Source organism: Podarcis muralis, chromosome 7 (genome assembly GCF_964188315.1).
Source record: "Podarcis muralis chromosome 7, rPodMur119.hap1.1, whole genome shotgun sequence".
NCBI lineage: Eukaryota > Metazoa > Chordata > Lepidosauria > Squamata > Lacertidae > Podarcis > Podarcis muralis.
In genome coordinates this window covers 25,270,324-25,331,271 of record NC_135661.1, presented here as the reverse complement: position 1 = coordinate 25,331,271, position 60,948 = coordinate 25,270,324, and the positions used below count along the sequence as shown (strand labels likewise).

General features: G+C 46.9%; 2 protein-coding genes across 4 annotated transcripts; both read left to right on the top strand.

Annotated features, from left to right (window-relative positions):
• The first annotated feature begins 4,021 nt into the window (after nucleotides 1-4,021).
• Nucleotides 4,022-11,296, top strand: LOC114602434 (F-box only protein 44-like). The gene is made up of 5 exons (XM_077931405.1): nucleotides 4,022-4,297; nucleotides 6,278-6,395; nucleotides 7,712-7,807; nucleotides 9,453-9,591; nucleotides 10,961-11,296. The coding sequence occupies exons 1-5, from the start codon at nucleotides 4,036-4,038 to the stop codon at nucleotides 11,075-11,077; spliced, it is 732 nt and encodes a 243-aa protein (XP_077787531.1). The 5' UTR covers nucleotides 4,022-4,035; the 3' UTR covers nucleotides 11,078-11,296.
• Nucleotides 11,297-16,919: 5,623 nt separating this feature from the next.
• Nucleotides 16,920-29,395, top strand: FBXO2 (F-box protein 2). Of its 3 annotated transcripts, none has more exons than XM_028740639.2 (6): nucleotides 16,920-17,161; nucleotides 18,939-19,209; nucleotides 21,559-21,685; nucleotides 24,093-24,188; nucleotides 25,107-25,242; nucleotides 27,392-29,395. In XM_028740639.2, exons 2-6 carry the CDS (start codon nucleotides 18,957-18,959, stop codon nucleotides 27,524-27,526), a joined length of 747 nt encoding a protein of 248 aa, XP_028596472.2. In that variant the 5' UTR covers nucleotides 16,920-17,161; nucleotides 18,939-18,956; the 3' UTR covers nucleotides 27,527-29,395. The 3 variants fall into 3 exon arrangements, with proteins under 3 accessions (XP_028596472.2, XP_028596470.2, XP_077787529.1); XM_028740637.2 differs by having other exon boundaries at nucleotides 16,925-17,161; nucleotides 18,956-19,209; XM_077931403.1 differs by lacking the exon at nucleotides 16,920-17,161 and adding an exon at nucleotides 17,190-17,423 and having other exon boundaries at nucleotides 18,956-19,209.
• The last annotated feature ends 31,553 nt before the right edge of the window (nucleotides 29,396-60,948 follow it).

Genomic DNA, 60,948 nt, shown 5'->3' with positions numbered 1-60,948 from the left:
AATCGTAAACAGATAAGATCATTGGCATGATTATAGTAATAAAGTGCAGTTTTATAAGAGTATATATTTGAAGTAGCTGAATAAATGAGCAAATTAAGTTAATTTGGATATGCAGGGGATATTCAAAATAATTTTAACGAACCGCAGAAAAAGGCGGAAGGAAGTCAAGTTCTGAAATGTTAATTTTTTTTTGTAAAATTAGTGAAATGTATAAACTTGAAAAGTAGACATAAAATTTTAAAAAAAGAAAAAGGAAATCCAATATATGGAAAATGCCTCTCCCGCCACCTTGGTGGGAGACATTGACCTCTCTATCATTGATTTGCCACTGGCATGGGAAAGATTCTTTTGGAAGGGGCGTGACGTTGCAGACGCGTCACTGAATGCAAATGAACTGGGGTTCCTCTTCTCCGCCCCGCCTAGGAAGGAGGCAGCGCCTGGCCGCTAACGCCTCCCTGGGTTATCCTGCCCGCCTTCTGCTGCTGCATCCTGAGCGGGGCGGAGACGGAAACTTCCTTCGTTTTGTCTTTCCAGAGAGCTTGGGACGCTGTCATTGCTTTTTTTAACCGAGGTAAGGCTGGGAGGTGTCCTCGAGGCTTACAGTAGCTGCGAGGTTGAACCTCAAGGTAGCAACACTTTGGTGATAGGGTCTCTGAGCATGTAAAGAGTGACTCTTCACTCCCTCCTTCGCTTGAATTCATCTCTGGGCTAGGCAAAAAGGCTGGTGGCATTTAGGGGAACCTCTTGCAGCCTAGGCTTCTGTATTTTGAATTTGCCATCAGCATGGATGAATTTTTAGGGCTTATTTTATTTACCGCATCGATATCCCACCTTTTCCGCCACATGCTGGGTTGCATGTTCGTTAACTTCATTAGTTCCACTCTGAGTAGGACTAATATTGGATGCAAGGCATTGTTAGCAAAGGACTTTTGCATTAAAACTTTTGTTCCCTCTAGCAATAAAATGAAGGTTGAGTGTGAAAAACAGGTTGGGGAGTCTAAGCTGTAGTGGAATATATTTAAAGGGGCATGTGTTTTTAGTTCCTATTTCCCTCCAGAGACCAAATGAGTAAACTCCAAACTTTAAAACAGCTGCAATAGTCCCTGCATGAACGGTCATTAATTTGTTCCCATGCAGAGAAGCTTGTTTTCATACCGTTAATATTCCCTTTGTGTGTGTTTGTTTATCTGAACCATTTTTACCCTGCTCACCAGAAAAAAGAAAAAAAAAAGGGAGGGGGGCTTGCGAATGTAGCTCACAAATGTGAAGGCACTGTCCTCATGCTTAACAAGACTAAAAAATAAAACTACACACAGCACAAAAGGAAACAAGGTTGGGAGGGAGGAGGAAGAAAGCAAACTTGGGCCCTTACCAGGATCCTTGTTATGACCAGCTGGAGTGGAAAGATTTCAATTAGAGGAGGAGTCAAAGTTGGTGCTTTTTTGACAAAGATCTGAAAAAGAGGTTATGCTGGCTTCCTGTCCTGTAGCCGTATTAATTATAATGTTAGACCAGCTCTGATAATACCAATCTGAGCCTGAAACCAAGCAGCAGCTTGAGGGCTGTTTTTGTTAGCACCAAAGCTGGAGAAGGAAGGGTTAAAACTCAGCTCCACCTTGTTGGGATCCTAATTAATCAGGTGATCCCCAGCTGGGGCTCCTGCTTTGCCCAAGTGAGTTTAGAAAGTGAGCCTAGGCTCTTGCACCCTAATTCATTCATTTATTTGAGATGCTGATTTAAGAGGCCAGGTAACATTATTGTTTTATGGGATTTCCCCGCCCTGACTAGCTCAGTGATAGAATCTTCTATTTATTAGATTCCAAGCTTCACTGGGCACAAGATTCCAAGAACTGGAAGGGACTCAAATGGATTGATCTTTTGTTCTTGTATATATTTCAACAATCCCAAAGGTTTGAGAGTCAGTAGCCCAGAGGTTGTGACAGTGTCACAGTAAGTTGTGACATTGCAAGGGAGCTCTAGGATGAAACTGTATGTGAATATGTTGCTAGAAAAACCAGAAAAGAGAATATTTTGTAAAATGTGCTTCGTGTAACAGGAGATAATCCAGTACAGCAATTTTAATCAACACTTGAGATATGGTAGTTGTTATTATTATTTTTTAATGTGGTGATTTGTTGTGGAAGAGCCGCACTGAAGAAGATTAACAGTAGTTACCCAGACTCATGACAGTGAAAGCTTCCAGGACCGCAAAATGTAGTCCGCCACTGATCCAGACTGACCCCTGAAACCCACAACAGTGTTGTAATTTTCCTACCATCGCTGCAAATCTCCTACACAACACACACACACACACACACACACACACACACACACACACACACAGTGCTTTTTTGGGGGGGAGGGGTTACGCAGGAGTACACATACTCCTAAACATGTAAATCTAAGTTTGGCCTCATTGAAGAGCAGTATTTCAATATGGGATGTGGGTGCCACTGTGGTCTAAACCACTGAGCCTAGGACTTGCCGATCAGGAGGTCGGCGGTTCGAATCCCCGTGACGGGGTGAGCTCCCGTCGCTCGGTCCCAGCACCTGCCCACCTAGCAGTTCGAAAGCACGTCAAAGTGCAAGTAGATAAATGGGTATCACTCTGGTGGGAAGGTAAATGGCATTTCCGTGCACTGCTCTGGTTTTGCCAGAAGCAGCTTAGTCATGCTGGCCACATGACCTGGAAAAACTGTCTGCAGACAAACGTCGGCTCCAGACAAGAGTCGTTCGCAACTGGACTACACTCTCAGGGGTCCTTTACCTTTATTTCAATATGAGTAGGAAAATGATCATAGCCCTAAACATTTTTTTAAGGAAAAAAGCACTCATGTATGTGTGTGTGTCTAATTTTTTTATTAAATATTCTGTTTTGCAATTTAGAATATTCATTTAAACAACTTTAAAATATCCATGACTTCCCTTCTTCTCTCTCCATGGTTCATTTTGCATAGCATAAATCCCTCATATTTTATATAAACTAAACCATTCAGTATTCCATTATTGCATCCATCAAAACTTATTCACACTGTTGAATTTATCTTAATGCTGCCCACGTTTTCAAGTATACACAATTTCCCCCCATATATTCAATAAACATTTTCCAATCTTCTCTAAACAAATGTTCTTCTTGTTCTCTTATTCTATAAATTAGATCCGTAAGCTGTGCATATTCCATCAGTTTAGGTTGCCATTCGCTTGTTTTCCATTTTGGGGCTAACGAAACACGGGCCGCTGTAGTGGCGTACATAAATAACCTTTTTTGACACCTGGGTATTTCCATCTGAATCATCCCCTACAAAAAGGGTGTTTTTTTTTTGAAAGGTGCTTTTAAACATTTTTTTTTAAAAAAAATTCATTATGGATTGTTTCCCAATACCCTTTTACCCTTTTCCAAGTCCATCACATGTGAAAGAAAGTACCCTTGACCTCATTGCATCTCCAGCACTGATCTGATTCAGTCTTACACATCTTAGCCAGTCTAAAGGTAAAGGGACCCCTGGCCTTTAGGTCCAGTCGTGACTGACTCTGGGGTTGCGGCGCTGATCTCGCTTTATTGGCTGAGGGAGCCGGCGTACAGCTTCCGGGTCATGTGGCCAGCATGACTAAGCCGCTTTTGGCGAACCAGAGCAGCGCATGGAAACGCCGTTTACCTTCCCGCCAGAGTGGTACCTATTTGTCTACTTGCACTTTGACGTGCTTTCAAACTGCTAGGTTGGCAGGAGCAGGGACCGAGCAACGGGAGCTCACCCCGTCGCGGGGATTCGAACCGCCGACCTTCTGATCGGCAAGTCCTGGGCTCTGTGGTTTAACCCACAGCACCACCCACGTCTACTTGGAGTTAAATACCATCTATAAATCATATTCAAGTAGTTCTCCTTCAGGGAATAACATGCTGTAAACTTCAGATCTCTCTGAAGGAGTGAGCCCTATTGATTCCTAGGGAGAGTGGGTCTGAGTAGCCCGGGACTCCTGTCTTTGCATTTATTTTGCATCTCTAAAACCTCTCAGCCAAGACTTCTCTTACAGTAGATGGTGTCCATCAACGACCTGCCTCTGGAGATCCTGCTGGATGTGTTTGACTTCTTCCCCTCGTGGCACCTGCTCCGCTGCTTCCGTTGGGTGTGCTGCTGGTGGAGAGACCTGGTGGACTCCTTGAATGCTCAGTGGAAAGACAAGTGTAGGCGGGCCGGCTACCCCATTGAGATGCTGACCAGTCCTTTCCCAGACTGGAAGGTCTTCTACCTTCTCTGCAAGCTGCAGAAGAACATTGTCCGGAATCCTTTCGGCAAAGGTGGGTCTCTGTTCGGTGGCAGAGGGCTACCCCTGGCAGCTAGCCTGTGGTTATCAGATTTTTTCCAATGAATCCAATGAATTTTTTTAATTTTTTTTTGAGGCTGAGTAGCAACAGGGAGTCAGTAGTGAGGATGGTGAGGCAAAAGACCCTGGGCCCAAGCACACTTCATATTGTATAAAGGTGCAAAGCCATAGCTGTCAGCTTACAGATTTGAAAATAAGGGACCAGCAGCCTTGAAAATAAGGGATCAGCAGCCAAAATAAGGGATTTTCCAAGCACAGGTATGTTCAGCTTCTGAGCCCCTCCAAGCCAAAGGCAGAAAGTCCAGCCAGCAGCCAAACGAAGCCTCAAGCAGTGGTTCCCACAGCGCAGCAACCCGGCAAAGGGGATGCAGCATGGAAAACCACCGTCACTTCTCCGCTGGGAAGCGCTGAGCAAAGGCGAGTCCCCAGGCAATGCGGCCAATTTGATCGGCACAAGGCATGCAAGCTCCACCCCCCAGTCGTTCTTAGACTCCTTATTGGGTGAGCAATGCAGCCAAGCAACACAGTTGGAGCTTCCCTCCTCCCTGGCCAGCAGAGAGGAAGGGAGAGGAGCTGCTTCTTTAGAAACCCGGGAAATTTAAGGGACATCATCAATAAGGGACAGCAACGGGACACAGCGCTGTGATAAGGGACTTTCCCGCCAAATAAGGGACGGTTGACAGCTATGTGCAAAGCTCTTATTTCGCACCCTGTGAAACATAAATGTGCAGAGTTTTTTTTAAAAAACTGGGCAACTCCCACCCACCCGAGCCTCCCCTGATCTGTCAAAACAAAGGAGGAAGGCGGGTTCTACAATGGGAAGCTGCCTGCATGGTTTTCTTTGATGGGTGGTGGGGTGGTGGAGGGGGAATTTCAATGGGAGGGAATGACCAAAAAAAAAAAGGTCCGCCCCAGGTACCACCTGACCATTCTGCACCACTATACCCACCCACCCTGTTTTCATGCTTTGCTCTGATGTGACCTTGCTATGGCAACTTTTGGTTGCCATGTTGTTGGGGCCGGGTCGGAATTTTTTCCACTTGGCAAATTGGTACCGGCCATTTGGTTTCAGCCTGTCTCGTAGCAATCGTTGCAACTATTGTGAGGTTAGGCATCGGGTAAGCCTCCTTTTGGTTATTGCCTTTGCCTGCCCCTCCTCAGTAAGGGTACCCTGTTAAAGGGATTTGGGGCATGAGTACTGTCCGAAGCCTGGGCGTGGGCTAGGGTCATATCACAGCCCCTACGGGGACCCCTCAGAGTGGTGCCACTCTCTGACGTAAGTTATAAAGGTAACGGGACCCCTGACCATTAGGTCCAGTCATGAACGACTCTGGGGTTGCGGCACTCATCTCGCTTTACTGGCCGAGGGAGCCGGCATACAGCTTCCGGGTCATGTGGCCAGCATGACTAAGCCGCTTCTGGTGAACCAGAGCAGTGCATGGAAACGTCGTTTACCTTCCCTCCAGAGTGGTACTTATTTATCTACTTGCACTTTGTGCTTTCAAACTGCTAGGTTGGCAGGAGCAGGGACCGAGCAACGGGAGCTCACCCTGCCGTGGGGATTCGAACCGCCGACCTTCTGATCGGCAAGTCCTAGGCTCTGTGGTTTATCCCACAGCGCCACCCGCATCCCCGCCAACGTAAGTTATAGGGCACCCCATATTGGTGGTTTACCCTTCTGTGGACTCACTCAGATGGGCAGGAGTCAAGATATAGCCTGGCTTCACCCCAGTGCCTAAGCCAGACAGCTCACGTTGGTAACCAATAAAGTTGTGGCCTATTTTGAACCCATAAACCAAAATACTCTGCGTCAGTGTGTTTTATTGTTCTCTTGGGAACTTTGTGGCTCAGGTGCCTTGGCACGCAACAGGATTCTGGACTTGATGGGCCATTGTCCTGGTCTAGCAAGGCTCTCTTAAAGTTCTTACGCCCTCCTTTCTTCCTTCTCCCACAGAGGAATTTCTCTACTGGGAAATCGACAAGCATCAGGAGCACTGCTGGGGTGTGGAGGAGCTGTTAGCAGACGAATACCCCCATGACAACATCACGACATGTTTCTTTGCCTTCAATGGGTGAGGACCATGTTAGAGGTTCAGTAAATCCTCAAATGTGGCTATGGATTTAGAAGATCGATCACATGGTAGTGGAGGACCTGCATTGAATGCAGAAGGTCCAACCTATATCCCTGGCATCTCTAGGTAGGGCAGCGAAAAGACTCTTCTAGGAATCCCTTGAGAGCTGCAGCCAGAGCCAGAGAGTGGACAATATAAAACTAGATGGACCAATAGTCGGACTCAGCAGGCAGCCCTTCCTTCATGAGGACTGGAACCTTAGAGAAAAGAACTCAGGTTAGATGGAGAACACCTGATTTGCATGCAGAAAGTCCTGAATTTGATTCCCAGCATCTCCAGGTAGCTCTAGAGACTTTTCTTGTGATAGGATCGATAGATGCTGCCAGTCAGTGGTCTGACTCACTGTAAGGCAGGAAGATCCAGTTTCCTTTTCTCCCCTCAAGGGCTATTTCAGTAGAAGCAGAGAGTAAAATTAAAGATGTCCATAGGTGACAGAAGAAGGATCACAGGAAGGCTTAAGGTATCTGGTTTTCTCGCTGCCCTCCTCTCCTGCAGTGCAGGCTGCCTTCTGAGGACTGGATTGGACTCATTTGCTGCAAGTTGCCAGTCTCCAAGGGCACAAAAGGTTAATAAGCTGGGCTGGTGATGGTGGTACCTTGGTTCTCAAACTTAATCTGTTCCATAAGTCCCTTCCAAAACCAAAGCATTCCAAAACCAAGGCACGCTTTCCCATAGAAAGTAATGCAAAATGGGCTTTTAAAAACAACCCCTAAAACAGCAATTTAACATGAATTTTACTATGTAACAAGACCATTGATCCATAAAATGAAAGCAATAATCGATGTACTGTTCCATAAAATAAAGAAAACAGTATTGTAGATGATACAAATTAAAATTAATTTTTTTCTTACCTGCACTGATGATAGTCATTGTTTGGTTGGGGGGATTTTATCCATTTCCGCAGTCACACAATCAATCAATCAATCAATCAATCAATAGCTGAACTGGGTTCCACACAGACACAAAAACAAATTAACCAAAAAGGCCTCAAAAACAAAACCACAAAATAAATAGCAAAAACAAAAGCACCAAACTTAATTCATTCTGGAAGTCCGTTTGACTTCCGAAATGTTCGAAACCAAGGCGCAGCTTCTGATTGGTGCAGGTGCCCTGGAAACAATAGCTGACAGCGCATTGGATGTTTGGCTTCCGAAAAACGTTCGAAAACCAGAACACTTACTTCCGGTTTTCCGAAAGTTGAGAACCAAGGTACCACTGTATTTGAAATGGCTTTGATTTCCTTCCTCACATCTCAGGCCCGACACAAAAATTCAGCGCATCACCTTGAAGGACCATGGCTACACAGACGAATTGATGGACTACGTGACACCCCATATCGTGGTGCAGGATTGGTGAGTGCTGGAATTGGCCTCAGAAGAGCTTGCAGGATCAAAGCCCCATTTAGTCCTGTGGTCACAGTTCTCAACCAGATGGGTGGATTTGGTAGGTCTTGAGTAGCAGAAAAAAAAACCCCTACCAGGGCTGTTTAGGCGTGTTCGAGGATTTATCCTGAACTTCTGAGCGTAATTTAGCAAAATTTACAGCCTGCTTAAAGGTAAAGGTACCCCTGACGGTTAGCTCATCAGGAAACCCCTATGGGTTCATTCACGCTTTTGCAATTTAATCATTTTGCGGACTTCAGTGTTTCTCAAAACTTGGGTCTCCAGCTGTTTGGGGACTACAGTTCCCATCTTCCCTGACCACTGATCCTGCTAGCTAGGGATGAAGGGAGCTGTAGTCCCAAAACAGCTGGAGACCCAAGTTTGGAAAACACTGGCATACAGGTTAATTTCCCCCCAGGTCTGAGAGCTTTCCCCATTGTTCCTTGCGGAAAACTGTATCTTACTCTCTTATCAGGTGCGTGGAAAATCCAGAGAGAGATTTTTGCTTTGCTTATCTTGCTTAGTTCTGTTCCGTGGGTAAAGTTGGATTTTTGGCAAGGCTGGAAAAGCGAGAAAAGCTCTCTGGGGTGGGTCGGAATTAACCGATACACAAAACGTTCAAAATATGGGCTGGGAGAAAGTGTGGGTGGTTTGCAAAAGAACAATCTAACATAATCATTAGCAAATACCTATTCAAACCAAACATCAGAAACAAATTGATGTGGTTTTTAAAATCAAGATATAAATCCAAGTGTTTTTAAATGGCTGCTTTTACGTGGCCAGAAAGAAAACAACAGCTCCTTCTGAAGCAGGCCTGAAATATCATAGAACTATAGATTTGGGACCCCAAGGGTCATCCAGTCTAACCCCCCCCCCCCCGCAGTGCAATGTGTGATGAGCTGCCTGCTTTGGAGATGCCCCACTTTTGTTTTGAAGGTGCCGCGAGTGCCTCCAAAGCAGCTGGTTTTGCTTCAGCCTTTGGGCTTCATCTGCACACTTGTTGTTGTTTAGTCATGTCCAACTCTTCATGACCCCATGGACCAGAGCACGCCAGGCACTCCTGTCTTCCACTGCCTCCACAGTTTGGTTAAACTCATGCTGATAGCTTTGAGAACACTGTCCAACCATCTCGTCCTCTGTCGTCCCCTTCTCCTTGTGCCCTCCATCTTTCCCAACACCAGGGTCTTTTCCAGGGAGTCTTCTCTTCTCATGAGGTGGCCAAAGTATTAGAGCCTCAGCTTCAGGATCTGTCCTTCCAGTGAACACTCAGGGCTGATTTCCTTCAGAATGGATAGGCTTGATTTTCTTGCAGTCCATGGGACTCTCAAGAGTCTCCTCCAGCACCATAATTCAAAAGCATCAATTCTTCGGCGATCAGCCTTCTTTATGGTCCAGCTCTCACTTCCATACATCACTACTGGGAAAACCATAGCTTTAACAATATGGACCTTTGTTGGCAAGGTGATGTCTCTGCTTTTTAAGATGCTGTCTAGCTTTCTCATCTGCACACTATAAAGCAGCAATTACGATATTGTCTTTACTCTGCCAATGATTGGGCAACCGTGATACTTTTTATACATGGCTTGATTTTGCCTTGTGCCCTTCTTCCCTACAGGTCCGATGTCCTCTACCCGAATCCTCGTTACAACTACAGACTGACCGTGAAGCTGCTGGCTGCAGATTTTAAAGCCCTCTATACCTGCTATATCTCGAATGGGGAGGTAATCAAGGACGGCACAAGGAACTGGAAAAAGGTAAATCCAGGATTTAAGGCAGGGGAAGTACTCAGCCAGGGCAGGATTTGGGTTTGATGACGCCCTAAGCTACTGAATGTAATGGGGCCCTTTATATGTCCAGCTTTCCTTTGTCAACAACAAATTGTCCCTCTTTTTTGTGTTGAATATTTGCTACAATACTAGATAACAGGTACAACAGCTTGACCCACATTCAAGTGTGCCGCACTGCAGTCTGCAGCTGCATCCTGCATGTTGCCATGCAACCAGTCCATGAAGAGTGTAGGCACCCTGTACAGTCATGCCTCAGGTTACAGCCGCTTCAGGTTGCATTTTTTTCGGGTTACAGACCATCGAAACCCAGAAGTACCAGAATGGGTTACTTCCGGGTTTTGGCAGTCACGCATGCATAGAAGCACTAACTCGCACTTTGCATGTGCACAGAAGCGCCGAATCGCAACCCGCCCGTGCGCAGATGCAGGTTGCAAATGCTGCGGGTTATAAACATGCATCCCGCATGAATCACGTTCGCAACCCAAGCGTCCATTGTACAGTGGTACCTCAGGTTAAGAACTTAATTTGTTCTGGAGCTTCCGGGTTAGCGCCATCGTCTAATGGCGGATTCCCTCCGAGCTCCGGAGGGAATCGGCTCAGTAGGAGACGGGTCCTGCCATGGCGACGACGCGGGGACCCTCAGAAACCACAAGCGTTGAAGCCTGTGGACCTGGTGACTCGGAGGGCACCATTTGCGCCCCCCCCAACCCAAGAAGGAGCCTTTTTAAAGGCTTCGGAACGGGGGACGGGGAGCGGCGTGGTGCTGAGAGTCGACTGCTTCTCCTACGGAGTGAAGCTGCATGCCATGGTCGGAGAGCGCTGACTTCTTAACCTGAAGCACTATTTCTGGGTTAGAGGAGTGTGTAACCTGAAGCGTATGTAACCTGAAGCGTATGTAACCCGAGGTACCACTGCATATAGAAATGAGTAAACCAGTGATATTTTAGGGAGCAGGCTAGTAGGCGGGGCCTATTACTTACATCAAAGGAGCCAACACAACACAAAACACTGTTGCTGTATGTAGGTTTTATTTATTTTTTATCATATATTTTGGAAATGTACATTCAGTTGTTGTTTTTCCTTTATTTTTTGGGGGGGGCCCCCAAGAGAGTGGAGCCCTAAGCTATATCTTGTTTAGCTTATATGTAAATCCGGCACTCTGTGCTCAGCAGTGGCCTAGCTTGAGGGTGGTGTGGGGGCAATAGGGTAATTGTCACGGGTGCAAAGTTGTGAAGGAGGCGCAAAATTCTGACACCTGTTGCTACTTCAGTACAGCTGCACCCACCTGTTCCTGGGCTCTGGTGAAAACTCCTTCTCCCTCTCCTCAAATTTCCAGACTGTGTACATCTTCCGCAACTACCCCAGCGGAGTCCGCCACATCCATTTTGAGCACGGCGTGGACTATGGAAAGCTTGCCAACAGCAGCATCATCGTGGGCCCGAACTTCCCATAGAAGAAGAAGAAAACACCCTGAAGAGAAAGAAAGGGTTGTTCAGCTGCTTGAACCCACCTCACCTGGGGTTCTCTCAGTGTCCCTACGGATCTTGGATGCTGGTTGTGGTCCCTGCTTAAGAAGCCTATCCTCTCAAGCTGTATGTCTGCATTTTAAAAGTTATCATTGGATTTTTATTTTTTAAGGGGAAGTTTTAAAGAATATCAATAAAGTACTCGACTCGCATGTATGTCCTGGGTGTGAAACAGGATGGGAGAGCTGTGGCTCAGTGGTAAATGGCTGCCTCATATGCAGAAAGGTCGTGGGTTTGATCCTCAGCATCTTCAGGTGGGAGAGCTGCTGCTGGTCAGTGTAAACCATGGGTAGGCAAACTAAGGCCCGGGGGCCGGATCCGGCCCAATCGCCTTCTAAATCCCAGCCCATGGATGGTCCAGAAAGTAGCGTGTTTTTACATGAGTAGAATGTGTGCTTTTATTTAAAATGCATCTCTGGGTTATTTGTGGGGCATAGGAATCCATTCATTCCCCCCCAAAAAATATAGTCCACCCCCCCCCCAAGGTCTGAGGGACAATGGACCGGCCCCCTGTTGAAAAAGTTTTCTGACCCCTAGCACTGTAAACCATGGGTAGGCAAACTAAGGCCCGGGGGCCGGATCCGGCCCAATCGCCTTCTAAATCTGGCCCATGGACGGTCCAGGAATCGGCGTGTTTTCACATGATTAGAATGTGTCCTTTTATTTAAAATGCATCCCTGGGTTATTTGTGGGGCATAGGAATTCATTCTCCGCCCCAAAATATAGTCCACCCCCCCCCAGAAGGTCTGAGGGACAGTGGACCGGCCCCCTGCTGGAAAAGTTTGCTGACCCTTGTAAACAATGCTGAGCTCTGCTTTCTTTTGGACCACATCAGAGAGGCTGGGGGGGGAGGGGTCTTGTCAACTGGGCAGCCCAGGACCTCCAGACACGCTGCCCAGGCTTGCAGCCCAGGGAGATCACTCCAATGCTGTTAATACAGCAGTGGGCTTGATCGTCCTTGGTTGACCATCGAGCCAGTCACTGTCTCTCTGCCCAACACACCTCGCAGGGTCGTTGTGAGGATAAAGAGCACACAGCGTGGGGAGACTCATATATGCCCACCTTGGAGGAAAGAGGGGATACAAATACAGTATAACAATAAATAAAACAGAAATGAAATGCATTACAAGGGCTAGAACGGGAATAATCCAACAGCTGCTAGAGGGCACTGCCTGTTGGCTACCAGACCATTGGCCATGTTAGCTGTTTTTTAGAGTCAGAAGGGAACCCCGGGGGTCATCTAGTCCAACCCCCTGCAACGCAGGAATCACAGCTAAAGAATCCCTGTTAGGTGGACATCCAACCTCTGCTTAGAAACCTCCAAGGAAGGAGAGGCCACTGTTATAAGAAACACTGCTCCCTTTCTCTTATGGGGTATTCCTGAGTCCGTACAGAGTCCTTAAGTGGGTTCCCTGTAGGTAGGAGAAAATGACAGAGGCCAACCAGAGTATATTGAGAAGCAAAGCAGCTAGTAAGCCTGATCTTTATTAAACTGTTGCAGCAGGGTCCTCACTCACCACACGCAGGAGGGAGGAGAGAATACTGAACAATGGTGTGTAAGCCCTTATATAAACTTTTGAAATTGCCCACCCTGTAGGCCAAGGCCACCCCCCAAAACATCATACATGGAGGCGGTCTCCAGCAGAAATCCTGACTCCCAGGATACGTGATAATGGTCACTGATTTCATTACCAGGGCAGCCTGGCTATTCTTTTGTGATGGTTAATACCGTATTTTTCGCCCCATGGGGCGCACCGGCCCATAGGACGCACCTAGTTTTTTTGGGGGGGAAATAAAGAAAAAAACGCCCTCCCATCAGATATCAAAGAGATAAACAACTACCTGACATTCAGAAGACATCTGAAGGCAGCCCAGTTCAGGGAAGTTTTTAATGTGTGACATTTTAGTGTATTTTTTGTCTTTGTTGGAAGCCAGATGGGCCAGGTACAAATAAATAATAATAATAATAATAATAATAATAATAATAATAATAATAATTAATTATTATCATCATTTTCTGTGGACTTCTCTCTAGAACATAGCATACTGGTCCTGTTATGTACTTTCCTTAGTGTTTCCTGCTCTGAGCTTGAGTCCGCATCACACGGCAGGCCAAGAATCTCAAACCTGCATTGTGATTCACTGCCTGGCGCAAAGCAGCTAGTCATGCCTTAGGTGGGTGTCACCAGGGGCTGGCTAAAGAGTTTAGAAATCAGACCCTTTCCCCCTTTCTGTTCCCAGGGCCGCAATAAAACCTTTAAGCTGAATCACTGCCTTGGGTCTTGCTAGAACCTGCATATACATGTTTACAAAGCTATTGTACTACCAACCTTACTGTATGCTTGTGAAACATGGACCACTTACAAATGCCATCTCCAACTTCTTGAAAGATTCCATCAACAGTGTCTCCGAAAAATCTTACACATCACTTGGGAAGACAGGCAAACTAATATCAGTGCACTGGATGAAACAAAGATCACCAGTGTTGAAGCAATGATTCTTCAACATCAACTTCGTTGGACTAGTCATGTTGTGCGGATGCCTGATTATCGTCTTCCAAAGCAACTGCTGTATTCCAAACTTAAAAATGGAAAGCGTAATGCTGGTGGTCAACAAAAGAGGTTTAAAGACCCTCTCAAGGCAAATCTTAAAAATGTAGTATAAACACCAACAATTGGGAAACACTGGCCTGCGAGCGCTCCAGTTGGGGAACAGACTTTGCCAAAAGTGTCATGGACTTTGAAGATGCTCGAACTCAGAACGCAAGGGAGAAACATGCTAAGAGGATCAACTCCCATCCGGGAACCAATGTCCCCACTGTGGAAGGTCATGTAGGTCCAGAATTGGCCTCCACAGTCACTTACGGACTCATTGTTAAAACCGTGTTTATGGAAGACAATCTTACTCGGCTATTTGTGATCGCCAAAGACGAAGAAGAATACTTCAGGTACCACCAGGTTTGGCAAAGAGCTATCAAAGGTCAAAGAAAGTGTTGACCTTTGGGCAAGTTTTGAGAAGAGAAGAATGAATGCCGTTTCCATTTAATGTGAACCTACGTTATCTGCATTTCCCAGATCAACACTGAAATATACTCGGAGTCGAGAGTGGATTTCATGCTCTTTATTCAGCTCATAGTGGGAGGAGGAATGAAAGTTCCCCCACAGTACAGTATCTGCTTTATATACATTATTTACACAATGGGCTGCACGTGATTGGCTAATTCCGGAATTCTCCTGTAGGCCAATCAGGTTGTGGATTCACTTCCATTTGGAGCTGGATTGGGTGGCTCCTGCAGACCAGTCATACTGCTGCATTCTGAATCCTATTGTTCTAGGACCAATCAGACTGCTGCATTTTGGATCCTATTCAACTCAGTACATAACAAACACACGAACAGAAATTTGCTTTTAGGTGTTTCCTTGTCCCCGTTTTGCAAAAAGGTTCTCCATCCCACGCCCTTCCCAGTGTAAATATTAGCATCTTTAGAAATCTGCTTTAAAAAATGTGACATCCCTGCCTGGGGGCCTGATCCATTCCTCACATTCTGACATTCCTGTTTCTTTTCTCTCTATTCTCATGGATGGAGAATTGATTTAAACGAACACAAAATCTCAGGAATCAGCCTGGAAGAAGGGGAGGATCTTCCTCCAAGGTAATGCTGTGCTAACCCCCCCCCCCCCAATTATCAATCACTTTCAGAAACCCACTGGTCCATTTCTGTGGTGCTGCTTGGGTTCTTTGAAGGACGGGAGGCAATGGAAGCTGCTTGGGACTTCCAGAGAATTGAGGAACCACAACTGGGGGTTTGAGAAGGCAGCCATTTCCTTTCTGACACAAGCAGCCCTGTTTCAGTTCTATTCAATGGGCCATGAACGCTGTAAATAACAGTTCGAAAGCATGTCAAAGTGCAAGTAGATAAATAGGTACCACTCTGGTGGGAAGGTAAACAGCATTTCCGTGCGCTGCTCTGGTTCGCCAGAAGTGGCTTAGTCATGCTGGGCACATGACCCAGAAGCTGTACGCCGGCTCCCTTGGCCAATAAAGCAAGATGAGCGCCCTAGCCCCAGAGTCTAATGGTCAGGGGTCCCTTTACCTTTACCTATTAACATGCCGGTAAGTGTACTGTACTTTTTATATTTCCTTCCACTCTCCCTAGTAAAATAACATGTCTTTGGGGAAGCCTGAAAGTGAATGCTGATTCCTGTCCTGCCCCCCCCCCCGCACTTACTGGCAAATAAAGTGCACCCCTAGTGGGTGGGGGTACACACTCGTAGGTACTATGTTGGGGACCCCAGGACTAGGTCAGACAAAATGTGCTTGGGTGGAGTCGCAAGGTTGGAAGGAGCAGGGACCGAGCAACAGGAGCTCACCCCATTGTGGGGATTCGAACCACCGACCTTCTGATTGGCAAGTCCTAGGCTACAGCCTCAAATATTTCCCTGCAAGGAGGAAGGAAATGCAGGGGCGGGGGGGGGGATCCAGTTGGTCTTTGGATTGTAGGGGCTTACACCTCCCTTTTCAAATACAGTCTGGCAAGTTATCTGTTAAGCTGAGCACACTATCAATATGCTTCAGGATTGCTCTCCTGTACTATTTCAGACATGTGGCTTGTATACTTATGTATGTGTTTGCCTAAACGGCCTCTGCCCAGTATACCTGAAGGAGTGCCTCCACTCCCATCATCCAGCCCGGACACTGAGGTCCAGCTCCGAGGGCCTTTTGGTGTTTCCCTCCCTGCGAGAAGTGAGGCTACAGGGAACCAGGCAGAGGGCCTTCTTGGTAGTGGCGCCTGCCCTGTGGAATGCCCTCCCATCAGATGTCAAGGAAATAAACAACTACCTGACTTTTAGAAGACACCTGAAGGCAACCCTGTATTGGGACGTTTTTAATATTTGATGTTTTATCGTGTTTTTAATATTCTTTTGGGAGCCGCCCAGAGTGGCTGGGGAAACCCAGTCAGATGGGCAGGGTATAAACAATAAATATGTTGTTGATGATGAACATTTAATTTATACTTGAGACGATGAACATTTAATTTATACTTGAGACCTTAGAATTCTTTTAACACCACCCTCTTCTGAGGGAGTCGGTTCAGCTTCAGATAGTTCTCCCTAAGGTTGAGTCAGAATCTCCTTTTTTGTACAATGGTACCTCGGGTTAAGAACTTAATTCATTCTGGAGGTCCATTCTTAACCTGAAACTGTTCTTAACCTGAAGCACCGCTTTAGCTAATGGGGCCTCCTGCTGCCACTGTGCCGCTGCCGCGTGATTTCTGTTCTCATCCTGAAGCAAAGTTCTTAACCCGAGGTACTATTTTTGAGTTAGCGGAGTCTGTAACCTGAAGCGTCTGTAACTTGAAGCGTCTGTAACCTGAAGCGTCTGTAACCCGAGGTACCACTGTAGTTTGAATCCGTTGGTTTTGGCCCCACCCAAACGAGCTTGCTCCATCTTCCTTGGGACTGCCTTTGGAAGTGTCAATGCAAAGATTTTCCTCGCAGGGCACGTTTTCCTGGTTTGGAAGTGTAAACTGCAAACATTCTCCTAGAGAAGGCGAACTTCGGTCTTGCAGGGCACGTTTTCCTGGTTTGATGCTTGCGTTGGTTCGTCTGCATGCGCGCTCTCTCTCTCTCTCTCTCTCTCTCTCTCTCTCTCTCTCTCTCTCTCTCTCTCTCTCTCTCTCTCTCTCTCTCTCTCTCTCTGCCACAGGGAACAAGAGCCAAGATCTGAAGTTACTTGCCTGCGACAGACAAGATCAGACCAGTCCCGCTCCAGAGGCGGAGTCTGACGCCCCAGAAAAAAATCTCTCCTCCTCTTCTCTAACCTTGCTGACGAGGCTGGGACATCAGAGACTTGCTGTGTCACGGAAAGGAAAGGGACCACTGCGATGCTGCGCTAGCAGACAGAAAGCACCAGCTCCTCTCTCATTCCCACCCCCCTCCTGCAAAATCCACCTTTTCGCCCGCCTGCAGACTCCTTACCTCTCCAGCCTTGAAAATCCGGACGTCTTGAAGGTACGTGAGCTCTTGCAAAAATGCCCTTCCTCTCCCAACTTTACCCCATTAAAAAATTAGAATAGGCAAGTTCGTTTCTAGAAACATAAATAAATCATTGATAGACGAGTCGACGGAGCCCGGATCAAATGATACTGGTTTATGGATGACTGTATTGAGTTGACGTTGCTTTTGATGGCTCATTTATTTGGGATTATCTACTCCAAAAAGGCAGACGTTTCCCAAGGTTTGGGGGGCAGAGATCTTTCATCTTTTCATCAAGGTAATAATAATAATAATAATAATAATAATAATAATAATAATACTCCACCTTTTCGCCTAATGGCACTCAAGGCAGCTTACAGATAGAAACAAGAATGGCTAAACACATAGAAAAAACAACTAACATTAACAGCATGGGTAGGCAAACTAAGGTCCGGGGGCTGGATCTGGCCCAATCGGCTTCTAAATTTGGCCCACGGACAGTCCTGGAATCAGCATGTTTTTACATGAGTCAAATGTGTCCTTTTATTTAAAATGCATCTCTGGGTTATTTGTGGAGCCTGCCTGGTGTTTTTACATGAGTAGAATGTGTCATTTTATTTAAAATGCATCTCTGGGTTATTTGTGGGGCATAGGAATTCGTTCATCCCCCCCCCAAAAAAAATATATAGTCCGGGCCCCCACGAGGTCTGTTTTCAAGTGTACACAATTCCCTCCCCCCATATATTCAATAAACCTTTTCCAATCTTCTTTAAACGTATGTTCTTCTTGTTCTCTTATTCTATATGTTAGGTCCTCAAGCTGCGCATATTCCCCTATATGTGTGTGTGTGTGTGTACTTTTAAGTACCGGTACTTTAGAATATTTTTTTAAAGTTAGGCATGTTCATTAACATAATAGCTCTATTCCAAGTAAGACTAACATTGGAAAACAGCCTATTGAAATGAATGGGTCTAAGTCAGGCATGCCTTGAAAGGACCTACTCTGAGTAGGGCGACAACCCTAGTACATTTTAGCATAAGGTTACCAGATTTTTTTCAATGAATCCAGGGACACTTTAAATAAATAAATAAATAAATAAATACTACACCTTCGGGATGTTGATGCTACAGCGATGGCAGTGCCAGAGGGGCGGCCACCGTCTTGACCTCAACCACCATGTTTCCTCTTCCTCCAAGGCTTCTATCTCCTTTCTCCATGAGCCTGGGCCGCTCCTGAGTTGTTGGTTCTTCGGTGGGGAAGCGGTGTGTGGTGGGTCAGGCATGGAAGGTGGAGAAGGAGGGCCCAGAGCAGCAGCGACGGCGAGGTGGGGATCCCTCAGCTGGGAAGTGAGGCTTCACACTGCCTTTTGGAGCGGAGCAGCCCCATCCCAACTCCTACTTGCGTGCAAGCAGGAGGGGGCAGGGATCCCTCAGCTGGGAAGGGAGGCTTCCCCTTTCCTAACTGAGAGATCCCCACCCCCTCCTGCTTGCACACAAGTAGGAGTTGGGAGGCTGCTCCAATAGGCAGTGTGAAGCCTCCCTTCACAGCTTAGTTGCTGGGGTCAGCGAAGGTGGAGGCAGCCCAGAAGCTGCATCTTAGAGCCCCTGCACCACCATCATATGGGGACTTCTGAGCAGCTCCTGAAGCCAGCCAGAGCCAACTGCTCCGGGCTGCTGAGTCTGCCGCTGTTGCGTTTCCCGGGTACATTAGATGAAATCCGGGGACATTCCGGGGATGGAATTTGTCCGGGGACTTATTTGCAAATCCGGGGACTGTCCCAGAGAAATGGGGACGTCTGGTAACCTTATTTTAGCAAGCTCTCTCCTCCAGGATGGAGACCCTCCCAGAGCCTCTTCTGGTCCAGATCTTCGCATCCCTCCCTGCGGTGGAACTGGTCTTAGTGTGTCGCCTCGTCTGCTCCCAGTGGAAAAACCTGATTGACGGAGCTGCCCTCTGGTTGTTGAAATGCCAGCAGGAGGGTTTCGCCGGGGAAGATGCAGAAGAGGAAAGCGCCGACAGCTGGCAGACGCTCTATTTCCTGAATAAGAGGAAGCGGAATTTAATCAAGAACCCGGACGGCGAAGGCAAGTGGCTAGAAAACATTCCGGAAAAAATAATAGGAGTTGGCAGTAGGGTGGCCATCTCCCGCCCCCACCGTGTGTGGCTTTTGGCACCCTCACACCAGGGTGCTTACGATCTGGCAGGTGAAACTTGTTGCCCATCGCTGTGCTTTTAGGCTGGAAAAGCCTGCACCTGTTGAATTTCTGTCTGACCCGTTCAAGGCATGCCGGAGCTGGTAAATCTAGAGGATGAGAATAAAAATAATACATTGTGAGCGTGTGTGGCTAATTTGTGGCCCTCCGGATAATACTGTATTTTTCGCTCTAAACTCACCTGACCATAGTTTTTAGAGGAGGAAAACAAGAAAAGCCAGCAAGAGCAACAGACACGCTCGCTCGGCATGGCTCTTTAAAGATAGAGTGGCTCTTGCTGGCTTTTCCGGGAGGTGGGAGAAGGGACTGATGGGCTGTCCTCTGTCCCTTCTCCCACCTCCCTGAAAAGCCAGAGCAAGCCCTTACAGAGCCCCTTCCATCTCTCATCCTGCTTCGCTGGGAAGCCAGCGACCCAGAAACGCTGTGCAGCTCTCCCTCTTGCTGTGCTGGCTTCAGTGATCATTGCGCAGCCTGCATTCACTACATAAGGCACACACACACATTTCCCCTTATTTTTTAGGAGATAAAAAGTGCGTCTTATGGAGCGAAAAATACGGTACTTTATTTGATTTTACAAATATAAATTTATAACAATCCAAATGCTTATCCATATACAGTGGTACCTCTGTTTAAGAAGAGCCCTGTTTACGAACTATTTGGTATACGAGCTCCACAAAACCAGAAGTAGTGTTCCGGTTAGTGAACTTTACCTTGGTCTACGAACGGAATCTGAACGGTGGAAGGGTACCGGCAGCGGGAGGCCTCATTAAGGAAAACGCAACTTAGTTTAGGAACGGTTTTGGTTTAAGAATGGGCTTCTGGAACGGATTAAGTTCGTAACCGAGGTACCACTGTATAGAGATAACTCTGGATCTTGAGACTTCTTCACCCCATCCTCTCCATGGGTCCTAACGTCAACATTTACAACTTCATATTCCATAATCTATATTTTGTATCCATCCATATTATCCATAGTATTTGTTACATTACAAGTGAAATTAAAATTAAATTAAAATTCCCTCATTTTTTTAAAAAAAGTTTTTGTCTTCTTGGTTCCTGAGCTTTCCATTCAGCTTTGCCATTTCGGCACAGTCCATCAGCTTAGCTTGCCATTCTGGTCCTCCGGATCTTACTGAAGTACGACTCCCATCAGGCATTGGTGACATCAAGGCTAGATTACTACAATGTGCTCTTTGTGGGGCTTGCCTTGCACTTAATCCTGCAGTTAGTGCAGTGGCAGGGCTACTAGCAAGCCTGTCAGCATAAAAACTCCTCCCATCAGAGCTGTGCCCTGGTTGCCAATTTGTTACCAGGCCAAGTTCAAGAAGTTGCTGCTGGTATAGAAAGCTCTCAACAGTCAGCTTGGGATCAGTTTACTTGCGAGATCACCTTACCAAATATATGCCCGTTTCCATCTGTAGAATTGGCAAATACCCATTCTGCACTGGTAAGCAATCGATCCTATAGTGTGGCAGCATCTACCCTTTGGAACCCCCTGCCTTTTGAAATCAGGCAGGTATGTTTGCTGTACTCTCTTTAGTGCCCGCTTAAAACATTTTTTTCTTTAGCCAAGCCCGTTCAGACACGTAGAAGTTGCGTGTGTGTTTTATCACTTAGCTCCCACTGACTTTTACCACCTTTGGATTATTATTTTTAAAGTAGCTTTAAAACTTTAAAACTGATAATTTTAATGCTTTATTTTGTATTCTTGTAAACTACCAGAAATCAAGCGCTATATCAATTTTGTTAAAATAGATAAACAAAATCAGCCCTGGGCAGCATGATCAATGGTCAGGGATGATGGGAGTTGTAGTCCAACAATATCTGATGAGGCACAATTGCGTACAGAAATGGGTGTGTTAGGCAAAAACTCACACTAACATGCCATTGAGCTTTCATAAGGACTAGTTTTCTTTTCCTTTTTTGCAAAGTGATGTGTAGCTTTGGAGAAATGAACGATAAGACTGTGAAAACGAGAAACTGAGGAAACACCAAATTGATAGATTTCCCTCCAGGTAGAACAGTATTCTGTGTACATGCATGTGTGTATATGCATGTGTATTTAAGGAACCATAGAAAGAGGGAGAAGGAAGTCAAGTTTTGAAATGTCAAAATGATTGTAAAATTAATGAAATGTATAAAATTTGTGAAATGTATGAACTTGAAAAGTATAAACATATATATTTTTAATGTTGCTGCTGTCATTCTGCCATCCCACAGAGGGTCTTGAACATTGGCAGGATGTGGAAAATGGAGGTGACGGCTGGGCAATTGAGGACCTGCCTGGAAATTTTGGGCAAGAATTCCCCAGCGAGGATGTCCATAAATACTTTGTCTCGTCTTTTGAGTAAGTCAAAAGCCCTGTAATGTGGCCTGGTTTGAGCCAAGATGCGTCTGTGGAACATCTGAAATTTGGAGTTCTTTTTATACCTCTGAATGGGAGCAACAATGGAGAGGGTTAGTGTCAGTCACCCCCTCCTTATGGGCTGCTTGGTGGCCTCTGGGGTCAGGATGTATGACCCTAGGGACCTCTGCGGCTCTTCTTGGGTTTTCTTATCCATCTGCAGTATGCCACTTTTAACAGGGACGCGGGTGGCGCTGTGGTCTGAACCACCGAGCCCCTTGGACTTGCTGATTGGAAGGTTGGTGGTTTGAATCCCCGTGACTTAGTGAGCTCCCATTGTTCTGTCCCAGCTCCTGCCAACCTATCAGTTCGAAAGCACGCCAGTGCAAGTAGATAAATAGGTACTGCTGCGGCGGGAAGGTCAACGGTGTTTCCGTGTGCTCTGGTTTCCATCACGGTGTCCCGTTGCACCAGAAGCAGTCTAGTCATGCCGGCCAAAGGACCCAGAAAGCTGTCTGTGGACAAACTGCTGCTCCCTTGGCCTGAAAGCGAGATGAGCATCGCAACCCCATAGTCGCCTTTGACTGGACTTAATCCTCTTCTTCTACTTCTACTTCTTCTTAATTTATTTATACCCTGCCCATCTAGCTGGGTTTCCCCAGCCACTCTAGGCAGCTCCCAACAGAATTAAAAGCACAATAGAACATCAAACATAAAAACTTCCCTAAACAGGGCTGCCTTCAGATGTCTTCTAAAAGTCAGATAGTTGTTTATTTCCTTGACATCTGATGGGAGGGCGTTCCACAGGGCGGGGGCCACTCCCGAGAAGGCCCTCTGCCTGGTTCCCTGTAACCTCACTTTTCGCAGGGAGGGAACTGCCAAAAGGCCCTCAGAGCTGGATCTTAGTGTCCGGGCTGGATGATGGGAGTGGAGACGCTCCTTCAGGTATACAGGGCCGACTTAACCACCCAGGGGTCCTTTACCTTTTACAGTTCCCTGGATTGTTTGGGGGAGGGGGAAGTAATATGCATGCAACCTAAGTGTTGTAGCGCAAAGTGCTGCAACTCAGGGTTCCAGTCACTCCATTTGATCCCTCTGCCCTCCCCCTTCTGTCTCCTGAGCATGCTCAGTTCTTGTTGGGCTGTTTTCAGCAGGTCCCTTTGGATACTCCTCCAACCGAATACCTTTTTATGGTTCTGTAACATCATTATTGTGGACGGGTGGTGCTGTTTGGGCCTCTTGTGAACTGGCACTCATGACCTGTGGGTGACACAGCAGCACAGATCCTCCAATGGGGGCTGTGTGATGACAACCTTACGTTTTTATGTATATATAGAGAGAGTTAAAAGATGGTTAAAAGAGTTAAAAGAGACGCCTCTAAATGACCTACATTTTAAAAAAATCAGTGGGTGGTACCATTTTTCGCTAAAATAGAAATGGCGCCAGTAACCTGAGCATCAGAAATAGAGGGAAGGATGAACTCCTCCCCATATTATGGGCTGTATTCAAGCCCATATTCACCATTTGATTGAGTGCAAATAGCAAATAGTTTGAGGAAGTCTCATACCCTCCAAGTATCCCTGTTTTCCAGGATCAGTCCCAGATTTACAGATGCCATCCCAGTTTCTGATTTGATCCCAGAATGTCCCACTTTTCCTTAGGATGTTCCTATTTTCATCAGAGAAATGTTGGACGGTAGGGAGTTATCCGATCCCCGAGCCATCTGAAGGTTACCCTGTATAGGGAAGTTTTTTAGTGTTTAATGTTTTGTTATGTTTTTATTGAAGTTGGAAGCTGCCCAGAGTGGCTGGGGCAACCCAGTCAGATGGGCGGGGTATTGATAGTAACATTATTATTATGGAATAGGATGTCCCTATTTCCATCAGAGAAAAGCTGGAGGTTATGCAGTTGCTGTCAAAGGAGGAAGAGGAATTACACCAATAATGCTACTAGCAGTGAGTGGCCTAAGAGGGAGGATGTTTTATTATCTTTTTATATATGTTGAAGCTGCCCAGAGTGGCAACCCAGCCAGGTAGGTGGGGTGTAAATAGTAAATTTCTTATTACAGTGGTACCTCGGGTTACAGACACTTCAGGTTACAGATGCTTCAGGTTACAGACTCCGCTAACCCAGAAATAGTACCTTGGGTTAAGAACTTTGCTTCAGGAGGATAACAGAAATTGTGCGGTGACGGCGCGGCGACAGCGGGAGGCCCCATTAGCTAAAGTGGTGCTTCAGGTTAAGAACAGTTTCAGGTTAAGAACGGACCTCCAGAACGAATTAAGTTCTTAACCAGAGGTACCACTGTATTATTATTGAATAGGACGTCCCTATTTTCATCAGAGACATATTGGAGGGCATGCAGTATTATACATTCTTCTTGCATGTTAACCTTTTTAAAATGTTACAGGTGGTGCTGTAAGTCGCAAGTCATTGATCTTCGCGCCGAAGGATACTGGGAGGAGCTTATGGACACCACCCAGCCTAAAATTGTGGTGAAAGACTGGTAAGAGTTTGGGGGGTGGGGTGGAGAGACTGTGGAACCTGTCGGAATCCGGCAGGGAAATTGGCAAACACGGCCACTGTAGAATTGAATCCTGCCTCCACCACTGCCCATCGGCTGATGCTACACCTGTGGGAATGTTGTAGATACTAAAAGAGGATCTTGAGACTCCCCCCCCCCATCCCCTCCATGGGTCTTAACGTCATCATTTACAACTGCATATTATTCCATAATCTATATTTTTTATTAATCCATATTATCCATAGTATTTGTTACATTACAAGTGAAATTAAAATCCTGCTAATGTTTTCATCTGCTTGCAGAGGTCTCTTAAATAAATTATAATTTCCCCCATTCATTTATAAAGTTTTTTCCTCATGGTTTCTGGGTTTTCCAGTCAGCTTTGCCATCTTAGCATATTCCATCAGCTTAGTTTGCCATTTTTCTCTGGTAGGGACTTTGTCTTCTTTCCAACTCTGGGCTAATAACATCTGGGCAACTAGTGTTCCATACATAAAGAGTATTTTCTTTATGTATGGAACAATTTGAGTATGTTGGTACCTGTAATTCCTAATAAAAAGGCTTCTGATTTCTTAACAAAAGTTATTTTAAGCCTTTTTGTCCGTTTCATTATATATCATCTCCCAGAATTATTACCTTACAAGTCCACCACATATGATAAAAGGTAGCTTCTTTTTCTTTAGATTTCCAGCAGATCTTTGTACTTGTCTTATACATTTTTGCTAACTTAGAAGGAGTCAAATACCACCGTTGAGATTAAAATCTATATTACGTCCTATATCTATTGCCCAGTGCATCATAGACAGCCTCAAGCTGTGTTTGGCTCTTCCGCTGCCAGCTTCACATGACTGGCTCATGCTCAAGTTATACAGTCACAGGTGTTGTGGTCTCATCCTGCAGGTATGCGGCCCGGTGTGACGCTGGCTGCCTCTACAACTTGAAAGTGCAGCTCCTGTCTTCAACCGAGGAGGTGCTGGCTGAGTTTGTGAGCGATACCATTGCCGTCCCGCAAGGCAACGAGGGCGAATGGACCGAGGTAGGTGCTGAGGGAGGGACCTGCCCATCTGGGTCTCCTGTCGCAAGCATTCCCAGTTCGCTTTGCCTTTTTCCAGCATCGGCTTGGCTTGTGGACATCAGTAACTGATCCCGTATATATTGTGTACATCTGTAAATCTCAGGCCTGGAGCCTGAAAGTGGCCCTTCAGGCATCTCTGCCAGTGTTGGGATTCACAGAATGCTGTGTGAGATAGTAAGTCTGCAGGCTTGAGTTTGCTAGCTGATGCAACTGGCAGATGTACTTTCTATGGAAGTGCTGTGTCAGTTGATTGGCTGTCATCGGTTTAAAAGGGAAACCTGTCCAGCAGTAAGTGGTGTGGTGTAGAGGAGTGTGGTCAGAGAGAGAGAGAGTTAGAGGTCTTCCTATTTGCCTTAAGGTGCAGCCAGGTGCTCTGTTTGACTGTATTAATGGCTCGTGTATTATAACCTGTAGATATATAGTAAAGGTAAAGGGACCCCTGACCATTAGGTCCAGTCGCAGACGACTCTGGGGTTGCAGTGCTCATCTCGCTCTATAGGCCGAGGGAGCCTGCGTGCAGCTTCCAGGTCATGTGGCCAGCATGACTAAGCCGCTTCTGGTGAACCAGAGCAGCGCACGGAAACACCGTTTACCTTCCCGCCGGAGCGGTACCTATTTATCTACTTGCACTTTGACGTGCTTTTGAACTGTTAGGTTGGCAGAAGCAGGGACTGAGCAACGGGAGCTCACCCCGTCGCGGGGATCTGAACCGCCGACTTTCTGATCGGCAAGTCGTAGGCTCTGTGGTTTAACCCACAGTGCCACCTGCATCCCTTAGATATATAGCTCGCAACAAATATACTGCATTGAAGAACCGGGAACTCTGAGCATTTCTGCTACAGCACCGCGGAGAATTCGCGACAGCCAGGCCACCAGGATAGGGCATGACCCCTCTCCAAGCCGCATCTCTCACCTGGAGCACACCTGTAGTGCTTTTGCCTGGCTGTGATGACGCCTCTTGCTTCCTTGAACTACATCTCCCATCAGCCTCAGCAAGCGTGGTCAGTGGCCAAGGGTGATGGGAGTTGTAGTCCGGCAACATCTGGAGGCCCAAAGGTTCCCCACACCTGATGCAGATCCTGCCTTGAGAAGGGAGGCAAATCATGTGACCTCCTTGGTACCCCATCCCCAAATACTCTGATTCTAGGCTTCCACTGTTAGCCAATATTGCTGAATGGATTTTTAGCCGCTTCAGTTGCTTGTCTTGTCAGAGTTCCTGTCAGTGTATATAGATCGGGGCTTCCCAAACCTGGGTTTCTAGCTCTTTTTGGACTACACTCCCATCATTCCTAGCTAGTGGTCAGGGATGATGGGAATTGTAGTCCCAAACCAGCTGGAGACCCAAGTTTGGGAAACCCTGATGTAGATCAGGAGTGAGGAACCTTGGGCCCTGCAGATGTAACGGAACTCCAACTCCCATCAGCCCCTGCAAGCGTGGCCAGTGGTCAGGCATGATGGGAGTTGTAGTCCAGCAACATTTCAGAGAGCCAAAGGTTCTCCAGACCTGAGTGGGCCAGATGTCCTCTTAGGTGCCTTCCAATTCTTTTTTTTTTAAAACATTTTATTGATTTTCCATTTTCAAAACAAATATCCAAAATCAATACTAAACATTAATTTTTCACCCCCACCCCCGTTGACTTCCCTCAGCTTCCATTTCTGGTTTATTACATCAAATGATACATTCTGCTGTTTATATACAATACTATAATATTACAGTGTTATGTTCCTTGTTTTATGTAAAAAAAATTGTAAATGTTTATTTAAATCCTGCCAACGAGTCCATGTTTTTTTCCGGTGTTTCTGCAAATATATTGTAAATGGCTCCCATTCTTTTTCAAAGTCCCTGTTGTCCTTTTCTCACAATTTGTCCACTAAGTTTGCTAACTCTGCGTAGCTCATTGGTTTTTCTTGCCATTGTTCTTTAGATGGTATTTCTCCAGTTTTCCAGTTTTGTGCTATTAGAATTCTTGCTGCTGTTGTAGCAGACATAAACAATGTCCGTTTTCTTTTGGCAGCAGGTGCCTTCCAATTCTATGCTTCACTTTTTTGGGGGGGGGTCAAATATTTCCCTCTAACCCTCTTGCCCTTTTCTCTTCCTCCTGCACCCAAGATCACCCACACCTTTGCCGACTACGGTCCCGGGGTCTGCTTCGTTCGCTTCGAACACGGCGGTCAGGACACCGTCTACTGGAAGGGCTGGTACGGCGCAAGGGTGACACACAGCAGCGTGACTGTGGAGCCGTAGTGGCGGAATCGGAGAGCCCTGGAGTTGCTTAGGAGCCTGCGCATCATGCCATCCCTCAGCGAGGCCAGAGTGAACTTTGCATGGTTGTCCTCAGGGCTGGATGAAACCTGGCGCTCAATGCCCAACAGGATTTATGCACTTGCTGCGATCTATTTCTCTGGAATTTCCCTAAGCAAGAGAGAAAATAGAGTGCTTTCTTACGTTAAAAGTGTTTCCCTGGGTCTTCCAGCAATGTAGAATAATATGATGCTGGCTTGTGTGTTAAAAAAATATAGGATAGCAGTAACCACATCACCGAGGATGTAAAATGTTTTAAAATACTGAGAGTTAATTAGACATCACCCCAGAACTGCCCTACTAAACATATTCCAAGACAATAATGCCCATTTTCACCACAAAGCACTCACAACCCACCTACTTTCAGCAGCCAGAAACACCATAACCAGACACTGGAGAGACCGGTCAGGAGTAAGCATGGACCAATGGTACCAAATAGTATGGGAAACAGCCCTACTAGAAAAATTAACCAATAAACTGAAACTGACACGGGGACAAATAGAAGAAGACTCCTTTATCCCGGTATGGCTCCCCTTTATCACATACACAGCCCAACATGACAGTGACAATAATCCACCAACAGCATACAAATCAGTATGGCTAACCTGGTCCGAAACACCCACCCACCCCACTCACACATGAAAACAAAGATCACCACAGCCAATCACAAACAAACAAAGACACCCTAGGCCAACCCCAACCTCTCTCACCACCAAAGAAACACAAATGAACAGCAGAGAACTTGCACGAGCAACGCTGACACCAAACCCTACATACATTAAGCAAAATAGAAACATCGCCACCCGACCCCCCCCGACCCCCCCCATGTCTCAACAAATGAAACTGATTTGTAAAAATGTTACGCGGAAAAAATACGAGAGACATTACACATACTTCTGTAAAACAAGAAAATCTTTAATTAGAATTGATGGTTTGATAATTTACTTTGTTTCTGTGTTCCAAAATCTTACTGATTTCAATCACGTTCCTGTCATAACAGTAATCCCTTCTACAACAGCTGCAGTATTTATAACTTCTATTTGTGTTGACACATGAGATTGCAAGTGAAGATCTCTTTCTGTGTCATTGTTTTTCCTGTGTGTGACATTTATTCTGTTCAGGATGTTTCTTCCTACTCTTATCTGTCAATCCTCTCCCTGCTTTTGCTGCAAACCCTCATGCCTTGAGCGAAGCTGATATCCCAATGTTGTTCCAAAAGTTTCTCCCTGCCTCAGTCCTGTGTTTTTGCAACTTTAACAATAGCTGCAAAAGTCCCTCTACCCCAGTCAGTAGCCTGTTTTTTGCCATTCCCCCCACCCCAGCCTCAGAAGAAGAGTGATATTTTATCCTGCCAGTACAGGATGGGGGAAAATCTGACACTTTGAATGTTGCTGGACTCCAGACTCTCATCTCCCCCAGCAATCCAGGCCAGTTTGGTTTGGTGGCGATGGGAATTGTAGTCCTGCGGAACTAGGAGAGCCCCAGGTTTGCCTTCCCTCTTTCAATGCCTTGTGATGCCAAAGTTCAGAGTCTCACGAGCTGCCTTCTCTTCCTGTTAACAAAGCGCCTTGCCTCTGCTTCTGGAAACATGCCTGAAAGGGTATGTGTGAGCTTCTATGCACTTGTCCTGCCCTGCAGCCACCCTGCTGAAGGTTGGCAAAAATAAATAAATAGGCACTGTGTTTTATATTCCTCACTCAGCAGGTATGATGGGGCCACGCCACTCCAGAGGTTTTTCTTCTGCCTTAGGTTTTGGCTCCCCGGGGCTCCTCACAAAATTGTGTATATCAATAAACGTTGAATTGAAAGCAACAGCGCCTCCATGTGGTGAGTTTCTCCATGTGGTGAGTTTCATGTGGTGAGTTCAATTGATGGTCAGGGGTACCTTTACCTTTACTTTCTTATTTGATTTTACAATACAGTGGATGCTCAGGTTGCAAACGTGATCTGTGGAGGAGGCATGTTCACAACCCGCAGCGTCTGCAACCCACAGTGCCCCATCTGCACACATGCGGGTTGCAATTTGGCGCTTCTGCCCATGCGCAAAGCACAATTTAGTGTTTCTGCGCATGCGCGAGCGCCGAAACCCGGAAGTAACCAGTTACAGTACTTCCGGGTTTCAGCACGTCCGTAACCTGAAAACGCACAGCCTGAAGCGTCTGTAACCCAAGGTATGACTGTAATAAAAAAGCTTCTGGTTTAAAATAAAACATTTTTTTCAGTTCATTATATATCATTTCCCAGAATTCTTTTACAACCGTACACTTCCACCACATATGGTAAAAGGTGCCTTCTTTTTCTTCACATTTCCAGCAAATATTTGAACTTGTCAACTGTGTGATGAGCCTCTCTCTGCGTTCAAGGCTATTCCATGTACGGATCTGTTGTGCTTTGAGCAATGGCCTCAGCAGTTTGAATGCGAGGCTTCAACAACAAAAACACCCCACAACCTTGAACAAATGAGATTAGGCAAAATCAACTAACTGTCCACTTTCAATGAACTCATTTACCTACATGATTGCCCACTCGACTGTTTTGAGTGCCACATAATGCCTGTTTCACATTTGTAAGGACTTTATCTTCTTGTGTGGCAGCATCTACACTTTGGAACTTCCCGCCTATTAATACCAGGCAGGAGCCTTCGCTGTTCTCTTTTCAGCACCTGTGAAAAGCATCTTTGTTTAGACAGGCCTACCCAGGTACACAGGTGGCACTGTGGTCTAAACCACTGAGCCTCTTGGGCTTGCCAATAGATCAGCAGGAAGGTCAGCAGTTCGAATCCCCGGGATGGGGTGAGCTCCCGTTGCTCTGCCCCAGCTCCTGCCAACATAGCAATTCAAAACCATGCCAGTGCAAGTAGATAAATAGGTACAATGTCCTCCTTTATATTTAGTAAACATTTTCCAATCTTCTTTAAACGTATGTTCCACTTGTTCTCTTATTCTCTATGTTAAGTCTGCAAGCTGCGCACATTCCATCAGTTTAAGTTGCCATTCTTCTTTAGTTTAGGGAAATTTTTAATGTCTGATGCTGTATTGTTTTTAATATTCAGTTGGAAGCCGCCCAGATAATAATAATAATAATAATAATAATAATAATAATAATTACGACCTTGCTTGTTTTCCGTTTTTGGGCTAACAAAACATGGGCTACAGAAGTGGCATACATAAATAAGCTTTTTTGATGCCTGGGAATTTCCAACTGAATTATCCCCAACAAAAAGGACTCTGATTCCCCTCCCCCGGAAAAGTACTTTTAAACCTTTTTTTTCAATTATTATAAACTATTTCCCAATACTCTTTTACCCTTTTATCCACCACATGTGATAGAATGTTCCCTCAGTCTCACTGCATCTCCAGCACTTATCTGATTCAGTCTTATACAGAGGAACCTCTGAATTTAAAGTATTCCAGGCTGTTAGCAGCCATTGACTCTGATGGTGCGGAGGACACGAGAGACACTGTGGGTGCACTACTATATATCTGGAGTTTACACAATCAATAGCTACTACCCACAATGATTCTATCTCCACTGTCAGAGGTATCATGCTCCAGAATGACAGTTCTTGGGAATCGCAGGTGGCCAGGGTGCTGCTACCGAACTTAAAAATGGAAAGCGTAATGCTGGTGGTCAACAAAAATGGTTTAGAGACTATCTCAAGGCAAATCTAAAAAAAATGTAGTATAAACACCAACAATTGGGAAACGCTTGCGAGCGCTCCTGTCAGAGCTGCCCTAGGTCCCAGCTCACAAAGGACCAACGCCAGTTCGTTGTTATATAAAACAGTCTTTATTGAAGCTCAGTTTCGCTTTCACAGCCGCGGCGCGCAGCTCTACGTCTCAAACTCTAGACCGCCGAAGCTCCGTCTGAATCTCCTCCCCCCAGACACCAGTTTAAGACTCTAGCCTTGCTCCACCTCTTCCTCTGCTCTCTTCTCCTCTGGGCCCGCCTGTCCGCTGGGGTCTCGCCTCTCCTAGACTCTTCTGACGCTGAGTCTCCTGAGTCCTCCCCCTCCCTCCGGCGGGCTTTAGGACCTGGTTCCCAATCCGGGTTTCCTGCTGTGCCGCGCGCCTGTACATTCGAACTTGGCACGCGCACCCAGCCGGCCACCTTCCTCCTGACCGTTACACTGCTCCTGTCACTGCTTCCCCCTTCGGGGAGGCTAGCTGCACCTGACTCTCCCTCCGTTCCCTCACTCTGCGATGGAGGCGTGGCCACCCCTGCCTCATCCTCTCTCCCTGCTGGAGGAGAAGCTGGCCCTGATACATGTGACTCTTCCCCCTCACTACGCTCTGGTGGAGGAGCTGGTCCTGCTCTCCCGCTGCTGCTTTGGGAGTCCCCGCTGGCCCCTTGCTTCTGGTGTGTCCCCCCTGGGACCCCCCTTGCCCTGGCCATCGGCGCCCCCCTCTGGGAATCTTCTGATTCGCTGGAGAGACTCATGGAATCTCTCGGGCCACTTTCATACTCCCCTACGCTGCCCTCAGATTCTTCCCCTTCGCTCTCCATTTCCTCTCTCCCCTGTGCCTCTGCTCCTGAGCCCCTGACAGCTCCAATTGTAGAACAGCCTTTACCAAAGGTGTCATGGGCAGTTAAATGCAACACCTATCTCACTTTCAGGCCAAGGGAGCTGGCGTTTGTCCACAGACAGTTTTCCGGGTCATGTGGCCAGCAGGACCAAACTGCTTCTGGCACAATGGAACATTGTGATGGAAACCAGAGCGCATGGAAACACCGTTTACCTTCCCGCCACAGCGGTACCTATTTATCTACTCGCACTGGTGTGCTTTTGAACTGCTAAGTTGGCAGGAGCTGGGACAGAGCAATGGGAGCTTACTCCGTCGCAGGGATTTGAACTGCCGACCTTCTGCTCAGCAAGCCCAAGAGGCCCGATGGTTTTAGGCCACAGCACCAACAGCTCCCTTCACTTTGAAGTAAGCCCCATGGGCAGAATACACATCCCAGGTTGGGCTTGCTAATCCCAGTCACAGCCACCAGGTGTCATGCTTGATCCACTGGTTAAAAACAACAACATCTCAGGTCTGGAAATTAAAATGATGCTGTCCGGTCTGGTTGCATTCAAACTCTAGAGACCAGTATCAGAGTTAGTGGAGGGTTTTTTGGTCTTGATAAAAGGAAATAATGCAATGCATATAATTTATGGAATTCATTGCCAAACAGTGATGACTCAGTTTAGATGGCTATAAGAAATGCTCCCATTCAATAGGCTGGTCATCAGCCATTAGATATGAGAGCAAAATTAGAGCCTCTGAGCAGAGAGTGAGTATTCCCAGCATGGATGTTTTTGTATGCTCAGTCCCAGCTCCTTCCAACCTAGCAGTTCGAAAGCACATCAAAGTGCAAGTAGATCAATAGGTACCACTCCGGTGGGAAGGTAAACAGCATTTCCGTGCGCTGCTCTGGTTCGCCAGAAGCAGCTTAGTCATGCTGGCCACATGACCCGGAAGCTGTATGCTGGCTCCCTCGGCCAATAAAGCAAGATGAGCGCTGCAACCCCAGAGTCATCCGTGACTGACTTAACAGTCAGGCGTCCCTTTACCTTTTACCCTCCCTCTAAAAGCAAGTTCAGGCGAGTGAGTGCCAATCATTTTGGAAGCCAAATGGAAATATTACCTCAGGTTAAGAACTTTGCTTCAGGATGAGAACAGAAATTGTGCTCAGGCGGCATGGCGGCAGCGGGAGGCCCCATTACCTAAAGTGGTACCTCAGGTTAAGAACAGTTTCAGGTTAAGAACGGACCTCCAGAACGAATAAAGTTCTTAACCTGAGGTACCATTGTACCTACCCACTTAAATAAGATCAGAAGGTTGGCGGTTCGAATCCCCACAATGGGGTGAGCTCCCATTGCTCTGTTCCAGCTCCTGCCAAACTAGCAATTTGAAAGCACACCAGTTCAAGTAGATAAATAGGTACTGTTGCAGCGGGAAGTTAAACGGAGTTTTCATGCACTCTGGTTTCCGTCACGGTGTTCTGTTGTGCCACCAGCGGTTTAGTCACGCTGGCCACATGACCTGGAAAGCTGTCTGTGGACAAATGCCAGCTCCCTTAGACTGAAAGCGAGATGAGCGCCGCAACCCCATAGTTGCCTTTGACTGGACTTAACCATCCAGGGGTCCTTTACCTTACTTAAATAAGATAGCAGTTTCTCTAAATCTGTAGGTTATGCAGAAGTATATATAAATTTGTAATTATTCTTTTTCAAGAACCTTCAGAATGACATGATCAGCTATTGTGCCAAAGACCCAGTGCTTTTTCCCCCTCTTAAAAATGTTATGGGGTACTCTCATTTGGACTCCAGAAAATCACCATTTTATAGTTTGAATAGGGGAAAATAAATACAGTAAATGCACAAAAGTACAAAGATTCACAAAACATTTAGGGGTATGCATACCCCTGCGTCCCCCCAGGAAAAAAGCACTGCAAAGGCCCATACTCTTCCTGTGACATCACACCCAGTTGACCTGGCAACCTTCAAAATCTCTTGGTCTCTGTTCACACATTAGAGCAAGGGGTTAGGACAGTTCTCTTGAATTGCCAATGGACATCAATGGTTCTGTATTGCTTCCTAATGGCTCTGGTTTGGCTAGGTCGTTTTGCATAGCCTAACCCATGAATTCATTGGCAGCTTGTATTCCCCCTTCATACCCTCATTAATCAAAATCCCACCATTTATTAATTTCTTGGGACCCTCCCCGTCCCGCCATTCATAACACAACTGCATCTATCCTGAAATGAACAAGGGTTTTCTAGGCCTGCATTTACAACAGCGAGGCCAGTAGGTGGCGCTGTGGCATCGCGGGAACCCACCCCTGCATTCATCTCCTTTGTAATACTCGCCAAATCATTTATAGTGGTGATCCTGTGTTCCCTAACCTACGGTTGTCATGCATCTGGAATTTTCCGGACACAAACGGAACATTGTAGTCGGAAGCAGTGTCCTGGTGGAAATTGGCAAATTGTCCCGGGAGACGTATGGCAAGCCATGTCGGCAGTGCCGTTTTTGCTGATTCTTCTAAAAAAGATAGCTCAAAATAGCTTTCTTTTTGCAGTTTTGCAGCTCAACAACTTTGCTCAGAAAAGCTCATACAGTAGTACCTTGGTTCCTGAACTCAATCTGTTCTGGAAGGCCGTTCGACTTCCAAAAACGTTCACAAATGAAGGCACGGCTTCTGATTGGCTGTTTGGTCCCAGAAACGATGACATACGAAACGGACATTTGACTTCCAAAAAACATTTGCAGACCGGAGCACAAAAAACATTCGCAGATTGGGAGCCCGTTTGTTCGGTAGATTGGGAGCCCGTTTGTTCCCCATGGACCAGAGCACACCAGGCACTTCTGTCTTCCACTGCCTCCCACAGTTTAGTCAAACTCATGCTGGTAGCTTCGAGAACACTATCTAACCATCTCGTCCTCTGTCATCCCCTTCTCCTTGTGCCCTCCATCTTTCCTAACATCAGGGTCTTTTCCAGGGAGTCTTCTCTTCTCATGAGGTGGCCAAATTATTGGAGTCTCAGCTGCAGGATCTGTCCTTCCAGTGAGTGCTCAGGGCTGATTTCCTTAAGAATGGATAGGTTTGATCTTCTTGCAGTCCATGGGACTCTCAAGAGTCTCCTCCAGCACCATAATTCAAAAGCATCAATTCTTTGGCGATCAGCCTTCTTTATGGTCCAGCTCTCACTTCCATACATCACTACTGGGAAAACCATAGCTTTAACTATACGGACCTTTGCTGGCAAGGTGATGTCTCTGCTTTTTAAGATGCTGTCTAGGTTTGTCATTGCTTTTCTCCCAAGAAGCAGGCATCTTTTAATTTCATGACTGCTGTCACCATCTGCAGTGATCATGGAGCCCAAGAAAGTAAAATCTCCCACTGCCTCCATTTCTTCCCCTTCTATTTGCCAGGAGGTGATGGGACCAGTGGCCATGATGTTAAGATCAAGCTTACTAGCTGCTTTGCTTCTCAATATTCTCTGGTTGGCCTCTGTTGTCTTCTCCTACCAATAGGGAACCTATGTAAGGACTCTATATGGGCTCTTGGATACCCCATAAGGGAAAAGGGCAATTTTTGTTTACAACAGTGGGTTATCACAGCAATAAATAACAACAGCAGGCACTATGCCCAAGCACTGACATCCCCCCCTCCTGATCTCTTTTGCAAGGTTATTCCACAGGAAAAATGGATCATAGTTCCTTGAATTTTCGTTCCGCCCAAAGCTTTGCTATAGAATCATGCAGAGGACGATCCGTCCCGGCTTCTCTCTCCCCCCCCCCCCATCCCAAAAGGAGTGCCTCAAACCCACCACCGTACAAAGATGGATGTTTGGCAATGGTGCCTAGCAGGTATTGCACACAGTAAAAAAAAATTAAACTAAAAGAAATTAACCGCCCCGGGCCTCGGTTTGTGTGAGGTCTCAATCCCAGGTGATACAAAGTTAAGGAAAGAGGAAAGGCATGCCCCTGAGCAAGTGCAGAGTTCATTTCTTTTCCCGCAGAACTACAGAGGGTTCCATCCTCTCTACCCTGGCGCAGCTGGGATTCGCAGATGAAGGGCTGGAGATCAGACAGTGCCTTTTCTAGACATTCTCTCCCCAGAAATTACAGACACTGTGTCTCCCCTTTGCTGGGTGAAAAGGTGGTTCTGTTCAATGAAACGCTGAGAAAGTGAACATCACATAGTGAGGGGTGTTTTTTTTAAAAAAAGAGAATAAAAATCTGATTCAGAATAATGGCAAGAGATTTGGAGATTCCCTCCCCCCCCCTTCAGCCCTTTCATTTTTTTTGCTAAATTAAACCTAATCTTGTGTTGACTCTGTGCTACAAAAAGAAATAATGAAGATTAAGATGAGATCTTGTTTGCTCTTGCTCAACAAAAGCCAATTAATTGCCTGGAGTGGATTAGGGGCTGCATGTCTCACCTTAGACAGAAAATGGGATCAGATAAGGGTGACGGCTGGGGGAATGGTCCCAGCCCAGTTTGAGTGATAACTTGGGAAGATTGACAGACTGTCTCTGGAAGGGAGAAGAGAAACTGGCTTGGAGAATCTTTTGGGAAAACTGTGGACGACTCACTGATTCGGAAGCCATCCCAATTGGCTTGTGGTGGTTATATTGGTCTCAACTAGGGCCTTTTCAGCACTGGCCCCGAACTTGGTGGAACGCTCTGTCACAAGAGACTAGGGCCCTACAGGACTTGACATCTTTCTGCAGGGCCTGAAAGAGAGCTGTTCCACCTGGCCTTTGGTTTGGACTCAGTCTGACCCTTATGTTTTCCCTCCCCTTATGGTTTTGATCCATGATCCCTGTAAGGGACAGAACCTGCAACCTTGGTGTTATCAGCACCATGCTCTAACCAACTGAGCTATTCTGTTCAATGACTAGAGCATTTGCTCTCCATCCTCCATCCTCCATCTCTCAATTTTATGGGTGGGGTGGTGAGCCAACCTCTTGAGACCAGGTATCCGTAACCCTCAGAAATTGACATTTAGGGAACACGAGGACAATTTAGCCTCCGTGCTCTGCTTTGTACCTTTCTCATCGGTGCAACGTTTAGAAGAAGAAGAATTATATACTGTATGTATTTGTCAACAAAGGCCACTGATCTCCATTTCGCAATCCCACCAGCAACAGACGGAAATGACTTAAAAGAAGAAAGAGGGAAGGGGGTTGGGGGAGCAGCCACGGAAAAGTGATTTTCTGTGCCTGCCTCGCCAAGGGAATTAAATCTTGTTTTCCCCCGTCACCAGCGAGTGGAATAATCCAATATATTACAGTTAATGTGCATCTGGTATTTATTGCTGTGTGGTTGACCTAACAGAGTTTTATTCTTACATTACGGATAAAAACCATTCCGAGAGGCGAGGCTGCAGGCTCCGAGATCAATTATGAGCCTTTGCAACACTGGAAAAATGAATTATTCCTCGTACAAGATGAAAATATATATAAATATATAAAACACAGGGCGAAACACACAGACGCCATTTCATGCCGCCACCCCCAGCTCCTTCTCCCTCCCACTTCTGCACTGCGGATTTGACTGAACCAAGTTTGGGCTCTGAGCAAGATTTTTATTTGGGCAAACTTTTAAGAGTTGACCTGAACCAGCAATTCCCGAGTGAGCGGCTAGGAGGACTCAGTGGGGAATTGCGAGTGAGGATTGCTCACATGGGTTTTGAGGAAGCAGGGACTTAGACTAGACCTGACCCAAAATGCACCCTCCCTGGATTTTTCCACCCTACCCCCATTAGGGAAAAAGAATAAGGAGAGTTTGGATTTGATATCCCGCTTTATCACTACCCGAAGGAGTCTCAAAGCGGCTAACATTCTCCTTTCCCTTCCTCCCCCACAACAAACATTCTGTGAGGTGAGTGAGGCTGAGAGACTTCAGAGAAGTGTGACTAGCCCAAGGTCACCCAGCAGCTGCATGTGGAGGAGCGGAAACGCGAACCCTGTGCCCCAGATTACGAGACTACCGCTCTTAACCACTACACCACACTGGCTGTACACCACTGAAGGGCTGTAGTTCAGTGGTAGGACACCTGCTTTGCATGCAGAAGGTCCCAGGTTCCATCCCATGGTCAGGGCTAGCCCAATACATTTTGGCTCCTGAAGTGAACCACAAAACTGCACAGATGCACACACCCGCAAACAGCAACATCTAAAGTAGTCACAGAGTTAAGCAGTAATATAGCATGGGAATATTGGTTCTTGGACCCCTGTTCACACGTGTGGTGCTGTGGTCTAAACCACTGAGCCTCTTGGGCTTGTTGATCAGAATGTCAGAGGTTTGAATCCCTGTGACAGGGTGAGCTCCCGTTGCTCTGTCCCAGCTCCTGCCAGCCTAGCAGTTCCAAAGCACGGCAGTGCAAGTAGATAAATAGGTACCACTGTAGTGGGAAGGTAAAAGGTGTTTCTGTGCACTCTGGTTTCCGTCACGGTGTCCTGCTGCGCCATAAGTGGTTTAGTCCTGCTGGCCACATGTTCCGGAAAGATGTCTGTGAACAAACACTGGCTCCCTCGGACTGAAAGTGAGATGAGCGCTGCAACCCCATAGTCACCTTTGACTGGACTTAACCGTTCAGGGGTCCTTTACCTTTTTCTTACCTTACCCGCTTAATCCACCTACATTGCTTGCCACTCTCTACCCCTCTGGCAACGAACAGACCACACTCTTAAGTAAGTTTAAAAGTAAGCTTTACTTACAAAACCCAAAGGTCTGATTCATGCATTATTTCATGCAGCAGCAAGGAGAACACTGGTAAAATACTCCTCAGTATGAAATATGGAAAGTTAGCTTTAAGCATGCTGATTGGGGTTCAGTAAAGGACAGTTGTGAGGAAGCCTGAGCAGGTGATTTAATTTTAGATCATTTAGATTTAATTATTTTAGATATTTCTTGATCTACTTGATATAGATACAGTGGTACCTTGGGTTACATACGCTTCAGGTTACAGACTCTGCTAACCCTGAAATAGTACCTCTGGTGAAGAAGATTGCTTCAGGATGAGAACAGAAATTGTGCTCCGGCAGTGCGGCAGCATCAGGAGGCCCCATTAGATAAAGTAGTGCTTCTGGTTAAGAGCAGTTTCAGGTTAAGAACGAACCTCCGGAACGAATTAAGTACCACTGTATATGCTTGATATTGATGAAGATGATTATATTCTGCCCATTGCAATGAAACAAAACAAATCGCATGGCTGCCATTCCTCCCCCTGTCCTCTGCCCAAATCCTGCCCCCCATTTGCTGGAATAAAACAGCCTTCCAAGCTGCTCAGTTGCAAGGAGACCATCTCTCTCTCTCTGCCCCTCCAACTTTCCAGTAGAAGCAATGACCTTCCGGAAAACTCCCAAGGCAGCCCAGAGAACCAGATGGCACTGCAGGCCTCAGAATTTCGCCAATCATCAATGCACAGACCTCATCCTTTTCGGGCATGTGGTGGGGAGGGCAAGTGCCTGATTCGGGTCCCCATCAAAAAACCAACGAATCATAAACCCTTCTGCAAGGGAATGGAGTCAGGCGGGGGGGGGGGGAGCGGACAGCTGGTGGCTAAAGGCAGCTCACCCATACATGTCCAGAGAATGTTGACGACCCCCCCCCCTCGTGCTTTGAGCACCTGTTCTGACTTTTCTTTTCGCAGAGATTTGCTCAAAGATGCTTAAATGCTTGCCTTTCCTGGAAAGATTCACAAGCATTTAAAGCCAGCTGCTCGGATCAGAGGGCAACGAGGCACAGAATAAGGAAGGTTGCAGCCGCCCCCCCCCCAGTTCTTTTTCATGGTCTCCCCTGCCCCAACTCCAACCCTTCCTGAGCAGCAGGGTGATCTGCCACCTAGCAATGCCAGTTCCCTTTTGAAGCTGAAGTTGCTGCTTTTGCAAGGACTGGTTGCTTCTCACACACAGGTTGAGAAGGTGTTGTAAACAAAATCTGCCCTTTTCCCCTTATGGGGTATCCAAGAGCCCATATAGAGTCCTTACGTGGGTTCCCTATTGGTAGGAGAAAATAACAGAGGCCAACCAGAGAATATTGAGAAGCAAAGCAGCTAGTAAGCCTGATCTTTATTAAAGCTGCTCACACACAGGAGGACGGAGGAGGACCCAGAACAAAGGTGTGCCTGCCCTTATATAGACATTTTAAATTGCCTTTCCTGGAGCTCAAGATCACCCCTCCATACATCATACATACATCACAGAAGAGGTGTAACCCAAGAGCACCCCCCACAAACATCAAAACTACATCACAGAAAAGGCAGTCTGGTTATCTGATCAGTCCTTATCTGATTGCCTTTCCTGGTAGTCTGGCCATTCCTTTGAAATGGTGATTACTAAATTCCTGTACAGTGGTACCTCGGGTTAAGTACTTAATTCGTTCCGGAGGTCCGTTCTTAACCTGAAACTGTTCTTAACCTGAAGCACCACTTTAGCTAATGGGGCCTCCTGCTGCCGCCGCGCTGCCAGACCACGATTTCTGTTCTCATCCTGAAGCAAAGTTCTTAACCTGAAGCACTATTTCTGGGTTAGCAGAGTCTGTACCCTGAAGCGTATGTAACCTGAAGCGTATGTAACCTGAGGTACCACTGTAACAAGGAAGGTTTTTTTCACCTCCTCCCTCCTTGCAGAGAAACATTTGGTCAGCTTGGGAGTCAAAATGGTTTCAGGATGGTCTTCCTGTGCTGATCTATGTAAGTGCTTGGTTGGTACATTTATGAACATTTATTATATATATAATTTTATTGTTACAAAGGCATTTGCGATGAGCCTCATTCACCCGCCTTACTCTGAGCAAAGCAATATCCCATGAACTTCTGCCCTGTTTGGGCCATAAAAATATAAAGCTTCCTTCTAGGCTGCCTCTGGGGTTCCAGTCCTGTCTGGAGATGCAAGGAGGAATGAAAATAGGATTATGTTACAGTGCTGTACTGTTGATGCTTTGGCCCATCCCCTAAAATGAAAATGAGATCCCTGCTTCAGTAGGGGAACAGGGGAGATTATGGTCTCACTGGGGCTTCTGTGACAAAGTCCCCTGAGAGGAATGGGATGCAATTGTCAGGAGTTCAGCCTACACTCGAGTAGGACCCTGGCAGAGACACATGCCCGACTGGCATGTTCCCTTCCTCCTGGTTGATCGTTTGGGAGCTTCATAAGCATTCTTCAACCTGAACATCACAGCGACTGATGCCAACCAACACTGGCACACTTAGGGGTCCGCAGAGTTTGCGCAGCATGCGCATGACAGACCTCTGCAACTCAGCATTTTGGCTAATCTACTTTATTTACATATAAAAGCACACAGAGCACTGCAACCTGGCTCCCTCTCTCTCTAGCATCAGACAGCAAAGAGAAAAAGAACAAAGGACAATAGTCCCACTTCACGGAACACAGTAACACAAACATCCTGTTTCCGTCACTTCCCACTCTGTGGAGTCAAATCATATACCATCATGTGAAAGAAAACAATCCCATGACTGCAGTCATTGAGCAGGAATTCTAACAGCCATCATGTCAGAGGCACACAGGCTCCACAGGCTGGTCTTGTGGGTGGCAGAGGGCTCTCCTCCATTGATGGGTTTTAAGCAGAGATTGGATGACCATCTGCAGGGACAGGACCAGATTTAGGTTTGATGAGTCCCTAAGCTACTGAAGGTAATGGGGCCCTTTATATGTCCAGCTGTCCTTTGTCAACAACACATGGTCGCTGTTTTTGTGTGTTGAATATATGCTATATGGTAATTGATGGACCTAATAGGTATCTAAAGCCATTTGCACATAACAATTAGGAGCCTACACAACACGAAATGCTGTTGCTGTACATTCAACTGTGCTGCACTGCAGTCTGCAGCTGCATGCTGCATGCTGCCATGCAACCAGTCCATGCAGAATGTAGGCACCCTGTATATAGAAATGAGCAAACCAGTGATATTTTAGGGAGCAGGCTAGAAGGCTTACATCATAAGAGCCTACACAACACAAAACACTGTTGCTGTATGAAGGCTTTACTTTGTTTTTTTATCTTTTAGTTTGAAAATGTACACCCAGTCCCCCCCCCCCTTAATTTTTTTGCCCCCCCCCCAGAGAGTGAGGCCCTAAGCTATAGCTTGTTTAGCTTATACGTAAATCCGGCACTGGCCAAGGATTCTTTAGCTGCGATTCAGACATTGCAGGGGGTTGGATTAGATGCCTTCCAACTCTAGGACTCTATTATTCTGTCTACAGCAGTAATCCTGCCTGTCAGGATACCTGATAATGGTCACTGATTGCATTACCTGGGCAGCCTGGCCATTCTTTTGTGATGGTTAATACTTTAGTTCCTGACTCCAGGTCACAGCCTCACCCTATTCATACACAAATGCGCCCTTAAGACAGGATTTGCAAGCAAAAAGGCAATGGGAAGTCTTTCCCCATTTGCCTCCCTTACTGCAGAGGAATATTTGAAGTCATTGGGAGAGTCAAAATGGCTCCAGGTTTGCTCTCCCTCACTATTTCAGACACATGGTTCATATATTTAGATATGTGCGCATTTATGAATATTTATTCTATATTTGACACCTTGAAATTCTTATAACACTGTGGATTGCCTCTGGGCTCTGCCCTGCTTGCAATCCCCTTTCTGCCTCTGGCAATGTCAGGGACGGAACCAGAGACCTCACTCCTGAAGAGGGAGAATCTGTTCCCAGGATCCTCTCCACATCCCAGCCCTGGAAGATTATAGGAGCAGCCTCTTCACCGTCTTGAGTCCCCCTTTCTCTTAAATTCATGCTCTGCAGTCAAATTAACTCCCCCCACACACCTCGTGCAGGCGGCTGTGTCCCCCCCCTCCCGCGCTGAAAAATAGAAGCAGCATTAAATGGCAGGGGTCTGCCAGAAGGCTCCTCCAGAGCGCATCCGCTTTCTGGCGCCTGCCTCAGACATCGATTCCCTCTTAACCTGCCTCCCTTGGCACTGGGATCAAGTGCCACCGTGTCTCCGGTTCCTGCCTGCGCTTTGGAAGGAAGGGTTAAGGGGGGCGCCCGCCTCTAATGATGCTTAGAGCAATCGATTGTGTTCTACCTGTTTAATTATGGAGATTGGGGCTTAAAAGCTTACTCAGGCCACGGAAGGGAGCTTTGGATAACAGGGAATTGGATAACAAGTGAATTGCTTGGCAGGAAACGAAGGTCTTTGTGTGTGTGAGTGTGTGTGTGAACCCGGTCTGCAATCAGTTTGAATCTAAAAAAGAAAGAGGTTCCAAAACCCCAATCGCCCAGAAGCCGACCTTCTGAAAGAAGTCTGTAACATTATGCATGGCACAGAGAAAGCGGAGGAAGAAATGTCCCCCCCCCCCAAAGCACTAGTAGCTCATGGACATCCAATGAAAGAATAATTTTAAAAAAATTTTTTAAATAATTTTTAATTTTTTTTAAAAAAAATTAGAATCTAGATCCAATGAATGAGTGTAGGAAGATTCAGGACAGAGAAAATGAAATCCTTCTTTGCACGATGCATTGTTAAACTACGGAACTCGCTGCTACAGGAGGCAGTGACAGCCACCAAACTAGGTGGGTTTAAAAGAGGATTCGGCAAATCCACGGAGGACAAAGGATTCATAGGTTATTAGGCATGATGGTCATACCAATTATAGGAGTGTGTATGGAAACTAAGAGAGGATATGTTTCTTAAATGTTATCCTTCCTTCCTTACGTTTGTGAGTTCAGTAGAGTACATCCCTTTGTCAGCAAAAAAGAAAGAAGATAGCTTTAGCCTTTTAATTTAAGTAATCCAGGATGCCTTACGCAGACTGGATTTCCTGTTATTTCCCCCTCTTCTCTCCTTTAAAACAATAAGCACGCAAAATGATCTTCTTAAAGTAAAGATAGATTTACTCTCTGTTTCACAGCAGCAGTCTAGAGGCAGACTTATATTGTAGTTACAGACATATATTATATTTTAGAATGTGAATCTGAGCTGTGACTCAGACTCAGCATATGTCCTATGTCCCTAGTCACTGGTGGAGCTTTTTTAAAGACAAAGCCTAATAATAATAATAATAATAATAATAATAATAATAATAATAATAATAAATTTATCCCCCACCCGTCTGGTTAGGCTTCCCCAGCCACTCTGGGCGGCTTCCAACAAAATATTAAAATACAGTAATGCATCAAACATTAAAAGCTTCCCTAAGAGTTGTTGAACTATTTCTTTCTTTCCTCTTTCTTTCTTTCTTTCTTTCTTTCCAAAAACGCCAAAAAATGTGATTTTTCTCTAAGAAGGACAAAGTGCCGCCTTTCAGAAATTCTCCCTGGATGTCAATTCCACCTTTGAAATCCCAACAATGTCTGGAAAAATGCGAAAACATGGCCCTAGAGAAGAGATCTAGCAGGAGGCTGGACACAGGGGGAGTAGCTCTCATAGAAAGGATTTCCTGTAGATCCTGTGAGATCCAACTTAATAATAATAATTTTTTATTTATTTATATCCCACCCTCCCCAGCCAAAGCCGGGCTCAGAGCGGCTAACAACAGTAAAATAATACAGCATTCTAAAATCAATTCATTCTAAAATCAGTTCAAATCAAATTAATGGCAAATAACTTTCTGTGTGTGCTTTTCTAGCAATCAGAAGTAGTTGGGTTTGATTGCTTTATTTTAGATATCACACAACAATTTCTGGAAGCCCCAGGCAGGGAGAGAGCTCTTGTGCTCAGATCCTGCTGTGGCCACAGGATGATGGGCTAGATGGGCCATTGGCCTGATCCAGCAGAGGTCTTCTAATGCTCCCAGGCGCCATATTCTCTGACCTGTCTCAATGCTGTGACTCCACAAATGCTGCCTCGGAAGCAGCGAGAAGCATGCTGTGTGTCTATGCGCAACAACATATTGAAATACTGCAGCCGAGGCCAGGTTGCCAGCAGAACACCTGAGCATTCATGTACAGTGCTGTCGGAAGGCGTTGCTGCTACATTTGGGGTGGCCAATGCGGTATTCTGAGCACACATGCGCATGCGCAGTAGCATATGGAAACGTGGCCAGGAAGTCTGGGGCAACCGCAGAGCTTCTATGCGCACATGCACGGTATCATAAGAAGATGTAATTGCTAGGGTCAGAGCATTCCAAGCATGAGGGTGCATGTGAGGGTTCATGTAGAAATATGATGCCTGGGTCTGAGGCATCAACAGAGCACCTGCGCATGCATGCACAACATCACAATAAACTATATTGGTTAGAACGGAGACACTTTGTCAGGAGTCCAGTTCCCGGCTTGATAACACAGTGAGCGTAGTCAATTAAAAAGGATGCTTTATTGTCAAAACAAACAGATAGCAAACACAACCTCCACCACCATCAATCAAGATGATCCTTCTGAAGACTGTTTCCTGCATGACCAAAAGCAAATGAACTTTCGCTTCATACATCTTTTGTTTTGCTTCCTGTCTTGCAGCCCTCCCATTCGTCAAGACCTCGGAGAGAGTGGGTCAGCTCCCTCCTCTTCACCAATCTCTGGGAGGCTGTCTCTTAACTCTTTCACACCTGTTTGTGCTTCCGGCGAGCTTTGCCTGCGTTCTAGCTTGCTCTCAGCCATTCACTGATCAGCCCGGATTCCAAGGTGTGATGGCCTGGGATTCGGACTCGGATGCTGAACCTGAGGGGTCCCAGCCTGCACAGAATTCTCTGCCTCCAGAACCAGCTGAGCCGGGGCTGGGGCATGAGCCCGAAGGGTCCTCACCTGTGCTGGATCCTCAGGTGCAGGCATCAGCTGAGTCTGCTCTGGCTCCTGAGGTGATGGAGGACCCATTGCCTGCAGGTGCTCCACTCTCAGCCCCGTCAGAGGAAGCTGAGGTTGCCTCTGGGTCCGGTAACCCTCCAGCCTCTCCTGAACTACAGAGGCTCAGGGCAGAGAGGTGGAGGGAACTAAGTTCCCGCAGGAGGAGTGTTCGTCTCCAGGACAGGAGAGGCGAGTCACTAGAGGATCGGGGCTGCCCTATGCCTCGGGGCAGATAAAAGCCAGCCAGCCCCAGTCCCAAGTTGCGGGAGCAACATTGTTGGTTGCTAGTTCCTGCCTGAACCCTGTCCTGCTTTCCTGCCTCAGCTCCAGACCTGCCCTGGCTCCCTGCTTGCATGTCTGTTCCTGACTTCACCCAACTCCCTGCCCTGCACCCAGCTTCAGCTACTACGGACTGCCTCCACATTGCGCCTTTGACCACGGACCGGACTTGGTCCTTGCCTCTCAGGTAACCCACGGGACCAGCACACAAGGGGTGGGGGAGTTGGCACTAGCTGATGCTCATCCTGAAGGGCAGTTAACCCTCTCTGTTCCTGGCTGCTTTCTTCATTTGGCAGCACCTCTGCCCTGGGAGCTGGCTGCAAACCTTCCCTGGGAGCTGGCTTATTCATGACACCCTTGCAGCCAATGGCATATTCTGAGGGTGGCATGCATGCACAGCAGTCAAAGGAACGGCCCTCCTCCATGTCATCAGATACCCCAAGTGCTGGGTCGCCACCAGTGGAGGTGAGGCACATGCCTGCCCTAATTGTGTTTCATAAGATTTCGCTGTGCTGAGCTTTCTTACCTGGCACAGACACGGAACGAGAAGCAGCTCCAGCGATTGCTTTGCAGTCCAGGAATGACAGCAGGAGATGACAGCAATCTCTCCAGAGCTGCATGTGAGGCGACGACGCCCACACCTGCCTGGTACATGCGTGGGCGCCGGAGCTGAGTTGCTGAATGAGAAAGGAGGACGCCGGGGGAAGAGGGAGGCATTGAGTGCTGTTACTGCCACTCCTGCACCACCAGGCGAGCTAGTTTATCCCTGAAGCATGAGATTCAATTACCTTTATTGTTATCTTAGCTTACATAGCGGGGGAAAGTTATTAGCCACGACAAAATTATCTGGTTCTGTGCTTGTTGTTTTCTTTCTTTCTTTCTTTCTTTCTTTCTTTCTTTCTTTCTTTCTTTCTTTCTTTCTTTCTGGAAAGAGAGTGCGCTGGGGCAGCCAGGCATGGATGCAAACAGAAGCTCAGGACGGCTGGGCGGATGTACATGGATGCTCATGGCAGCCGTTGAGAGCAGAGAGTCAGATTTGGAAGGGACTGTGAGGGCCATCGAGTCCAACCCCTGCAATGCAGGACTCTTCTGCCCATGTTGGACTCGAACCCACAACCCCGAGATTAAGAGTCTCATGGTCTTCCGACTGGGCTATCCCAGAGACAGAAGAGTGTGCAAATGCCCTCATTTCCTTATCACACACCTCTCCAGATGGGGCAGAGCTTCCTCACCTGCCAGTATTCCTTACATTCCTTATCTGATAACTGGGCTATGTGAGATCAGCTTTGCTTATGAGTAGTCCATAATATGAAGCTATCTTGTACCGAGCTTAGGGTTGCCATAAGTCTGTGATTTCCCGGACATATCCGGAATCCAGCTGTCTCTAGCAGAGTCTGGGCAGAAATTGGGAAAATATCTGGGAAATCCGGATGTGCGGCTGCCCACGTCGGCCGTGCTGTTTTTGCCATTTTCTCCATACCCTGAATGTCTTTGCAAGGCAGGGGCACGTGATGGAACTTTGATGCCTCTTGCTTGCCTGGTGGAGGATAGAGAGATGTGCAAAGAGAAACTGGTCTGCTCTAAAAAGGTAAAAACCCACCTGCTTTTGCCTCTGGCCCTGCCCACCAATGGCATGTGGTCCTTAGAAGGCTGACCAGAAGCACTGTGTGCATGTGTGTGCACTGGAGAATAGCACTGGCTTAAAAGGGATGTGGGTGGCACTGTGGTCTAAACCACAGAGCCTTGGGCTTGCCAATCGGAAGGTTGGCGGTTCGAATCCCCGCGACAGGGTGAGCTCCCGTTGCTCGGTCCCTGCTCCTGCCAACCTAGCAGTTCAAAAGCATGTCAAAGTGCAAGTAGATAAATAGGTACCGCTGTGGCGGGAAGGTAAACGGCGTTACTGTGTGCTGCTCTGGTTCGCCAGAAGCGGCTTAGTCATGCTGGCCACATGACCTGGAAGCTGTACACCAGCTCCCTCGGCCAATAAAGTGAGATGAGCGCCACAACCTCAGAGTCGGACATGACTGGACTTAAAGGTCAGGGGTCCCTTTACCTTTACCTTTTACTGGCTTAAAAACGTAAGCACATGAGCAGAGCCCGCTGGGTCAGGCCATTGCAGGGGCGTAGGAAGGCGGGCACGGGAGGGGGGGAGAGGGTGCGGTCCGCCCCGGGTGTCACCCTGAGGGAGACAAAATGGTGGGTGGCACTCACCGTCGGTGCCTGCAGTGCTCCCACTGCCTCCTCCCCCAGCTGTAAGGCGGCTGAGGCCCAGCAGCATGCGCCCTCCGTATTGGGCACCGCGCACACTGTCTGTGCGTCCGTATTGGGTGCCACGCATGCTGCTGGGCGGTTTGCCCCACCTGTATTGCCAATTCGCCCCACCCCTTGGCATGCCGCACCAGGTGCCCGGGAGGTTTCCTCCTCCACTGGGCCAATGGCCCTTCTGGTCCAGCATCCTGTTTTCATTTGGCCAACCAGATGTTGGCATTCAGGAACATTGCTGCCTGTGACCATGGAGGCAGAGTAGAGCCATTGTGGTGAGTAGCCAGGGATTTCCCCCCCAGCCGGAACTCATTGGAGCTCAATTCCAGTTGGCGTCATTTTTTTTTTTATTTTTTTTTTAACAAAACTTAAATTTTATTGGACATGAAACCGCCTACAGAGGTATAATCCTGAACTACGACACCTTGCCCCACCGGGGTGTACATTTACGAACTCAAAGCATTGTTGTACAGTGGGTTAAGTACTTAATTCGTTCCGGAGGTCCATACTTAACCTGAAACTGTTCTTAACCTGAAGCACCACTTTAGCTAATGGGGCCTCCCGCTGCTGCCGCACCGCCGGAGCCTGATTTCTGTTCTCATCCTGAAGCAAAGTTCTTAACCTGAAGCACTATTTCTGGGTTAGTGGAGTCTGTAATCTGAAGCGTATGTAACCTGAAGCGTATGTAACCCGAGGTACCACTGTAAATCATTGCCAGGGCACCCAGGAAAGTGACGTGTTCCTGGAAGTTCACCACTTGGTCCCCATTGCGGTCCAGATCTTTCATTAATGCCTGTATCTCTGCGTCCTGCAGTTTCGCACCAATGGTGAGCTCCTCCTGTATCAGCTCCTTCAATTCCTTCTTGCTTAGGGTGGTCTTATCACCATCCTTGCCGTTGTATTTGTGGAAGGTGACAATCAGCATGCCAATAGCTTGGTCAAGAAGTGCTGCCATGGTGAGAGATCAGAAGCAAGATGGTCCTGTGCTGAGTGGCAGGAAGCGATGGGGAAAGTGGTCTCCAGTGGGCGTCATTGCCATGATAAGAGAACAAGGGAGGTTTTCATGGTGAGTTCCGGCACCTCTTTTTCTAGAAAAACCGCCATAGATAGCCCTCTCCCCTGTGAACTTGTCAGATACTTTTTTTAAAAAATTGATTTTTATTTGATATTACAAATGTAGAGTTATAACAATACCACGTAATTATCTGCATTTAAAGATTTTCCCGAATCTCCAGAATTCTCGCCCTCCCTTCCATGGGTCTTATTGTCAAAATTTTCAACTGCCTATTATTTCATAATCCATAATTTGTATCTGTCCATATTGTCCATAGTGATTGCTACATTACAAGTGTCATTAAAATCCTGCTAATGTTTTCATCTGCTTACAATGGTCTCCTAAATAAATTATATTTTTTCCCCATTCTTTCTTGAAGTTTTTGTCTTCTTTATGGATTTAACCTGTTCGTCTTTTGTATATGTCAGGTGTCTCTGAAAATTTTCACACATCATTTGGGAAGACAGGCGAACTAATGCCAGTGTACTGGAGGAAGCAAAGATCACTAGTGTTGAAGCGATGATTCTTCAATATCAAGTTCGTTGGACTGGCCATGTTGTGCGGATGCCTGATTATTGTATTCCAAAGCAACTACTCTATTCCAAACTTAAAAATGGAAAGCGTAATGCTGGTGGTCAACAAAAGAGGTTTAAAGACTGTCTCAAGGCAAATTTTAAAAAATGTAGCATAAGCACCAACAATTGGGAAACGCTTGCGAGTGCTCCAATTGGAGAACAGCCTTTACCAAAGGTGTCATGGGCTTTGAAGACACTCGAACTCAGGATGCAAGGGAGAAACATGCTAAGAGGAAGGCACGCTTGACAAACCCTCACCATGATCAAGTCCCTCCTTGAAACCTATGTCCCCACTGTGGAAGGATGTGTGGATCCAGAATGGGCTTCCACAGTCACTTACGGACTTAGTGTTAAAACTGTGTTTATGGAAGACAATCTTACTCGGCTATGAGTGAAGAAGAAGGATGTCAGATCCTCTTTTAAAGCCATCTGAGTCGGTGACTATTGCTGCCTCTTGTGGAAGTGAGTTCCACAGTTTAACTATTGTGTTGCGTGAAGCCCCAGTATCAGGGCCTGGGGAGCCGGGGTATGGCAAGAGCAAGGGAGAGTGTGAGCGAGCAAAAGGCAGTCAGTGGGAATTATTAATTGCCAGAGAGCAGAGCGCTACATGCTCCATTTCAAGCGTTCTCTTGTCTGTTTTGAAACTGTGAAATGAGGCGAAGCAATCAAGAAGGGGCTTTTAATAACCATCCCCGTCTCTGACATTTAAATTACAGATGGCATTTTCAATTAAACGGGCACTCTCGGCAGGTTTAATTTAGCTATCAGTTCTGCTCTAGGTCTCGAAATTCATGTAAAAAATAATAATGCAGGGTGTGTGTGTGGAATGAGCTCACAGATGAGCAAAGACGACAGAACAGGTGCCTTCTCAAAGGAGGGAGCTGGGGACTCCTGAGTGTGAGCAAATGTCTGGACAGAGGACTCATTCCGAGATCGGACCAGAAACTGGGATGGCTTCTGTAAATCTGGGACTGTCCCTGGAAAATAGGGACACTTGGAGGGTCTGAAATGCCCTGGACCAACTGCAGTTGGCTTGACAGCTACGGCCATTCCTGAACCAGGGAAGCCACAGTGGTTCATGCATTGCTTACTTCAAGACTAGATGGCTGCAATGCGCTCTATGCGTTGCTCCCCTCGTACTTGCTCCAGAAGCTGCTGTTCGCACAGAGTGCTGCAGCGCCATCGCTGACAGGAGTGGGGCCTTATCAGCACATGATGTTTGTGCTCAGAGAGCTGCACTGCTTGCCAATTTGGTACCGGGTCAAGTTCAAGGTCTTACTCTCAGATCATAAAGCCCTTAACAGCTGGCCTATGAGCTGGCCTTACCCGCCCAAAAGCAACTCCACTGCTTCAGCTGGTGGAGCTGGAACTGCTACAGATGTTGCATCACATCTGTTCAGCTCTTGTAAGAACTCAATATTTTTGGGTGGGAGTACCTATACTTTGGAACTCCCTGCCTATTGATATCAAGCATACCCCTTCTCTGTATAGAGGGCACTCGGGTTGCGAAATTGATCCGTGCGGGATGCACGTTCGCAACCCGCAGCATTCGCAACCTGCGTCTGTGCATCTGCGCATGCGCGGGTTGTGATTCGGTGTTTCTGCACATGTGCAAAGCATGATTTAGTGCTTCTGCACATGCGCGACCGCCGAAACCCGAAGTAACCAATTCCGGTACTTCCAGGTTTCAGCGGTCAGTAACCCAAAAAACCTGCAACCTGAAGCAGCTGTAACCCGAGGTATGACTTTACTCTTTTTGGTGCCTGCTACAAACATTCTTATTTAGACTAGCCTATCCACGAGGGTGGCGCTGTGGTCTAAACCACTGAGCCTAGGGCTTGCCGATCAGAAGGTCGGTGGTTCCAATGCTCCTCCCGTTGTTTGGTCCCAGCTCCTGCCAACCTAGCAGTCCGAAAGCACATAAAAGTGCAGATAAATAGGTACCGCTCCGGTGGAAGGTAAATGGTGTTTCCGTGTGCTGCTCTGGTTCGCCAGAAGTGGCTTAGTCATGCTGGCCACATGACCCGGAAGCTGTCTGTGGACAAACGCCAGCTCTCTCAGCCTATAGAGTGAGATGAGCGCCGCAACCCCAGAGTCATCCGCGACTGGACCTAACGGTCAGGGGTACCTTTACCTTTATCCAGGTGTTTAGAAAGTTGATACGCAGCTCAGTCTGTCTTCAGCTACCTTCCAGGGGTGCCAACCTAAATAAAATATTGGAGAGGCCCAGGTAAGTCCTGCCCCACAGAATCGAACACATGACAGTGCACACACCCCATTTGTATAGTAATTCCCATCAATATTTTTTTGGGGGGGACCTCAAATAGTTTATTGTGGGGGCCGAAGATGCCTTGGCCCCTAGGAGTTGGCTCCTGTGTTACCTACCTAGAGTGCCATTAATAATAATAAAAATATTAAGCTGGCAGAGAATGCAACTTGCAAGCTTCAGCCCAGCAGAAGCTGATTGCAAATGACAGAATGGATCTGTCTATGCTCCTCTCCCCCTTTTTAAATCCATTTTTATTAATTTTTAACATATTAATTAACATTCATACAACAGAACTTCTCATCTTATACAATATTTTTTTGGACTTCCGTCAACACCTCTGATGATTTTCCGTACTTATCACTTATTATACATTTCTTAATTTCATATTACCTTTAAATATCTTTAATAATTATCTATGCTCCTCTCCCAATTTACCTCCATCTCCAGGATCCACCCCTGTGACATCACTAGCTGCTACCCCTAGGCCTCATGTTTGCCCCCCGAAATCTCAAGGTCTGGGGTTCCTCTGACTTGGAAATCCTATAAAGCGGGGATTGGGAACCCCAGGCTCAGAGACTGAATACAGTCTGTCTTTGGTTCTGGCACCACCTACTGTTGACCTCCTTGCCTTTTGCCCTACCAGTCTCCATGGTCGACAAGCCACCGCTGTTAGCCACAGATGCTAAACCAGCTCTTCCTCTGCTGAGCTGATTTGGCAGGTTTCTCCCTGAGAAGAAGGTGGGAGGGCAAAGCAAATTTCGTTGGCGTGCACAGGGTCGGCAAACAGCAGCTCCCCGTTAGATGACATCATTGTCGCTGCTGCAAAATAAGTGGCAGCCCTTGCTCACAGCCGCGATTTACGCCCAGGCTCCTTTCCACTCTGCCGACACCAGCTGCCGAGAACATCACGTCCGCTGAGCTGAGAACAGTGTGTGTGAGAGAGTGGGAGATGGGGAAATATTGGCTGTAATTAGATCGGCATCGTTTTGAGGAGGTCATCCCAGACAGAAAGCGCTTGGCTCATTAGAGGCAACAGTGTTATTGACATTCTGATCAATTTGCATAGCTTAGGCGCAATTAGGTGAAAACAGCACCGGTTTCTGCTTGCCAGGGATTCAGGCTGTCAGCGTCTCCTTATCTGACACGGATCCTCTGCCTGACACGATGCTACTTGCAGTGTAGCGACACAGGGCTTGGCGACTTTTCGTCCCTCTACTTCAGTATTGTCCACACTGACTGGCAGCAGCTCTCCGGGGTTTCAATTTTCCCAGCCTACCTGGAGATGCTGAGCACTGGCCTTAGAATCATAAGTTTGGAAGGAGTTCCGAAGGTCCAGGCTCCTTCTGTGTGCAATGTCACTGAGTTACGGCTCTTTCCTTAAGACACAGAAACACAGGAGGCTGCCTTCTGCTGAGTCAGGCCACTGACTCATCTAGCTCAGTACTGCTGACTCTGACTGACAGTGGCTCTCCAGGCTTTCAGGCAGGGAACAAATAAACAGAGCAGATCAGCCTAATACCCTCTGTGAACAACGTCTCTATTTATTTATTTTAAGGGGGTGGGAAGCTGTAGTGTGTAAGAGAGAGAAAGAGAGAAATCATCATTCTGCTTCGGCTGTGGTTAGGAAAGGCACAAGTCAGCCGACCTTCTTGGCTGATTTCAATTTTATCCCCGTTAAAATCCATAACGTAAGGAGATAAAAAGGGAAATAATTAGAAAATTAGCAAATGCATCTGGAGAGAAGAAAGAAAGGGCCCCGGGGCAATTAATCCCATCCCTCAGCTAGCTCCATTAAAGTTCACTGTAATTAGATTGTAAACTACCGCAGTTTACATTAATGTAAAAGAAAAAAGACCAAATTGAATTATAGGACTAGAAGCCGGCTCGTGTTGGGGGAGGAAGGAAAGGGAAAAGGAAAGACTGTAATTAAAACCAGTGATAAGTTGAATGGAACCCTCTTCTAATCATGCCCACAAGCACCTCATTCCTGCCACAGCTCCTGAAAGTGGTGCTGTTCATTTTGCATGAGAACATGAGCGCCCTGCTAGGTTAAACCAAAGTTCTGTCTAGTGGCATCAACACATGCCGTTGTTTCAGAGCTAAATTGTAGGGTGGGAGGGCAGAGTCAAGGGGAGGAAGCTGCAGGCTGGGTGAGCCTGCAGCCACTTCACCTCCCGCCCCCATATGTAGCCCCAAACTCTCCTTTCCTTCAGTGCCTCAGAGACATCACCTTGCCAACAAAGGTCCGTATAGTTAAAGCTATGGTTTTCCCAGTAGTGATGTATGGAAGTGAGAGCTGGACCATAAAGAAGGCTGATTGCCAAAGAATTGATGCTTTTGAATTATGGTGCTGGAGGAGACTCTTGAGAGTCCCATGGATTGCAAGAAGATCAAGCCTATCCATTTTTAAGGAAATCAGCCCTGAGTGCTCACTGGAAGGACAGATCCTGAAGCTGAGGCTCCAATACTTTGGCCACCTCATGAGAAGAGAAGACTCCCTGGAAAAGGCCCTGATGTTGGAAAAGATGGAGGGCACAAGGAGAAGGGGACGACAGAGGACGAGATGGTTGGATAGTGTTCTCGAAGCTACCAGCATGAGTTTGACCAAACTGCAGGAGGCAGTGGGAGACAGGAGTGCCTGGCGTGCTCTGGTCCATGGGGTCACGAAGAGTCGGACATGACTAAATGTCTAAACAACAACAACATGTGGAAGCTCTGAGCCTCCAGGTTCTTTTGGACCACAGCTCCCATCGGCAACCAAGACATCATCTTCACCATTAGTGCAGACTTTCCAAGTGTCCCTATTTTCCAGATTTACAGAAGCCATCCTGGTTTCAGATTGATCCTAGAATGTCCCACTTTTCTTTAGGACATCCCAATTTTCATCAGAGGGATGTTGGATGGTATGGGGCTATACGACCCCTGAGCCAGGAGATAAGTAACTATACTACCTTTAGAATGCATGTTACGGGCAGCCCTGTAAGGTTTTTGTAAATGTTTTATTAGGTTCTTATATACAGTGGTAAAAGGGATGCGGGTGGCACTGTGGGTTAAACCACAGAGCCTAGGACTTGCTGATCAGAAGGTCGGCGGTTCGAATCACCGCGACGGGGTGAGTTCCTTTGCTCGGTCCCTGGTCCTGCCAACCTAGCAGTTCGAAAGCATGTCAAAGTGCAAGTAGATAAATAGGTACCGCTCTGGCGGGAAGGTAAACGGCGTTTCTGTGCGCTGCTCTGGTTCGCCAGAAGTGGCTTAGTCATGCTGGCCACACGACCTGGAAGCTGTACACCGGCTCCCTCGGCCAATAAAGCGAGATGAGCGCCACAAACCCAGAGTCGGTCACGACTGGACCTAATGGTCAGGGGTCCCTTTACCTTTATATAGTGGTACCTCAGGTTAAGTACTTAATTCGTTCTGGAGGTCCGTTCTTAATCTGAAACTGTTCTTAACCTGAAGCACCACTTTAGCTAATGGGGCCTCCTGCTGCTGCTGCGCCACCAGAGCACGATTTCTGTTCTCATCCTGAAGCAAAGTTCTTAACCCGAGGTACTATTTCTGGGTTAGCAGAGTCTGTAACCTGAAGTGTATGTAACCTGAAGCGTATGTAACCCGAGGTACCACTGTACATTGGAAGCCACCCAGAGTGTCTGGGGGGCCACCCAGTCAGATGGATGCAGCATAAATAATAAAACCATTCTGATATGGAATAGGATGTCCCTATTTTCATCAGAGAAATGTTGGAGGTTATGTTAAGGTGGATATGATCCTTTTCCCCCCCTCTCTCCTAACTCCGGGACACCCAATGAAGGTGACTGTTTTGTTGGATGATTCAGGGCAGATGAAATAAAGTCCTTCTTCACACTACACAGAGTTAAACTGTGGAACTCCCTCCCACAGGAGATGGTGATGACCACCAACTTAGGTGACTTTAAAGAGACCGGGCAAATTCATGGAGGAGAATCAGGCTCCTGATGACTGATTCTGTGGCTGGAAGCAGTACTCCTTCTGAATACCTGTTGTTGGAAACCTCAGGTGGGGAAAAGGCTCTTGTGCTCTGGTCCTGCTTGTGAGCTTCCCATTGAGGCATATGATTGGCCGCTGTGAGATGAGAATGATGGACTATTTGGGCCATTGGACTACTGCAATGCGCTCTACATGGGGCTACCTTTGAAGGTGACTTGGAAACTACTGCAGTCCTGTATACCTAAAGGAGCATCTCCACCCCCATCATCCACACTGAGATCCAGCACCGAGGGCCTTCTGGCAGTTCCCTCACTGCGAGAAGTGAGGTTACAGGGAACCAGGCAGAGGGCCTTCTTGGTAGTGGCGCCTGCCCTGTGGAACACCCTCCCAGCAGATGTCAAGGCAATAAACAATGATTTTACTTTTAAAAGACACCTGAAGGTGGCCCTGTTTAGGGAAGTTTTTAATGTCTGACGCTGTATTGTTTCTGATATTTGGTTGGAAGCTGCCCAGAGTGGCTGGGGAGACCCAGTCAGATGGGTGGGGTATAAATAATAAATTATTATTATTATTATTATTATTATTATTATTATTATTATTAATTATCCAGCAGAACCTTTCTTACATTCATATCAGTTCAATCAGAAAGCCGCCAGATTCTCATGATAAGCGAGAAGGAGAAAAATCTGCAGCCGTTCTCTCCGCAGTATTCATAATTTTATTAACCTTTCCTCGTGCCTTCTCTGCCTTGCTTCTAACAAGCTAAAGAACTGTCATCAAGCTCTCTCTCTGCTTGTATCTAAACATGTATAAATTGATGGATTCATTATGCTTCATTTGGTATATAGGTTTTTTCTTCTTCTTTTAGGCATAACTAAAAATATAAAATAAACCCAGCAACCCTGAATGTGTTATAAATATGCATCTCCTCTAATAGTGGGGGAGAAAACAGTTTTGAAAAGCTCCATAATGATGAATTTAATGAGCTGTTCCTTAATTGCCCCAAAGAAAAAGAAGAAGGAGGGGTGCATGAATGAATCGCTGGGATGATGAGATAATTACACCCAAACCATGAACTTCTTTTGGGTTGCTGGGAAATAAGGAACAGGAGCTGTGGAGGGAAGGGTGGAATTAATCTAGGTTGCGTGTTTTTTTCAAAAAAATTTTTTTGAAGTATCACAAAGTGAACAGTAAGCTAATGAGGACAAGGAAAGAAGTTTAGCTGCTACCAGACTCTGATGCTCATAGAAGAGGCCTGTCAGCTTTCACTAAGGTATTATTTCCACCAAAATAACTTCTTCCCCAAACCAGAGACCCAGCCAATTAGTCCCCTTAATTAATCAGCTGCCTCAAAACAGCTGCATGCTTCCTTAGCTGGTCTCCATGAAAAACGGCTTCTCCATGCAAACCAGGAAGTGACCTCTCCGGACAACTGAAGGACTCTTCTTTTCTTATATCTGTGGCTGTGGTCTCCTGGGTGACACAGTGTGATGGCCTGGGATTTGGACTCAGAAGCTGAACCTGAGGAATCCCAGCCTGCACAGGAGTCCCCGCCTCCAGAACCAGCTGAGCCAGAGCTGGGCCTGAGCCTGAAGGGTCCTCACCTGTGCTGGATCCTCAGCTGCAGGCACCAGCTGAGTCTGCTCTGGCCCCTGAGGTGATGGAGGACCCATTGCCTGTAGGTGCTCCACTCTCAGCCCCGTCAGGGGAAGAGGAGGTTGCCTGTGGGTCTGGTAATCCTCTAGCCTCTCCTGAGCTGCAGAGGCTCAGGGCAGAGAGGCGGAGGGAACTAAGTTCCTGCAGGAGGAGTGCTCGTCTCCAGGCCAGGAGAGGCGAGTCACCTGTGGACCGGGGCCGCCCTATGCCTTGGGGCAGATAAAAGCCAGTCAGCCCCAGTCTCAGGTTGCGGGAGCAACATTGTTGGTAGCCTGTTCCTGCCTGCACCCTGTCCTGCGCTTCTGCCAGAGTTCCTGACCTCATCCTTCTCCCTGCCTTGGACCCCGCTTCACCTTTGACGGACAGCCTCCATACCGGACCCTTGACCTCAGACTGGACTCAGACCTCGCCACACGGTTGACCCTCGGGACCAGCACACACAGACACCATTAGGCAGTTGAATGTGCATGTGTACTCCATCCATTTCCCTCCCTCCCACCCCTACTCCACATAGCCCCGGGTCTGGCAACCCACTCTACGACACTGCCCGACTCACTTGTATGGTTTCTCCCCTTCACTCCTCTTCCAGCTTGAGGCTGACGGGATTAAGTTGTATGGAGGAATTGCCACCTTGGCTATGGAGGTAGCATATTTTTATGGTGGTTGGTGGGGAGAGGAATTGTTGGCTGTTTCACAGCCCATAACTCAATGGAGAAACTTGACAGAGTAACAACATAGTCCTATCTAGCAAGTTGAACATGTTCTCTATGTCCTGGAAGCCAACTTGGCCAGACTCCTTGATGGTTTCACAAAATAGCTCTCGCTAGAAAGTCAAGCATATTCTCAATCTCCTGTATGGGACGGTCCAAGACATGTTGGCACCTGAGGCGAACTAATAATAATAATAATAATAATAATAATAATAATAATAATAATAATAATAATTTATAATTTATACCCCACCCATCTGGTTGGGTTTCCCCAGCCACTCTGGGTGGCTTCCAATAGAATATTAAAATACATTAATCTATTAAACATTAAAAGCTTCCCTAAACAGGGCTGCCTTCAGATGTCTTCTAAAAGTTTGGTAGTTGTTTTTCTCTTTGACATCTGGTGGGAGGGCGTTCCACAGGGTGGGTGCCACTACCGAGAAGGCCCTCTGCCTGGTTCCCTGTAACTTGGCTTCTTGCAGCGAGGGAACCGCCAGAAGGCCCTCGGTGCTGGACCTCAGTGTCCAGGCAGAACAATGGGGGTGGAGACGCTCCTTTAGGTATATTGGACACACACCCTCCCCACCTTTAGGTATATTGGACACACACCCTCCCCACCTGGGAAGGAGGGGTGAGTGAAGATCTACATAATGAATTATACTATCCTGAGGCAGTTACCTCACCTTGCCTCATGCATGGGCCGGCCCTGCTCTTGGAGGCCAACTCAGCCAATTTTCTTGATGGAATAAAGACATAATCCTCTCTAGGAAGTCATAGAATTGTAGAGTTGGAAGGTGACTTTCAGATTATCTAGTCCAACTCCCTGCAATGCAAGAATATGTAGTTGTCCCATATGGGGATTGAACCTGCAACCTTAGCGATATCAGCACCATGCTCTAACCAACCAAGCTATCCAGTCAAACATCTCTGTTTCTGGGAGGCCAATTCAGCAAGTCTGCTGCTTGAGCAGGTTGCTGGACTAGATGGGCCATTGGCCCGATCCAGCAGCCTCTTCTTATGTTCTTAAACTTCAGGCATGCCATGTGAGGATGTGTGGTCCTGTTTGGCAACAAAGCAGAGAGTCTGTAAGGCCTGGCTCACATTGTGACCTAGAAGGAGGGATGGTCGAATAAGGTTTGGGTAACAGGGCTTTTTGAGGTATGTGTGTGTGCTAAGTTGCAAAATCCTGCACCCTTTTAAAAAAGCCCATTGTATATGACCTCTCTCCCACTACATCAGTGAGGGCATTGCAATTCATAAACTGTATAAATGGTGTCTCTCTCTCTGTGTGTGTGTGTGCTTGGCATGCGCTCTTTACAGGAGCCAGCTGCCTCTATCCGTGACATAAGCGTAATTCATTAGGCTGGGATTGTGTAGCTGGTGCGTCAATGCTGGATGTGGGTCAGTCAATTAACTGCATAAAAGGAAGGCAGAGTTAATACCACTGCCCTTCCCGGGGGCCCTGGAGCAATCTGCATATTACAGGCTGCTGAGAAAGAACTTTTTTCCACCCCGCCTCAGAATGACAAGCCATTTCTTTTCACATTATCCTTCAGTTTGGTTTCAACCCTTTGCTGTCCAGGCTGGAGGTCTGGGGTGAGTTGAAGAAAGTCTAGGATTGCCAACTATTATATATATATATATTGTCTTCCGCTCCTGTGCCTTTTTATGACACAGGATTAAGTTGCTGGGGTTATTGGGAGAGGAGGTTCAGCTCCAATCCACACTACAGAAATAATATTCAGTTTGCTGATTTGTGTGGGTCAAGACGGTGAGCACACGAGCAGGCCAGGATAAGCTGGCAATCCAAAGCAAAACAGATGGGGTAGCAAGGGGTTGGGTGGGAAACTAGGGAGGAGAATGCTGGAGGGGCAAGGAAGAGAGATTTGATCGTAACAAACAACTTAGCCATGATTTCCGTGCTGCAGTTGGTTGGATAAGATGACCAGCATGCTGTAGTGGTTAAGAGTGGTGGACTCGTAATCTGGTGAACCAGGTTCACATCTCCACTCCTCCACATGCAGCTGCTGGGTGACTTTAGGCTAGTCACACTTCTCTGAAGTCTCTCTACCCCACTCACCTCACAGAGTGTTTGTTGTGGGGGAGGAAGGAAAGGAGATTGTTAGCCACTTTGAGACTCCTTAGGGTAGTGATAAAGCGGGCTATCAAATCCAAACTCCTCCTCCTCCTCCTCCTCCTCCTCCTCCTCCTCCTCCTCCTCCTCCTCCTCTTCTTCTTCTTCTTCTTCTTCTCTTCCTTGGGGTACCTTCCAACTCATTCATTCATTTGTTCATTCATGCCTCTTTTTCACACAAAAAATCATGCTCAAAGTGGCTTACAATAAA

Bases quoted from the DNA above. Each gene is read 5' to 3' on its own strand.
- LOC114602434 (XM_077931405.1), top strand. From the start codon at position 4,036: ATGGTGTCCATCAACGACCTGCCTCTGGAGATCCTGCTGGATGTGTTT. The intron at 7,808-9,452 runs GTGAGTGCTGGA...TCTTCCCTACAG, and splicing joins CATATCGTGGTGCAGGATTG to GTCCGATGTCCTCTACCCGA. The intron at 9,592-10,960 runs GTAAATCCAGGA...TCAAATTTCCAG, and splicing joins GCACAAGGAACTGGAAAAAG to ACTGTGTACATCTTCCGCAA.
- FBXO2 (XM_028740639.2), top strand. From the start codon at position 18,957: ATGGAGACCCTCCCAGAGCCTCTTCTGGTCCAGATCTTCGCATCCCTC. The intron at 19,210-21,558 runs GCAAGTGGCTAG...GCCATCCCACAG, and splicing joins CAAGAACCCGGACGGCGAAG to AGGGTCTTGAACATTGGCAG. The intron at 21,686-24,092 runs GTAAGTCAAAAG...AAAATGTTACAG, and splicing joins TACTTTGTCTCGTCTTTTGA to GTGGTGCTGTAAGTCGCAAG.